Source organism: Lygodium microphyllum, chromosome 19, assembly GCF_053477565.2.
Source record: "Lygodium microphyllum isolate KBCC chromosome 19, Lygodium_microphyllum_v1.1.10, whole genome shotgun sequence".
Classification (NCBI taxonomy): domain Eukaryota; kingdom Viridiplantae; phylum Streptophyta; class Polypodiopsida; order Schizaeales; family Lygodiaceae; genus Lygodium; species Lygodium microphyllum.
Window position 1 is genome coordinate 70429645 of NC_141153.1, and position 72089 is coordinate 70501733.

A 72089-nucleotide genomic window follows, 5' to 3' on the forward strand; every position below is an offset into this window, starting at 1 on the left:
GGTGCTTTTACTAGCTCCTATTTCACATCCTCGAAAGCTACCTTACAAGGGTCGCTCCATTCAAATAGACAGCTAAAGGATAATAAGTTCGTTAATGGCAACGTCCTTTCTGCCAAGGCATTTATAAACCTCCGATAATACCCTATCGATGATTGACAGAAAGCCATGTACCTCTTTCGAAGTGCGTGGTGGACTCATGGCAACTATAACCTTGATCTTTTCAGAGTCAATTGCGATCCCTACTAAGCTGACTACATGGCCTAGCAATAGCCCATAAGGCACTCCAAAGACACACTTCCGTGGGTTAAGAGCGATACAAAATTATCTGTAGCGCTCAAAGCACTTTCTTAAAATAATCAACATTCTTTCCCTTACAGTGGCTGGCCCCAAGTCATCGATAAATACTTTCAAGTCATCCGGGGAGATGTCACCAAAGGTCTTATCTGTTGTTCGTTACCATGATCCAGGTGCATTGCACAATCCAAAGGCCATCACATGGTACGCAAAAGTACCAAAGACAGTAATAAAAGTTGTTTTCAACTTGTCCTCTTCTACAATTGCCATCTGGTTGTATCCTGCAAAGCAATCCATGAATGAATATATCTCCCTGCCCGCTAATTGATCCAAAATCTGATCAATAAATGGCAACGGGTAGTAATCCTTAACCATATGCTTATTCAGCTCTCTAAAATTTACACATAGTCGGATCTGGTTGTTTTTCTTCTTCATGATGACAACTGGTGAACACCATTCTGTGTGTTGTACATGGAAGATTAAACCAGCTTTCTGTAACTTCTGTAACTCCTCAAATAGCCCGTCCCTCAATTCAAAAGGCATACGCCTTACTTTCTGACGCACAGGACGACTGCCTTCTTTTACAGGAATAGTATGAACAGGCAGGCTAGGAGGAATACCTCTCAGCTCATCATAACTCCAAGCAAAGATATCGCAGAATTCTTGAATCAAGGACACATAGTCCTCCCTTTCTGTTGAACTGAGCATGAAACCTAATTTAATTGGCCGCGAATCATTTGGCATGCCAAGGTCTAGCTCAATCACATCCGCGTCTCTAATCCTATCTTGTAGCTCTATCAGCTCATTTAGAGTTATCTGATAAATATCCTCTGTAGTGGACCCCTCTTTAGATTCATCACTGGATGATATCTCACTACCAAATGGATCATCTACTATTTCTAATTCAGTAGAGGATAAAGGAGCTCTCTCACTCTGAGGAGACTCAGGGTAAGCATCGACTATTACTCGATTAGCACCTCTACCTAGAACCACTCGACCGGCAGGTATATCGACTTGACAGTCTGTTCGTAAGATCCAAGGCCTACCTAGCAAGACTCGATAGCTAAGACGTCTTGCAAATCTTATCACCCTAAAGTTCAAGAAGCATTCTACACTTGCAACTGTAACATGGACTCTAGTAACGCAACCTTCTGGTTGTCTTAGACTATCATCAGCCATTCTAAGAAGAGTGGAACTATCTTTTTGGATGCCTAGACCCAACCTCTCCATCAACTCTGAACTCATGATATTGACGAAGGATCCAGTGTCTACAATAGCATGCTCTACTAATATTCCATCCACGTATGTTGGAATCCTAGGGCAATTCTTTTCAACATGATCAAACCAATCTTTCCCTACTCGTGCTATGCCCAAAGGTTCTACAATATATCCAATACGTAGGATCTTCTTGAATTCCTTGCGTACTCTTGGAGATAATTTAATCAACTATAAGAGGTTTACATCTGGTTTAACTTCGCAAAGAGAACTTGCTAAATCAAAATCATGATAGGTAGCCAAAGCTCTCTTTTCTCGCCAAACCATTCTTTCTTTTGGTCTCGGGACCGGGTTTAGTGCTTCTTTTTTAGCTCTTGCCTTCTTTCTTAGCACTTCCTCATCCTTCTTAGGATCTACTTTTTTGTCAACAGGCCTTAGAGGTCCACCTTCCACGCCAGGATTCAAGACTTGCGTCCCCTTATCCCCCCTGTTTAGGGTTTTCCTCGATCGGTTTTGCATTATCTTTGTCAACCTCTTTCGCCTTTTGGCCTCTTGTCACGGCTCGGAGGTTAGAGGTTTCAGCGTCATCGATGTGTACAGCCTCAATAAGGCTAACTCCATTGCCTTGTGGCAACTCTTCTATAGTGGTCTTCCCCCTTTGCAATATTTGTCTTGGTTCATCATTTTGCTACAGGTTATTACCTTGCGCTCTATGATTAATTGGACATGGTTGTTTACTCCCTTGTTGGAGGAAACTAATCTTACTCCAACAAGTAGCGGCTAAGTGGCCCGACTTCCCACAAATATCAAATTTAACATTTGGACAGTTTCTAGGGAAATGTTGTCTGCCACGCCACTTACAACGGAATCTTGAGGGTCCACCCTCTTCAGGGCGTCAACTCCCTATCAGATTCTGCTGCTTCTTTAGAAAATTAACATCAACAGCTATTTGCCGATATTGTTCAGGAATCATGTCAGTGTAGTGCTTCATCATATCCTTAACTTCGCCAAGGACATTAGATGCACTCTCGACTCATAGCCTTGATCGTCTACCTGTCGTTCCATTGCCCTAACAACTTGATTGGGCATTGGTTGTTGACTCACAGGAACAATATTAGGGTTCGAAACTTGGCCTCCAACATTTGGTGGAGCCAATTGACTAGCCATAGGCATAGTCACACTGGGAAGAGCTGGCAACAAAGGTACATTTTGAACCATGCTTCCTCTCCCATTAGGGTTATTCATAGGCATCCCTTGACTTTCATTTATCAATGGTAGATTACCTCCAGGTGCTAAACCCGCATTAAGATTTATTCGAGAGGAGTAGGCCGTTTGTAATTGTGTCTCTACTCCTTCTGTCCGCGTAATGGCGGTGTCTATGTCAGCCAAAGCCACACTGCTCAATTGTACCTGAATATTGAAATCCAATCCATACAAGAAGTATTGCAATTGGGCAGCCAGCGGAATGCGAATGTAAGTTTGTAACTTACGAAACACTTCCTTAAGCTTCTTAGCATAGGCTTTCACATTCTCATGGGGGTCTTGGTGTATTACATTCAAAACATGCAACCAATATTGGCCACCTCTTTCAGGGGCATATTCTCCTCGAAAAGCTGCATAAAATTGGTCGATTGTGGTTATGGTTCTAGTCTCTATGCTATAACACCATACTGTAGCCCTTCCTTGCTTCCTCACCAAACAGTCCCTTAGGAAACCGACCCTCTATCCTACGGCAAGGGATAATCTTACGCTCTCAATCGTGGGTCAAATTCCTAAGAAAACAATTGCTATGCACTCCAGGAGCTTTTCCGTTGATACCATGAACTATGCATAGTGCATGATGTGAACCGTTTAGTGCACAAACAGAAGAAAATCAGCATTGTGCATCGTGCGAAACCAATCTTTTCATGACTTCCATGCTAGCATTTATATACTACAAAGAGAAAAGACACTGAGCCTTACGCTCATGCTGCCTTTCTATTTATTTTAAAATGTCCTACATGCATGATGCAACACATAAACCAGATTTTAGTTTATATTTTGACACTCAATCTTCCCTCTCACCCTACCGTTTAATGTTTTCCATCCGTTGATAGGTGAAAAGGTGATTTTATGTGTGTTTCCTTACAAAGAAAGCGATAAACATGAACGAAAACATAGAAACGAGGGTAAACCGAGGCAAACCTCGTGCTTCACCTTCATTATACGCTGACACATGTAATTTTTTGGAATTTTCCTTCTACCGTTTCCTAATTTTCTCCCATTTAAAACCCATTTTTGGTATTTTTTTCTATTTTTTTCAATTAAAAATGACTAGAGATTAAGATTAATTGTGGACTGTGGCCCTTAGATTCCTTGACAGCAAAATTTCAGGTTTTGTAAGCATTATGTCTCATATTTCCCATTTATTTTGCAAAAACTCCATTTTTACCCCTTAAACGCGTGTTTTTCAAGTTTTATACCATTAATTCCAACCATATTGCCTATGATTTTCTGATTTTCTGATTATAAACTATTGAAACTCATAGAAAACAACATCATAATAAATATTCAGCCCATGGGAACAATGTTTCATCAATCAAATAGCATAAAAACTCATTTTTTCTTCATAAAAATTGAATTACCGTTTAAGTTTCGTGTTTTGGGATCTCGGTTTTGTTGCGGGATTGCGGGTCAGCCCACATTCAATGTCGAGCATCTTCACAATCAACAATCTTCATGGCTACATCGATCCGGAAGCAATCCGGTTCCAACCAGACAAGCTTTCCTTCACCGTTCTTCATTTTCCTCTTGCACACAAGAACAGCCCCTTAAAGGAGAGAGAGGGAGGAGAGAGAAAGACTAGATTTCCATCTCTTCATTCCCACAACCATTTCACGGGCGAAGGGCGATGATACGACCGGCAAAAAAGAAGAAGAACGGGGCCATAATCGATTGTATGGGTTACTTTCAACCAGAAATCTCCATCTCCATGGCATGAAGCGAAAATTGCGCATGCTGCTCCACGTTGTTTTTCACGCCATGCTTCTCTTCTTCTCTCCAGGTTTTGATCAAAAATTTGCATTAAAAAATTTTTGGGAGGAGGGGGGGGGTCCAAGCTCCCAAAAGGCGCATCCAATTTTGGCCTCTCAAGTATCCACCTCTTTATATCTTGACCATTTGTTGGCCATTTCCCCGTCCGACATCCAAATCGAGCTCTGAAAAATCATGGACATCCGGCTTGACATCCCGCACTGACTGGCAACTCCTGACATCCCGCACGACAGTCTGAATAATTATCAAAAATCAACAAGTGTCGCTCGGACACCTTTTAAGAGTCGTATTTCACTTGGTGCTTAAAATCATCTTAGCTAGAGCCGCCACCTTCGATGTTAAATATCTTTTCACTAAATTTTGAACTTTTTAGCAAATTTTAGGTACATCCCGGGCTCAAAACTCCGCTCTCAAGGAGTCTGGCATCTGCACATGTTAAATCTAGATAACACCCCAAGAAGTAAAGAATAGAGGCATCAACAATGACCATACCTACAACACCACCGCCATCCATGGGCTACGACGAGTAGATCAAATAGCTTCTTGCACGATTGGATAGTGCAAAGGCGGAGAAGAAGACAACGATAGCTGAATTGAAAGCTGAAAGAGAAGCATTGGCAGTTGTCCAATTGAAAAGGAGTGGCCACGTAGCAAGATACCAAAAAGAAATCTCATAGGCTTGCAAAGGGAGTACAAGCTCATCCTCTTGCAACATGAAGAATTGAGAGAGTAGTTAAGAGGATAGAAGAGGCAACGAATAAACTTGAGGCAATAGATGCAAAAAAAGCTCAAAAATAGGAAGAGCAACGAAGAGACATGGAACTAATGGAGCATAGGCTACTAATGGATCTGGAAGAGCAAGAAATGCTAGAAAGGGAAATTAAGCACTTGAAGAAGGAGAAAGAAGCAATCCAGAGGTGAAGGAGTTAGAGATGAGAATGGTGGCTCTAGCACAAAGAAAAAATGAAAGCCTAGAGGAAATGAAGTGGAAGGCAAAGGAATGGGTGGCCAAAAAAAGTGAAAGAAGAGTGAGAACTGGCAAGCCGTCTAGCCCATGTTGTTGAAGGCAACAGAGTGTTCACAGAGAGCAGGACAGAGGTTGTAAAGACAAGCATGGAAGCCTAGCAACATGCCTTCCTCAGTACCATTTTAGATGTCACGTATCCAAAAGAAGAGAAGGTTGTTAAAACCTTAAAGAAAAAGCTAGAGATTACCTGTAGGTCCATAAGGTAGGGCCTGTGTATCCAAGTGCACGAAGGAAAAACAAACCTAAGCCAACGAGAGCAAAGGAAATACCTGCTAAGGGTAGGACTAATAATTCACGAGATGGAATGGATAGTGTACATGGAGGAGCAAGGACCACAAGAGCCAGTGAGAGAAGAAGAGCAACAAATACCAGTCCTTGAAGTGGGGCATGATTTCAAGGTGAGGCAACAAGATGAGGAACAAGTCCCCCAACCACCCTCTCCAAGATCAGAACCTCAGCAAGAAGTATCACTAGAGGATGCAACTACAGAAAGAAAAGCAAAGGTCAGGAAAAGAAGGAAGAAGATATTGGAATAAGCACGAAGAAGACTAAGGGTGCAATCCCTAGCAATTTTGAAAGCTCCCATCCCACAAAAAGAAGAATACTTTCATATCAAGTGGAACATGGAACTTGTAGTGTGGGAACAATGAGAAAACAAGTGCAAGCCTTTCAAATTTACCTTCTGATACCCACCCACACTAAGCCAAGTATTATCCCCTGAGTAGTAGAGGAGGTGATAAGCATGGACAGAAGGCTTCGAGATTGGTGAAACGCAGAAAGAGAGAAGAATCCAACACTATGGGAGACAGAGGCACATGATTATTGGAAAGACAAAGTTATGGAGGTGCCTAAGACTGTGAAGGGGTACGAGTCACAACCAAAGTGGAGAAGATGAATCTCGCATGAAAGCAAGGATGCATGGATGTCATTTTGTAGCACCCTACACTATGAGAGAAATAACCCAACATACATGTCATATCCGAGAAAGGCAAGGGTGGACTTTAACTTCGACATCCATGGTCGTTACAATTTCCCTAAAATCTATAATGTAAATGATACTAAGCCAAAGGAAGCCCTCATATTCTCCGAAGATGATCTAGGGCTCTCCATCTCCCATTTCCTTAGTGAATTCTCTCCTTGACCTGATCCAACTTTCATCACAACATGTAACTACCTTAGGCTACTTAGAGTTTCACTTAAGCAAGAGCCTAACTCTCACAAATACCGCCTACCACTCCTATTTTTTTATTTAAATGCTAGCATAGATAGTTGTGCAATAGCAAGGCTCATGATGAGAGCCACCATCCTTCCATCCTTTTTCATGGCACTACTAGAAAATATGAACGACAATCAATTTTCTAGGTACAATAATCAATTTTTATCAACCCCCCTCTAAATATACATATGAATTTAAAGGACTATATGCAAAGTAGAAACTTCCTTAGTAAGTCCCTTGAGCACCTAGCATACTCCCCTTACGATTAGGAAATCGAGGACTAGGTCCTCGTATACATTCACAAAAAGAAGAGAAAAAAAAAGTTAAAATGAAAAAAATAGAAAAAGAGAAAAAAAAAATTAAAAAGACAAGTGCAAGGAAAGAAAAGTAAATAAAGTAAGAAGCAAAAAAACAGACCTCACTTGATGAGCACCACAATCACTGTACCTAGGGGTCCTCAAGTTAGGCACGTTCGGTGACCTTGGTCAACCAACTCCGTCCCTAACCCCCTAGCCCTTTTTCCCCCACTCCACACTTAGAGCACATCAAGGGTAAGACATACCTAGGGAGATCACACTCACTTATGGTTAGACTTATCTCCCTAAGCTACACCCACCACACTTTTCCTATACACGAATTGGGTCCTCAAAAGTGAAATAACATCCCAAGCGACCCAACTTCTAGTTCTACTAGCACGGGTGAAATGCACTACATAGTGAGATAAACACACCACCAAGTAGTGCACTCTCTTTTCTCTTTCAAGTGAAGCTAACAACCCATGCCTAACCATCGACTTTGGAGGCCCCATCATCCATTCAATATACCCTCGGTCTCCACAACCGCAACCATTTTGACATGTTTTTGCTCCCATGTCCAATCCCCACAAATACCCCATCATCGACTCGCATGACCGTCCTTCAATCATCCCACCCCTCATTGATAAAGTCTCGCAAGTGCCATGGGACTCACACTTGACTAGAAGGAGGGTAATGTTAACTTCAATGTAAGACATTTATAAAAAAAAGTGAAAAAACTCCATAGCTATAATTCATGAGGTGACCCCCCAAGAATGCTTTACAAACAAGAAGCTCAATGCGTCACACTTGAAAGTGTTTGGTTGACACGTCTCATGTAAACATTGAAAAGAAAGTAACTCTAGTTAAATATTAGAATGCATCTCATGTCTAGTTCCTATCTAGCATGGTATGTTAGTACAATCATCACAAGGAGCAAGCAATTTAACCACTCAATTGACCGGTGGATATAAAAAGATATGATATAAGATAGGGGAGAAAGCAAGGAGGACTCTTATATCTACTCCACCCTATTGCAAGCTATATCATTTTGTATACAATTTTAAGGATGTAAGTAATTCATGCTTAATGTGAGTGTAGTGATCTACATGGAGTCTACTAGTGACCCTTAGGTTTGAAGCTCTCTATACAATTCGTCTTTCAGGAAACCTTGGGTTAAACTAAGGAGAGGTGTGCTGATTGCATCTACAAAACAAATGGGTTCCCACTACTTTGAACAAATACACAAATCAAATGATACACTTGGGCTCAAAATGTAGTATTCACATCGCCATCTTCCATCCAATCTTTGTAATCTGCAACCTAATTGTCCCAAAGGTGATGGCTAGCACAATCAAGCCCCTAATAAGTTAAAGCTTTTCAAAACTAAACTCCAGTGATTATTTGCAACATAACTAATGATTGAGATCAATTTGTGTTCCTCTCCAAATTGTTCTCCTACTAGTCTCAAAACATGAACTTCTTTTTTTATACTACTGCAAGGTGATAATCTCAAATTGTTTAAAATGTGAAATCTAAAAAACAATTTAATCAGCATGGATAGTTAAAGCTTTTAATAGAGACGATCAAGATAGTCTGTCAAAGGCAGTTTTACAGTATGTCTTGAGCATCTTCGCAGCGGACTGTCAAGTAGAAGAGCCTAGGTTTTGTTAAATAGTCATTGCCTCCTTCAATAATGAATCAGGTCTTTGCACAACAGCACATACTTATTCCTAAATCTCCTAAACAGGAGATCATTCCTGGTTTTCCAGATTCCCCTTCAACGAACAATTCGCAGCACATTCAATGCTTTAATCTCTTCATCACTCAGCTTCCCTTGATCACCCCAAAAAACTTGGCTCACGGCAAAGCTCATAAATAGACCCTTTTTTGCCCATGTCATCCTGAGTATCATCCACAATGACTGCACCTCAGTACAATCCTAGAAGAGATGGATGATTGACGACTCCTTCCACACAGCAAATAAATCCAATAAATATCCTTGAACTTGCTGAACTTCCCCTTGAGGGCAACTTGTTAATCAAGATATGCCACAAAAACAAACTGAGTCTTTGAGAAGGGGTAGAAGCCTAGAACCTCGTTATTTTTCTCTTCCAGGATCCAAGGAGTCCAGAGGAAAGTGACTTTTCCAGAATTCAGATTTCAACCATTTTCAAAAACCAAACATAGCAATCTTTGTTGAAATCGTCCGTGCTTAGGCTTTCAGCAATGGCTTCCCTTTATGGTTTGTCCAGCAGATCAGAGGGTTATCGAAGTTCCAAATAAAGGAGGTTGGCCACTCCTCTTGTCTAGAGTCTGCCTCACCCACTCCACCTCCTCAGGCCCAAAGATTAAACTCCCTAGCAACCACCTCACATGACTTGGAGACTAGGCCTCCACCATTCCAAAGATCAGACTATCTTCTCATGCATTTTTCCAGCAGGCAAGAGACAATGCTGGGTTCTCCATAAGTGGAACTCTTACAATGTTGGAAACCACAGGTAGAGAGCCATACAATGAATGCAAGAAAGGGGTCACCCTTCACCCCCTCTCTTTCTTTCCATACAGTCTCCCTAGTTAGCTCCTTCCGAATCAGTACAATCCCTTATGCTACAATCAAGGTAGGGATTTTCACCCTTCCTGGCTCACCAAATAGGTTGACCCTCCAGTAACCTCTTTAAGCAAATGAAATATAACATCGTCACCTTGGTGCATATTGGCTCCAATCCCAGACACCTGTCTTCTTTAGGTGATGTTACCTGACTCTTTTGCCACTGCCTGCAGAAGCCAAAGGACCTCCAAAAATCTGCATATCAGCTGCTTGATTTTGCACCAACAAATTTGGGAAAAGGGAAAGATGAGCCCCACACATAATCTGTAAGAGGCTAAAATAGACTTTATTACTACCAACCTTGCAGCCAGCCCATAGCAGAAATTAGGCCACTTCTATAACTAGCAACTCTTTGATATAGCCAATCAAAACATTGTTTCAGGGCAAGGCAACACCAACCCCCATTGGACACCAAAGATATCAAAACACTGGGCCCTTTTGAATCAGATTGAAGCTGTACTCCAAAAGCCACAGTGGTGGCCCCTTCCCACTTAAGAACATCAACTCAGTTTTTTGCTTTCTATGGAACTAAAAACAACAGAAATCATCATAAAGAACCAAGAGAGTATCTACAATATCTTTATCTTCCAGCAACAAGTTGGAGTTATTGTCAGTAAAGAATTGAGTAGGGAGGAACCGACTATTAGGCAGTCCCACCATATGCACTGCCTTGTCTATGTTCCTCAAGAGGATCTGTAACTAAGTCGAATAGAAGTGGAGCAATAAGGCACCCTTGGCAAATAGATCACCTTAAGGTAAACCCTCAGAGACAAGCCCATTAACTGTCACCTTGGCAGAAGCATTAGTGAATAGTGCCTTAATTAAGCTACCAAATCCATCACCAAAACCAGCTCTTGCCAGCTCCACGAGAATGAAATCCCACCTTACCCTGTCATATGCTTTACCTAGGTCCATATTCAGCAGGACCTCTTGACCACCATCCATCACCAAGCTTAAATTCAAAACAGCATCTTTGATCTCGCAGCTAAACACAACAATATTGTCTCTGGTGCACTACCCTGGGCAGTAAGAACTTGCATCATATAGGGCCTCCACTGATTCAGGAGTTCCTCTCTTGAGCTTAAGGAATCAATTAATAAGACCCTCATTAATCCAATGGTCAATATTCCCTGTCATCTTGATGTGCTTGAGGAGATTGTATGGATCCCCAACACACTCCTCTGAATGGCCAGGGTTTAAAGCTTTAGACTTCCATAAAAACAAGAACTGAAATCTCCGCTTGAAGATATAATGTTCAGGCTGACTGGATTCTGAACTTTTTGGTCCCACATCACAAAGTAGAGGGGGGAGGTTGGAACTGAGCCAATGGCCTAGACTGAGCCACCACACATGTCGACAGCTAGCTCAGTGTCAAGGACAGTTTGTCCTTCACCTTTTTATTTGTGCATGCTGTAATGCATGCGCTCAAGCATTCATGCATCAGATACCAATGAATGCCAAAACAAAGCTGACATAAATCTCTAACATCTCATACAAGTATATAGCGATCTAGCAAGCTGAGGGAGTTTTCCTTGTGCTTCTGCAGATTTGCCAAAAGTTGGAAACTGGCCACTACTCTCAGATGTTCCTGCACCTCTGATGCATAAGGTGTGGAAGGACCAAAAATGTGATAAGCACAAGCTGCTTTGTATACAAGCCGCTTATAGCCACCTGGCACCGAAGCAAACATAACATGGAAGCTGTTAGCCAATGTACGTTGAAATAGGCTAAAGATAACTGCAAAAGTCCACAAAGAGGATGAATGAAATCAGAACAGACCCTCTACATTCAATTCCTGTTCTATACAACCACTTTTAAAATGTTTCTGAGGCCACCAGTTCTTCCTAGTTGTCCATGCTGATCGCATGTGCTCTTCTCTGAAGATCTCAAGCACTCCACTATGAGCTTTCAGTGTGGTCCCTTTTTCTGATTCTTCGTCAAATTCTACATAGTCATCCATTTTTCTGAACTCCTCAAAGCAAAGCAATAGCTTTCTCCATACAAGCAAAGATCCAGAGCTTCCATCCAAATGACAAACCAAGTACTCAAAGAGCGACTCTGTCTTGTATTCACCTGTTAAAGAAGAGAAGGTGCTACTTCAGTACATTCCTCATCTAATCAATGTTCCTCAGAAGAAAAGGTCACAGAATACGCTCCCATCATATATCGATATGAATGGAGCATGTTAGATTTTTGCATAACCATACAGAAGAAGCTGACTTGCTGTCTTTTGATACTTTATCAAGCTGCAAAAGCTGATATGGCAGCCCCATATTGATGGGCGATCAAACACTCATCGAGACACTCGTTAGAGCATGGAGCTAAACGACTTAGAATACAAATAAATATGGAAAGAACAGTTTTGTTTGAAGGTGAGGCCTATAGTGTAACAAAATGCAGGTTGGGAGTTTGATTTGTGCTTAGACCTTATACTTGGGTAGCACTTTTGACATTCCACCAATAGCAGCAAGAAAAATGTTCTGAGCTGATTTTTATGTGCACCTCACAGACAAAAACTAATGTGCTTAGATTATCTTGGAGTTCTTACCACATGCATTCATTACAATGTTCAGGATTGGCCACACCATAGGTGTCTATTTGATTTCAAGCTGTCAAATGCTTTAAAAATGCTTTACAAGCAAGACATGAACTTTTGAGGAAAATAATCATGTTTTTTTGGAAAACAACACTTACCCGCTTTATGCAGTAGAATCAGTCCTTCAAGTGAATCTACACAAGTAGGATCTCTATCAAGAACCTCTTCATAGGATTGTGAAAGTAAATCTTTACTCATTGGCTGCAATGACTCCAGAAGCATACTTTTTATTCTGTACAATCCAATAAAAAAGTAATAAATATTTTACAGGTCCTTGTAAAATTTTCAGATGCTCTGTACATACAATGTGTTGCAAGGTGATCTCTCAAGGATCTCACACAAATATGAGAACACTGTTGCAGAAGTCAAATTTAACAGAGTGCAGTATAGATCTATGTTGTATTGATTGCATACATGCATTCATGTCCATAGCTTGTTTTGGAAAATAATAACTTGTCTCCCTACATCTTAAGATCCATCTGCCTTGAAATATCATCAGGTAGAAAAAATCAAGTTGCGAATTGGATTTGTCAGCTTAGTCAATTTAGTAAGGTCTATTTGTTCGGGATACAAGATTTAAGTGGCTGTTCTACATATTTTCAAAATCTACAGCTAAGAAGAAGAAACAGATAGACTACTAGGGATAGCTATGATCAAAATCCTGCGAAGTCTGAAATTTTGGAATGTGTATGAACACAATGAGGACCACCAAGGCACTTTCTTCCTTCTTTAGGAGGTTTTCTTCCCCCGGCCTTATATATATGCCAAATCACTTTTAGGGCATTGTCAGTCTTCAAAATCTTCTCTATTGATACCTCTCAACTCATATTGAGTTGTGCTCTCTCAAGCTTCTTCTCCAAGCTGTGTACTTTCATTCCTACAACCCTAAATCCCACAATTGGTATCAAAGCGGGCTTTGACCTCTTGGGCAAAGTCATCAACACCCTCCGCTTGATTTCTTCATATTGGAATAAGATTTGACAAACGTTCACAGGTCAACAAATACTGTGGGACAACATGTAAGGGCCCAGCACCATCAGATTTTTTATTCATGTTCGTTTTGGCCTCCATTTGCACTACTACCAATACTATGTGGGCTATTTTGACTTTTTGTGCAGAATTTTCGACGTAAGTCATTTCTGCATATAAGATCCCTTCCAGTCTCCTTTATAGTGTGATACATAGCATAGGTTGGTTTGGTATATACTTTCCTCTATATGGGCAACTTTTGTATGAAGTACAAACGATGGCCATGGTTGGAAACAATGATATATTTTGTATGTTAGCTGTTGAGGACAAGTTGGATGGAATCAACTATCCATTGTTGACTTTTATGATGAGTAATATATTAGTTACAAAGGGGCTTTGGATCATTGTACATGGAATTGAAAGACGTCCTAGTAATGTTTTAAAAGCTGCAAGTGCAGCACAAGCAATAGAGACACGTTACGTTGAGGATGCTACACGTTTAGGTTTTGCCCAAGCTAATACTAGAGCGCCACCACCCCCTACTCCTGAGCAAATTTGTTGGGATGGCAAATATACAAAAACTAAAATCAACCTTTCTCCTTAGATAGGGTGGTAAATAACTTGATTTAGCACTAATTACAGCAAGCACTGAAAATGCACACTTTACCACTTTAATCTTGGACAATGGACAGCCTATTGGCCCCCCTTGCAGTATTTCTTTAACTTTTATAAAAAATGGATGGAATACAACTGAGATCATCTACCCTCCTCTACTAGTCCACCTGTCTCTTGCTATCAAAACTGACAAGCAAGTCTCCAAACCAATTTTCCCCTTGGTTTGCTTGGGGATTGGCCTTCACCCTGCTCCTTGAAGACAAATTCAACCCAAATCTCATATTGGTTGGCTGGCCTCTTAAATCTCCCTGAAATTCCTCAATTTCAGTTGTTGAAATTCAAGTCCTAAGCCCTTAATTCTGAGCATACATCCTGAGGTGGCTATCAAACCCTAATTTTTTATATAAATTAGGGTTTACCGCAGAGATTGATTCAAATCTCTTTCTTTGAAAGCTCAAACTACTGGAAAAAGTTGAGATGACTTAAGAGATGGCCAGGGCATGAGAGAGAATGCTGTAGAGAGAGAAATTTCAAAGTTTCATCCCGAGAAACATTGAAAAGTTACTGCTGCGCTGCTCAAATAGCCATGGAAGTTGTCATCTACAGCTTAGGACTGCTAGAAAGATTGCTACCCCCTCCTATATGCTGTCTTCTGTACCAAAACAGCCTTGGGCTACTGTCACTTGCTTCTAGGGGGCTCCAAACTCTTCTTACATGCTACACAACTGATCCTTGGTGGCTGCAAATCACATCAACAACCCCTCCTTGCTCTCTCAAAGCCTTCTTCCCTCTCGCAATGGCTAGAATAGACTTCCACCACCCCCTAAAAAGTTTTTTCTACTTACATGGGTAAGTTTTGCCAAGTGATAGTCTTCTGGTTCATTTTCTTATCATTATCTAGCTTATTAAATTAATTTTCAGAATATTAATTAATAATTACTCTAGCGCTCAAAAAATTAATTTCACCAATCAATAATTAAATTGGCTAGGTTAATTTGTTTTCCAAGTATCCCTAAGCAATTAATGACCCTTAGACCGGTATTAATTAATTAAATAATACCTAGTCTCTAATATCACCACAAACATTAGCGGTCAATAAATTGGTCTAGGCCCAAATCTAACATCGGGTACCACTTAGCACTTGCCAGGCCTAATTTAATACAACTTTTGTCTTTAGCACCAATTGATATCTCAAGGTTTCGGATCCCACAATGAGAAACAATTAACTTACACCTCACGTGTGCAAGTCACATTAGCACATTTGATTAACTTGTAATCAAATGCTAAGCAAACCAATGAAGTTTCACATTCTGGTAACAAAACACCCCCCTGAAATCTTTGTAATCATCCTCGATTACACTACATTGTGCCAAAGGAAAAATATATTGCACTAGAATTTTCATAAGGCATCACAATCACAACATTGGCCACCGTTGTCCAACCATGTTATATACCCCAAATCTGTTGAAATTTTCCAACCAGCATATAAATAATATAAAATTGAAAATTATCCAAAAATCTTGCTAGAAACCCATTAGATGCATCCATAACTCATATTTCTCAATAGTTCTTACTTTAGAACCACATTAAAGCATATTCTCAACATTAACCATGGTTGAAACTGTCAATGGTATTTACTAACATGCTACTGTCTATTATGAGGACGTGAAATTTTGAGATGCTTTAATCTTGCTAATAACATTTTATGATGATTAAGTTATTAATCAAATGTGCAAGGTTGTTTAGCACATGTGGTATACATGGTAATTATTTCATGGTACCAGGCAAGGATCTCGAGAATGCAATGGATGTCAAAGGAAAAACTTGTGATAAATTATGCTGACTGGGTTTTATCGGTCAATTGGTATCAGATTGGACCCTAGGGCAGTGATCTAGCCAATAAATATCAATGGTGCCACTGGGGCTAGCATTAATTAATTAATTAATGCTAGTCTAAGGATCAACAGACGTTGAGGTCCACTCCAAGTTGCAAAAGGCCTAGCTAATTTTATTATGGATGGGCACATTTAATTTTGGGCAGTGTCAAAAGAGCTGATATTAATTTTCAAGATTATTTAATTTTAAAAATTAATCAAATGGCTAGATAATGCTAAAAAATGGGTTTAAAAGATTGCCACCTCGCAAAAATACCCATGCAAACAGAGAAAACGTTTTTGCGGCTGGGTCTTAACCATTCAGTCAATTTACAACTTCGAAGAGGGAGAGAAAGAGAGAGAGTTGCTAGTCCATTTTTTGATCAAAGAACAACAATTTGCTGCAAGAGACAGCCATTTGGAGGGCTTTACAGCCAGGGGAGAGTATGGAGTCACCTTCCAAGGACTATCCACAGCATTGTTGATCAGGTGACAGCATTTTGGAGGTGCATGGCAATAGGTGAGTGCATTAAATGCAAGCTGGAGCAAACAAGAAGTAGAATTTAGGGTTTTCTCCCGAAGAAAATCAAATTTCTCTCTTATCTTAGCTTTCTCTCACCTTCTCCAACCCATTCTCAAGAAATCTCAGCATTTCTTAACCATTTTGAGTAGATCTCAACCAAATTTGGTGGACATCAGAGACATCTCTACTGTGGACCCTAAATTCCTACAAAAATTAGGGTTTGATAGTCACCTTGGGATCCGTTCCAATTTGTGAAGGCATCCTTCGACTCCAACCCATTCTCAAGAAATCTCAGCATTTCTTAACCATTTTGAGTAGATCTCAATCAAATTTGGTGGACATCAGAGACATCTCTACTGTGGACCCTAAATTCCTACAAAAATTAGGGTTTGATAGTCACCTTGGGATCCGTTCCAATTTGTGAAGGCATCCTTCGGAGAGGGAGAGAGAGAGTTGCTAGTCCATTTTCTGATCAAAGAACAGCAATTTGCTGCAAGAGACAGCTACCTAGGGGGCTTTACAACCAGGGGACAGTAGGGAGTCACCTTCTAGGGACTGTCCACAGCATTGCTGATCAAGTGACAGCATTTTGGAGGTGCATGGCAATAGGTGAGTGCATTAAATGCAAGCTGGAGCAAACAGCAAGTAGAATTTAGGGTTTTCTCGCGAAGAAAATCAAATTTCTCTCTTATCTTAGCTTTCTCTCACCTTCTCCAACCCATTCTCAGGACATCTCAGCATTTCTCAGCCATTTTGAGTAGATCTCACCTAAATTTGGTGGACATCAGAGACATCTCTATTGTGAACCCTAAATTCCTACAAAAATTAGGGTTTGGCAGCCACCTTGGGACCCATCCCAATTGGTGAAGGCATCCTACACTGAATTCAACACCTGAAATTGTGTAATTGTCAGGGAATTCAAATGTCAGCCCATTCATTGTAAATTGGGGCAGCATTTGATCAATTTGTGATTCCAATTGTGCAAGTCCTTGGTGAAAAGTCAAGGGGCAAATGGCCTGAATTGCTTGTTGATTGTTATTACAACAAGGGGATTTTGGAACAGCAAAGGAGATTGTGGTATCTCAACTTGTACTCATTCCATTAGCAATCAAAGTTAAAGAAATACCGAAAGGAGTGTCAACTTTGGGGCCAACAGGGTGTCCAATGTCCAAGATTATTAAGATAACTTGTGCTGGTTTTAGTTGTCCATAGAAACAACTGTAAACCATTGAAAACTGAGCTAAACTGATCATACAGAGTTGATGCCCCAATCAATGGTGTCTACTACTAGAAATCACAATTGCTCAATGTAGCTCTCCTACTTTGTTAATGGTGACCCCTTGAGATGGCTGAGTGGGTCTCGGAAGCAGTTTCTGCTACAGGAACTCATAATCAATTGATTGATCGATAATGAAAGAATGAAAGTACAAAACCCTAAGGTTTGAAAGCACCACCGCCCAAGGGGGTGGTCACACAGGGCAAAAACCCTTGCCAGTCTGAAGATAATAGAGATCTAGCACAATACACACCATGACAACTAGAAGGGACGTATGCTAGGTGTAAAAACAGTTTTCCAGCTCCAAAAGTAGTGTCTTATGTAATTTCATCTTCACTCAGCATCAGAAGAAGACCTACATTTCCCGACAATGTCGCTTATTTAAATTTCAACAAAGTCCTGATTTGAGCACTTAGGTAGCTGCTGAGAATCTTATTAAAAGTAACCTGCAATTACATAAATATGAGCTATAAAGCTCACAAAGGTTTCAATTTCCATACATTTGTAAACAAACCTTACAGGCAAAGAATCATTCGATCCCCCACAGCACTTCTCAATCACCTCGTATGCACCTTCCACATCACAACCTGCAAGCATGAGCTGCAGCAAAAAAAGGCAGACAGAAACAAAATAAAGAAAAGAAATTTTGGATGAGAAGGATGATTCAAAACTAGGAACTGTATGTCCAGAAGAACCTGGACAAGAGGAAGCAAAGCCATTAATAGGTTATCATCCAGAGACAATGCATGTCGAAGATGCTTGATTGCAGTAGTATGACATCCTTTGATTTTGACTGTCACCATTGGTACACTGTACAATCCTCCTTGCTGTATGTTTGGTAAATTAATGGGAAAAAGCTTTTTATTCATGCCTGTTCAAAAGGTGCACGTATTAGCACAGCTTCATGAGTAACATAACTTGTAAACCTGAAAAACAAAGTACCTGATTTCAGAATCACTCTTGCTTTTCTTATATAGATTCTCTCAACTCCTCCATCCATGTCCACATCATCATAAATGTTTCCTAAACTACTTTTGTGATCGTCCAACATGGTTTGCTCAAGCTTAATTTCTAAGTTCCTTAATAAATGTTTCCCACTAGAATCTTCTGAGGTGGCATCATCATCTGGCCCAAAACTGGTGTGATCTCTAATGGCAGAAGTCCCAAACATACTGTTGTGGTCGCTCAGCTGTTCGTTTTCTCCCATACCTTCACTAAGATCCATCTGCTCCACCTTTATATGTGGATTACCCCACTTGCTTGAACCTTGTGCAAGCTCCTGCTTTACGAGTGCAATCCACATGTAATAATTTATCAAACCATGTATCATGTTTGCCACTGTGTTATCTCGATACTCGGGCAGACCTATAACTCTGCAAAAGAAGAAGGCTATTATCAACCAAGCATTTAAAGTCAGTCTTCAAAAGGAAGCTCAGCCAATGACAGCAACATTCATCCTGCAGTAAATGTGGGTAGTATAAGAAAATGAAGTTTGTCACTCAAAATTGGTCCACAGCTGGCTAAATGAAATCCAATATAATATAACAAGCAGAGAGATATAACAGATTATCATATTATTGGGATCATCCAGAACTCACTTCCTTTACTGGGTGATTGAAAATTAAGTGTGTGATTCACAAGCAGTTCATAAGCGGCTAAAGAACATCCAGAACTCACTTCCTTTCCTGGTGTCAAATCAAAGCTCTGTTAGGATCCACATAATGTTATAGGAATCTTACTTGGAGCATCAGGGCCTTCCCTGGCTTTTCCCCCCTTCCTTCCAAACTATATTCTCCTTAAACCCTGTCCTTCAACCCTACATCACTACCTTGGGATTCCCTCTCTGCTGCATTATCTGAGTTGCACATAGCATAGTTTTTACCATAGGTAAAGCAACAGCACGCACACATAAAAACACATTTCAAGTATGCTTGGCTGAACCAGCTGGTACGAAATTTTCCATGTCACAGCTAGTTTCATATTAAGCTTCTTTAAATATCTCTTGCATCAAGCATCCAATAGGCCATGGACAAAAAAATGGCCGCTGCCCAGTCCTCACTCTAGAATTAGTACTTCAACAATGTCCAAGATAGTCCAAGAGCACAGAGCTCCAAACTCCAAATCATGCTCAACAATATGTGGTATGCCCAGCAGCCACATATAATAGCAGTCATGATTTTATTGATGTCCCTTTTGTGTGTCATCTCCTGGTTGTGAGCTTCAGTCTGAGGCAGACAGGGAAATTTGGAGCTTTGTTACAGCTTGTGCTCTTATTTCTGCCCATCTATATCTACCCTGATCTAGTACTAGCTGTCCCCAGTGTATGGAACCATTTGTCCATTTTTCTGGTCTGCCCACATAGCATATCAACAGGTCAACCAATTTGCTGTTGGCTGGCCCAACCAGCATTTCAGGTCAGACCAATTCCCTGCTGTTCCATCATTCTTCTCAGCTTTCTCATCTTCCTATCACCAATAGTTCCTTCATCCAGCTGCCCTCACTGTCTTGTGTCTCCAACATTTATGCAGCCTTCATTTTCAGCATTCTAAATCAAGTTGTGTTTCTTCTTTCTTTGCCTTTTCCCTTCCTCTAATAGTGTTTAGTGTCTGCATGGAGAAGTATTTGAGACAATATTTGCTAGAAATCATAGGATTAATCCTAACCCAATTTGGTTACAAGGACAATTGTTATAACACAACAAAAAAAGAATTTGTATCCTAACTATTATTTTACAAATTTAATTGTTTATTAAACTTGTTTCCTTTGCACTTACTAGATATAAAGAAAAGTGTATTCGAGCTGGCCACCCATGTGTGGTCACAAGTTACAGCGGACCCACGTAGTGGGTTAAAGAAAATACAATACTCTTCCACCTATATAATCCAATTGGGCACCCTGTGACCCAAACTCAAGCATATCATGGTCAAGCATGCACTCAAAAAGGATTAATGCCTTGGAGTGTGGGCTAGATCTGCTAGAACAAACAGTTACAATCAACAAGATGGCATGATCATGAAATGTTTGTATTTTGCACATATGTTTACTACAAGTTTATGAAGACTCTAGTACTGTTTTTGTAATGCATTCATAAAGAGCTTTCCCTTGACACCTATATTGGAAGGCTCCCTAAATTCTAGAAGCCTCAAATTGGTCTAAAAATGCTAGTCCTTAAAAATAGGAATGACACTCTAAAAATAGTAAGTTTGTGTTTTGGCATTGCTTACTAAATTTGGTTGTTTCTATTTTTCACAATACTTAGTCCAAAAAGAAATGCTACAAAGAAGAGACAAGTATCACGACACTTGTCACACAAGCTTCCAAGTATCCTACCACTTGTCACACCTCATGACATGTGGCTGGACGCTTGTCTTGTGCTACGTCACTTTTGCTTTTTGCACTAGCTCTCCTCTTTCCCATATAAAGAAAGCTTGTTTTCCTTCATTCTACATCAATTTTTTTGGCTATAAACTCTTGTACAGTACTGCCAACTATCTACATCATCATGCTTCACTCCTTCACCATCAAATATCCCCCTACTCCCTCTTCTTTCATTGTTGTTTCACATCCACCAGAAGGACCTTGGGTTGCTGTTACCTACTCTTGGAGGGCTCCAAACTGCTATCATCTACTATAGGAATGGTCCCTAGTGGCTACAAATCACATCAGCAGCCACTCCTGCCTCTCCTTGCTCTCTAACAACTTTCTTTTCTCTCACAATGGTTGGAATAAACTTCCATAAACCCCAAAAACGTTTTTCCCGCTTGCATGGGCAAGTTTTGCCAAGTGGCAACTTTCTAATCCCATTTTCTCGCATTATGCAACTTATTAAATTAGTCTTAATCTTGAAAATTAATTTAATCATTATTCTAGTGTCCAAAAATTTACTTTCACCAACCAATAATTAAATTGACTAGGCAATTTCGTCTTCCAAGCATCCCGAAGCAGTTATTGACTCTTAGATTGGCATTAATTAATTAATTAATGCCTAATCTCTAATGTCACCACTGACATTAGTCGCCAATAAATTAGTATAGACCCAAATTTGACACCAGGTACCATCTAGTAGCTGTCAAGCATAACTTATTACAACTTTTGTTTTTTGCACCAGCTGATATCTTGGGGTCTTGGGTCCCACACTATGGAATAATTAACTTGCACCTCACATGTGCAAGTGACATTAGTATATTTGATTAAACTTTAATCAAATGCTAAGCAAAGCAATAAAATTTCACCTCCTCATGATAAAAGCCCAAAGAATCCAAGGAAAGAATCCCATCTGCTTCAAGGAGACCAAGCCATACCAATAAAAATAGGTGATCAAAAATACCAACTACTTCGTAAAGGCATAGTGAAACAAGAGAAAGGTCTCGTTTTACTTCAAGAGAAAGAAAGAGATCGATTTGAAGTTCATCCTCTTCTTCAAACTCATCAAGTATCTTTTCTAATGGGTCCTCATCAAGTGATAAAGAGTCACACCCTTCTCATAAAAACCTCGTCATCAACAAAGGCGTCGACATTATTCAACCTCATCTCTGTCTTCATCCCCATCAATCACCTTATCATCTTTAACCTCAAGACCTTGTCATGGATGAAGGTATAAGTAGAAGAAGGCTAGGTAACTATCTCAACTTAAAAAGAAGATCAAATTCAATATGTATGATGGTTCCCAAAATCCTAATCTTCTTCTTAAGATTATTCATCGATTTCAAATCTTGTATTATCGTAACACGTGTAAAGAAAAAGGAAAAATTAAGTTTACAACTCTACATTTGAGAAACCTAGCCCACACTTGGTAGACACAATTGGAATATAATCATGCCACCCAAAAATCCTTGTGGTTCTTTGTTCGAATTATACAAGGTCAATTCCTTCCTCTTCATTTCAAAAGAGATATAAAAATGGAATAAAATCAACTCTTGCAAAGAAAAAATGAATCACTTAATGACTACACAAAGAGGTTTTGGGACCTACTCTTGAAGAGTCAGACATTTCAAGAACATCAACAATTTGCATTTCAAACTTCGTACTACTCTAAAACATTATCATTGTTCTAGTCTCAAGGAACTCATTGACTCTACTGAAACATAAAAAATAGTGCATAATGGTAACAATTGTTCCAAAAGAATGATAAGAAGAGAGTGACTAATCATCAAGAGTGTTTAGTCCCAAAAAAATGACAAAATAGTAGCAAAAGTAGAGATCAAACCAAAAGAATATGAATGCCTATGCACCTCCAAATGCTCTTCAATTCCACTCCAATCTATAACCACAAGACAAGAACTAGCTAAAGAAGAAAAGTAGTGCTTCATAAAAGAATGGATGTGTTTAAATGTGGAAAAATGTATCACATACCAAAGCAATGTCTAAACAAAGCACAAAGCAAAGTTTTCAATAACAAGTCTAAGTCATCAATGACACTCAACGAATGTTGTTAGTGATGTAGTTGTAGATACAAATCATACCCCAAAGATGCACAAACTATTAAAAGCTTGGAGACAGTTGCAAGGTAAGCAAGCACTATTCCTAATAGACCTTGGAGTGAATAACAACTTCATTCGCTAAAGAGTTTGAATTAAAGAATGAAGAGATGGACACTCCAGCTAACGTTCGCTAGGCTCTAAATGCCAATAAAGGTGATACCACAATGGCCATAATACCCTACATTGGCAAGCTTGAATTTCAATCCAAGGCTAAGGCAACGAAATTTCCTTCTATATCACAAATCTTGTTGATTCTGATGCGATTCTTGATATGCCCTAGAATCATGTGGTAGACTCGGTCATCTTCTCTCAAAAAAAGAGAATAGAACTCCCCAACAAAGACAAGAAAAACGAGATTCGTGTTGATTCATGCTAGAGTATCTGAAGTCACCATACCTATGGTAAGTCATATCCAAGTCTCTAGAACAATTAAGAATTGTATTCAATATTAGTTGCTTTGCATCAATGATATGAAATATAATCTTGAAAAAATATAAAGATTATTTTTCAAAAAATCTTCCTTATCAACTTTTTCTAGAAAGACCACAAGACCACCATATTGATATTGTTCTGAACACTTCACCTCCTAATATAGCACCATAATATGTGAGCTGCCCTCGACAAGAAATATCAAAAAGCAAGTCAAAGGCCTACTCAATCATGGACTAATCAAGCCAAGTAGCTCACCATTTTGTTCACCAGTTCTTCTTGTTCAGAATAAGGATGGCACATTTAGAATGTGCACTGTTTATCGAGCCCTCAACAAAATCGCTATGTAAAATCAAATATTTATTCCCAAAATTGACAATATTTTAGATCATCTAGGAAGCTCAAAGGTTTTCAACCACATTGATCTAAAGAGTAGTTATCACCAGATCAAGGTAATACCACAAGATATACACACTTTATTTGGTCTTTATGAAATCTAGGATTGACTAATATACCATCCACCTTCAATCGAATGATAAGGCGCATTTTTAAATTCTTTCTCATCTTGTAAAAAAATTAGTTGTTTCTATTGTGTAATAAGTGATACATATGTGCATGTACATTTTTACATGATCTTGTGAGAGTGAAAACTACTTCTCCTCACTCTCTAGTTGATTGCAACTGAGCTCTTCTCTACATGACTTAGCTTGAGCAAAAATAAGTTCCTTTGGCTCGGCCCTGGGGAAAGGGGAGGGGAGTTTTTGGGGGGATTTTTCCCATCTTCAACCCCCTCAATCTTGTCTCCATTACTTTTTCATTTTCATGGCTGTAAATTATCGTCTTCAGCTTTAAGTATTTGTTCTTTTCATTTCTCAAAATATTTAGTCTTGAAAACAAACAAATCTTATAATTGTTGAGCATACTACATTGTTCTCAGCACTTACAATGATAATGGTGATGATTGAATGAATGAAAATAATGGTGATGAAATGCAATAGAAGGACTAAAATAAAGATTCAATGTACTAATACAATTGTTGGCTTTAATCATAAAACCAATACGTGCAATTGTTGAACCTGAAAGCAAGGTTTTCCTTATACCTAGCAAATACAAGACCTTTTGAAGTATGATAACACCTCCATTTATTACATCAATGGGACTCTAGCCAATCTTTTGATCACATATGAAGCATTTTTAGCACATATGACAAATCCCTTCTTTGGTGTATATATATATATATATATATATATATATATATATATATATATATATATATATATATATATATGATACAAACAAATCACAAGCTTTGAAGCACCACTGTCAAAATACCATTTCAACCACCGATAACATTGTGTATGTGATGAAGGACCATAAGAACACCAGAAAACAAAGGCATAAGACTGTCTAATATCCAAACTAGCCAACTCTGCTTCTACATCCTTCACATTCGCTGAATCTTCAGCAACCATCAAATACCCAATTGTTGCTTCCTTTCACCAGTAATCCTTTTACTACATTCCTCAATTACATAGCCCTTTTTCCTGCAAGAGTTGCACATCTTTGTTTTTGTATCCTCATCCTCTATGCTTTGAGAGTCTGAAGAAAAGGGGATCAAATTTGCCTTTGCCCTTAGAGTTTGTTTGCTGCCATGATTTTCCTTTAGTTTTATGGTATCGTATTTCTTATGGCTGGTGGCATATGGAGGCTTGGCAGTGGTAAGTTGGCTTGCCCAGATGCAGAAGGGAGTTTGTAAGCACTACACACAGCAGCTTCTAGAAACCGGCCGCATCCTTCGCCGCATGGCTCCTGGCCTTGGATGCATCTCTTGGGGAGCTTTCTACTCGCAAGCAGTCACCCAAGGCCGTCACCTTCTGTATGAGGCCAGGATGCAGGACATGATATTCATTATCGAGGCAAGGTCGTGCGCAATGGTCAGTTTGGAGGCTCTACCCATCCGCTAGGTATTGGAGCCCACAACAAACTGCTCTGAAGTATGGGAGATCATAGGGAGTCTTACTGGATGGCATATCTAGAAGGCACAGTGTCAAGAGGTTTTTGGCGGAGAGAAACTTTCAATACAGACGACCTTAGCAGAGCTCTGGACCTCCATCGTCCACTCCCTCCACGGACGATGGGATCAGGTGCAGGGCGAGTCCAGGGCTCATCAAGAGCTCCGTTGTCACTTCAAGGGCATACTTGGGGTGTCTAGGACCTTTTTTTCGAGATGCAAGCAAGCAGCCCCAAATGGCGTTACATCCCCCCTCCATGGCTTCTTGTCCCCATCCCCCCTAGACCACCTTGAGAGGCTTGTACATTTGATATATTTGTGACTCTGTATCAGCTCCAGCCAGTCTATTGAGCATGAGCACTTTCTTATATTCAAAGGGGTTTTCCCTGAAGTAATATAATTAGCCACTCTTTTTTGCCCAAAAAAAAATAAATCCAAAATGGACTTCTTAGTCCAAGGAAGCAATGACAGAAAGAATGAGGTCATACTGATCATAATGCATTGAGCCACTTTTAGTCTAACATGTAGTGGCCAACTCTGGGATTTCCAGTACATGATCCTATCATGAATTCAAGAGGCCATCCAATACAGCAAGGCTCGGGGAGCAACCTCCACACCAATAGGATATCCCAAATGTCTAGTTATATTACCCCTTGTGATCACAATTCCATTCCAGCCCAAGGCCTGCTGCAGATCATTCTCCGTATAGGAAAGAAGGGTGGATTTCTGAGTATTAATGTGAAGACCCGATGCCAAAGCAAAAGGATTCCAGGCCACCATTTCCCGATTAACATTAATACGATCTGCCTTAAGGAACATAAAAGAATCATCTGCCAAAGATTGACCTACAAGCTGGTCACTGCCGGGAAGAGTCAAGCCAACTATCTCACCTTGAGTTGCCAACTTATCCAATAATAAGAGCATGGGGTGAGTTACCAAAGCAAACAACAAAGGGCTGAGAGGACAACCTTGCTGAAGGGACCGAGATAAGGCAATTTCCTCAGTAATCCCTCTATTAAGAGCAATACGGGCCACAACACCCTAACTAATAGTATCAACTAGAGAAATCATGCAGGACCCAAAACCCATTGTAGACATTAATTGCCGCAAGAAAGACCAGCTGACATGATCAAATGCCTTCTCGATATCCAGTTGAAGCATAACAACCTGCTAGCTAGAAGCTTTGGCATAGTCAATTCCGAGTTGAACATTCAAAGTGTTGTGCATTATATTCCAACCTTTAATGAAACCGTATTGACGTGGATGAATGAGGTGCGGAAATACTTTCTACAATCTGTTGGCAATAATCTTGGAGAAGATTTTATATAACGATCCCATAACTCAAATGGATCTCCATTGCTTCAAAGAGGTCATAGAGGAAACTTTGGGCAACAACCTGATGACTGCAATCTTCCAATCTGAAGGCATCATACCCGAGTTCCACACTTGCTGACACAATCGAGTTAATGGGTCCTTAAGCAATTGCACATTGGCTGAAAACAGCTCATTAGGAAGCCCATCCCAACCTGGACTTTTCCTTCGAGGCAAGCGAGGCAGCACTTCTTCCACTTCCTCTTCAAAAATATCGGCCTCCATTAAACTTACCCATTCTGGTTTGACCTGATTTCTAACCAGGTCACAAATGTATGTTCGAGCAGAGAGAACAGCATCTGAAAGGATCTCTTGCAAACCCAACAAGGCCCTATAAAAGTCAATAGTCATCCGAATAATGGAGGCAGGATCAGTCACCATATCACCTTGCCCATCCTTTAAGCGCACAATATTTTCTTGGGTCTATTTCTGATGCAAACGAGCAAAAAATTGATGAGTTTGACTGTTGTTATCATGCAAAGCTTCGGCTCTGGCTAACAGTTTGTATTTTGCATACTCCTCTTCCTGGAGAGATTGGACCCTACCTTTCAGCCATTCAATGCCAAAGAGCAAGTCATCATCGGAATCCCCAGTCTGGCACAAAGCCAAGGAATGAACTAATAAGAATTGAGCATGCTACAATTCAGCTCGAAACGAGGAAGCATGTTGAATACCATATTGTCAGGATAACGCTCGCGCATTATCCCTAAAAAACTCCAATGCTTCCATCCCTATACATAGGACCCTCGAGCTAAAGGAGGCTATCAGTTGCTGAACCCCTTCCAAAAACTGATTTTGTTGCAAAAAAGATTGATTAAACCGAAGAGGCAAACAGGCAAGGAGAGCCTTAAATGCATGAACAGAGGTCTATGGCTCATTTCCAAGACCAAAGGGTAATGATTTGACAAAACATGCTGTTTTTCCACGCACATATCAATAACTGCAAGAAGAAAAGAGTCACTTTGGCATATGTATATCCTATCCAATCTGGCCCAAGTGTTTGGATCCTGAAGAGAACGATAAGTGTATCCAACTTGTGATGGATACATCCAAGACCACATGTCTTGTTTCAAAGATGCCGCTGCAAGAGTGTCCCAAGCCTGTCTCTCAAGACCATCCATAATCGAATGCGGAGAGGTCCCCTGATCTGCAAAAACACAGGCATTAAAATCACCCATAAGTAGAGCCTCTCCAGTAGGATACTTATAGCCTTCTAAATGGTTGCATAATCCCCTCACGAGACAGTCAAAACAAAACATAAAGGCATCACATAGAGGCATACATATCAAGTATGAAATAAGTATGATGGACAAACAAAGAAATAGATCTGACAATGGTACATCAAAGTAACTCATGAGCTAGGAGGCTCATGAGCATCATGGAAGTCCATAATAGACTGCTCCTGGTCATGCTGCTCATGTGATCCAAGAGGTGAAATGGCCATATCATGAATCATGTCAATTGTGAGATCCCTAATCTTAACGTGTTTGTTAAGATCATGCAAAACATCACTAAGTCTAACCACATCATCAACATGTGCAGGCCGATTTTCAGCACTATGAAGCTGCTTAACATGTTGCAATCCGTCAAGCATATCCATAAGTCTATGGTATTCATCCTAGAGACCATCCCACTTCTCTTGCAACCTGTCTTTCTCATGTATCAATCCTTCCATTGATCCGAGTTTTTTACAAGTCGGATTTCTATCACAAAATGTGGCCAAAACCCCTATCAAGAGCCTTACCCATTGCTTAAACCCTACATCTTATCACTTTGGGTTTACTCTTCAAGCACTAGGTATGCTACATTGCTTCTCAGTTATCATAACTCTAGCAACTGGAAAAACAAGCTCTTAGGAGGGATGTCAATGTAAAGGGCAAAAGGGATGGGTTATGACAGTATAGTGATACAAAGTATTATGTAATGTATCCAAATTCTAAACTACGTTGTGACATATGATGTATCATATGTAGAAATTTTGTATTGGGCCCATGTGATGACTCAGTTGTATTTCACACGAAGATCAAACTACAGTAAAACATGTTACTAACTAAATTGCCATCGTGTAACACATGTAAGGCAATTTGCTTTACAAAGAAATTTGAAAGCACAAAAAAGAAAGATAAAGAACTGTGAAAAAGAACAGACCGAGAGATCTACCACAAAAAGAAAGGATATATGAAGATGGGAATGAAGACCCTAGGGTTGTACTTGATGGAAACAAAGAGTGAGAAACTATATAAACACAGAATAATTTTGAGCCAAAGGTCACATCTACACAAAAAGCCATCATAAGTGAAGATCAATCCACGTGGAATGAGGCCTTGCAAGTTGTCTCTACGTAATGTCATAGTATATCTTGTGTTGCTCAATTGTCTCTCTCTTTGTATCTTCAATTCAAGTCGCATTTTTCATTCTCACTTTACCATTGATTTGTTTCACATTACAGCAATGAAGCACCTAACAATAATCCACTATATCTAAGCTTGCATCTACTTTTGAATAGGTAGATCAAATTAAGATGTTATCTGATAAACAATAACCAAATGATGCACTCAAAATTTCTAGCTTCAAAATTAGTGGCATTACTCTCCATCCATGCCAAATATCTATAATCCAAGGGCCACCAAGGCATAAATAGCAAAGGTCAAGAGACAAAACATGAAAATGATGAGTGAATTTCCCCATTGGCATGTTGAAAATAAGGTATAACCAACAGCAAAACTTGAGAAAATCTTTGGTGTTACCACTTCAATGTAAAAGGACTGATATAAGTAATATATGGAGATACCATCCAGAAGGCTAGATCCTTCTATAGATTCAGGATGAACTAAATGTAGAAAACGCTTGGTAGTGAGGCAGAATCTATGTGGACATCATCTGTAACCCTTGCTTACAACACTGTACACTTTCACTTAAGATAGTCCATGTAGACGTAGACATATTAGAAACTTAAACATCATTGATTCATACATCAAAGAGTGAATTAAGTATCAATCCTGCAGAAAAATGGACTTTCTAAATTTACAACAGGATTTAAAAGCCTTTAAACAAAAGAAAGGGAAAAAATCGTACTGGCTAGAAGCTAGTTGGGCTTCCTCATAATGGTTTTGACCCATCAAATATAGTGCTTGCTCTAATCGCACCGCTCCAGCTTGTGTCTGATAATGAATGAAATTAGCCAAAACATGGTTTTGTTATGGCAATAAAGATTCTAAAATCTATACAGATGAAACCACCTTATCACGAGTTTGAATATTCCTCGGTTGCTTGTTGTGTAAGACTTGATAGAGTTTGTTGAACCTATTATCATTCCCTTGCAGGCCCTCCATCTGCCGTGTGACTTCCATAGTTGCCTACAAAGCAAATTTGTATTATTAAACAACAGTTACATAGCTCAAAACAAATAAAATCCCAAGCAAAACCAGCACAGCTAAATACATTGATAGAGGTGCTTTGAACTCTTCAATATAGTTAACAGAGAGTAGAAAACGATGAGAAACTATGCCCCAAACAAGATAGACAAAGAAAAGAGATACCAAGTTGCCTAAACATGCCGCAATACAAACTTGACCCGCAGTGCTCTAATCCATGGCCATGAGTATACCCATCTTGTCCAACTTTACACTGTCAAGTTTCAACCTTCATTGAATTGTACCACAGTTGTACTACACCAAACAACAATACTGTCAAGATGTTAATGGTTGGGTTCATGCCTTAATCCATGGGGACTAGGGACACTTGCTTAGAGTGCAGCAGCCACTTTACAAAGTGCAACCCTGGTTCAAAATAAGCTGCATCCTCTTTTGAGAACCACATTTATGCTTGCATCACAGCCACCCAAGAGCACAAAAGCACCTTTCAAAACAGGGAATGTCAACTTAGATGTTTGGCCAAATCATCAGGAAAACTCTCCCTGAATATGTTGGCAATCATATTGCAGGTTTGGCTAACCAATAGCATGTATCAAAAGAGAGGAGAGAAACAAAAGTTGCACTCAACATTAAAAAGAGTGCAACAAAGCTTAAATCGGGTCCTTAAAGAGGGCTTACAACATGAATTTGACTCCTCCATAGTGACTCATAGCACTCCATCAATCCTAGCCAAGCTGCACTAAAAATGGCAATTGTGTGCTAAATGTGCTTAGTTTTGCCCTTCACTCTTTAGATGTAGCACTTTTGTCAACAAGCAATGCACAAATGCTTGTTGTGCAATGTGCCTCTCTACTAACTAGGTAATTGTGAACTAGTGAAGTTGTGGGAGCTTTCGCTCAACCGCCAAGACCCACGGACCGCTTATTGTTTCAAACGTTCCAAGCCGAGCACTAATGGCTACCTCTCACATAGCTGACGCGCCATCCATATATACGGGTGTAGTGAGCCTACCTCTATGCCGATCGAGTTACCTCCTCTCCTGTGCACTCCAGTAGCTCCACGATCCAAGTGCAAGCTTCAAGCAAGCTCCATCCTCAAGCTCCACGCTCCAAGCTCCATTGCCGCGAGCAAGACAAAAGAGAAGAGAAGAAAAGAGAAGAAGAGAGGAGAAGATGGAGAGCTTCTCCTCCCCGGTCCCTCACCCTCACACACTCACTCCCTCACTCAAGCACAAGCTCAAGCAAGCAAGAAGAAGAAGAAAAGAAGAAGAGGAGAACCACTTTTGGCCACACACAAGAATGAGCTTCTCATTCACTTTTCAACTTGATATACAAAACCCTAAATCCCTTTTTGGGCGGTCATCCCCTTATCCCCTTTTTTACATGGCCGGCCGTGGCCTAGGATCTTTTTTCCATTGTCCTCCTATCTTCCTAGTTTCCTTCCTACTGCCCATCTACCTTTACAAATTGCACGGGTGAGAGCCCGGCACTCTTAAAATAAATCATGGTGCGCCCTACGCCTTTTTCACAAAAGTATTGACTTGCGCTTTTTCTCGTGCGTATTTCTCCTTGATTTAGGACGTTTCTGCACTTCTTATGTTTTCGAATTCTTCTTGGCGCGCCTTCATCTTCTCTTTCACTTTTGCCTTGGCCTTGTCTTCTGCTTTAGATTTTCCGACTTTCCACTTTGTTCGTTTGAGGGTTAACATTACCCCCCTCCTAGACGAGTGCCAGTCCCATGGCACTCACCGTCGTAGGTAGCAAGCTTTAGCATGCACCGAAGATGTGGATGGTAAGGACATCTGTGGTTGCCTTGGAGGATTTTTGGTGGTTGCCAGATGAAGGTTGTTGGGGCCACGTTGTTGGCGTGGGTGGCTGGTGGTAGCATGGTTGGAGTTGGGGGTAGCTCTGTTCATTGCTGGGAATTGCACTGGGGGCTGATACAGGTGGTGGTTTGCGGGGATTCTACACAAGCCGATTGTTTGGTGGGCTTGCATGTGTTAGCGATTATCAGAGTCTGGTCTGATCGGACTGACACGTGGCAGTCCAGTCGGCTGCATTTAATGCAGCCGACCTGCTTTTTTGGGCGCATTATTTCTGGCTATTTATAGCCGATATTTTGCACAGTCTTCCACACACTTTTGTTTGCAGATTACAAGCTGGAGATCGTGCAGACTGCAACGTACTTTGAGGTGAACAGCAGGTTGCATCGTCGAGATGGAGACACGCAGTCCCGCGCACTCTACCCGTGTACATATCTGCATATCTTTGTATACAGCACACTTTATACAGCAGATCTTCATCTTCCACACTCTCTCTCTCTCTCTCTCTCTCTCTCTCTCTCTCTCTCTCTGTGCATTCACTCTCTCTCTCAGTCTTGGTCCCACGCTTCCGCATCGCTGCACTCTGACATGGTATCAGAGCAGTGAAGAAGGGCTGACTAAGTGAAGAACCTACCTGCAAAGGAGATTCCATCGCGACACAAGGCTGCGTTTCTAGCGTTCGAGGGCGAGCGGGAGGGCCAAGGCTAAAGCGAGCGTGGGCGCACTGGAAAGGAGTCCAGTTGGTGGATTTGCTGCTGTTTACTGCTGTTTGAAGAGGAGGAAGGCTGAGTTTCCAGCTTTCAAGTGCAGGTTTTACTTTTTCATCGCCTCCGGCGGGTGAAGAAGGTTCGGGACGCGGAAGAAAGAGCCCTAGCAAGCTGCATTTTCACAGTCAGAGGGGGCTGCTTTTGCGTTTTTGCAGGCATTACAGGTGAAGATGTCTACAGAGATTGACTTGGAGTTCCAGACGATCATGGATCGGAAGGTGCCTGTCTTACCGGCTCTTCCCGCAGATGAAAAGCTCGATGGTGACAATTACCGCATCTGGCGCGTGATGATGTTGGCCATCCTTGAGTCTTATGATTTGGCGGAGCTTGTACAGGAGGAGATCAACCGACCCTCGGTAAGAGATGAGTCCAAACTCTCTTCCGATGCTCGTGCGGAGTTGGCCAAGGCACAGTCTCACTGGGACAAATTGAATGCCCGGATTCGTTCTTTTCTTTTTTTGTCTTGTACTACAGCCGTGATAGCCCACATCAAGTACTTGACGGTGGCTCGGGAGATATGGTTGGAGCTTGACCAGATGTATAACCGGATGACCCTTATGAAAAGGGTTTCTTTGGAGGTGCAGATGCGGACCTTGTCCGTAAACAAGTCTTCTTCGTTGCGGAAGCACATCAACAAGCTTAGACAGCTTCAGATGCAGGTTCAAAATGCGGGCAAGCCGATTTCCTCCGAAGACATGGCGATCACACTTTTGTCCCAGTTGCCGCCATGATTCGGTGCTTTCTACTCCGCCCTTATTGCTTCGGGGCGTGAGTCTACTCTTCGGTGGGAAGAGTTGGTTCCTATGGTCTTGGACCAAGAGGAACAACTGAAGGGACAGCATGCTTCCAAGTCGGAAGCTTTGACAGGTCAAGCCTCTCAGAAGAAGGGAAAGGACCAAAAGAAGAAGGAGGAGGACAACAAGTCAAAGGACAAGGAAAAAGAATCCACATACCATATTTGTGGTAAGACCGGCCATTGGAAGAAGGATTGCCCCGACAAAGACAAGAAGGACACCAATAAGAAAGACTCGAAGGATTCTGGAGCAGTGGCTACACCCTCATCAGCTGCGTTTCTTCATCTAGCAGTCATTGAGGACTCTACACTGAAGGCTTCTGATGCTGCGATGACAGCCCCCCAGGCTCGAGAGTGGATCGTTGACAGTGGTGCCTCCCGGCACATAACTCCTTCATTAGTTGGTGTTGCCCAGTTACGACCTTCGCGTGGGCAGATTCTCATCGGAGATAGCTCTTCGGTGTCTATTGCAAGATGGGGTGAGATGCAGCTTATTCCAGATGGACGTGGTGGTACTCATACCTCAGAGGTCTTGCATGTGCCAGGTTTAAGGTATCATCTACTTTCGGTTCATAAGATTTGTTCACTTGGACTTTTGGTGGAGTTTGACAGTGATTCGGTGTGAGTCCTTGATCATGGGTCAAGGAAGGTTCTCTCATCAGGATATGAGGAGAACGGCATCTACAAATTGACGTCTTCTACCGCTCTCCCTACTCTTCTTCTTACCTCTCAAACACAGTCAGAGCTATGGCATGCTCGGTTTAGTCACCTCAACTATGATTATCTTCGGAGGGCGTCACGTGGACAGCTTGTTCGAGGGTTGCCGGACATAGTGGTGAGCCAGCAGCCATGCATCTCCTGCATTCGTGGGAAGCAGCATAGGTATACGATTCCCAAAAAAGCTTCGCGGCGGTTTACTTCACCGATGGAGCTTGTATCTACGGATCTTTGTGGCCCTATGCGGAACGAGTCCTTGAAAGGGAGCTCGTACTTCATGTTGATCGTAGATGACTACAACAGGATGACTTGGGCCAATTTCTTGGTGTTGAAGTAGGAGGCTTTCTCCCACTTCAAGGATTGGCTTCTCTTTGAGGAAAACTGATCGGGCCGGCGATTGAAGACCTTGTGCTCCGACAAGGGTGGTGAATTTGTTTCTAATGAGTTTGCTCGTTTTTGTGCAGATAAAGGCATTCACCAGGAGTTTGCTAACACCAACACTCCTCAAGAAAATGGCATTCTTGAACGGAAGAACCGAAGTGTGATCGAGATGGCGCGCACCATGATGGAGCACTGACAGACACCTTAGTTTCTGTGGGCCGAGGCTGTGGCTACTGCAGTCCACATCCTTAACCGATCCCCCACTTTGGCCGTTGATGGGATGACACCTTTTGAGGCTTACTTTGAGACTAAGCCTGATGTTTCTTATTTCAGGGTTTTTGGGTGTGATGCCTTTGTTCACATTCCCAAGACTCCTCGTGATAAATTTGAAGCGGCTTCCCGAAGACAGGTGTTTGTTGGCTACAGCTCTTAGTCCCAAGGCTATCGTTTGTATGATCCCGTCAAGCCAAGCGGGATGTGTACACCAGTCGAGATGTGCAGTTCATGGAGGTTCCAGCCATAGCAACGGGTGAGGAGCATCCCGTTCTTGGTGATCCAAGGGAGAGTTGGGCTCCCGAGACAGTTCCTTTGGAGCCACCGCCTTTTGTTTCCGATTCTGTTTCCGATACAGAGTCTACTATTCCACCGGTCACCCCCGAGGAGTTACCACCGGTGGATATCCCAGAGTCTTCAGTTGATGGAGAGAGACGAGGAGAGGTCCGGCCTCCTCCTCGTTGGGCCCGTGACACACTCCGAGATTCAGGGATCGAGGGGGTCCTTGAGGAGTGGGGACCGCAGGATGGTCCGCGGCGGTCACGGAAGCACCAACCACATTCTACGGAGCTTGTTTGCTCTAACTATTGTTTGATGACCCGTGTTATGCAGGATCGAGAGCCCACCTCCGTGAAGGAGACTTTACAGTCCGCACCATGGAAGAAAGCTATGGAAGCCGAGTTGGAGGCTATTGAGAGGAATGGCACTTGGTATCTCGTGCCTCACCCCTCAAATAAGAAGGTGATTGGCGTCAAATGGGTCTTCAAGACCAAGTACCTTAGCGATGGTTCCTTGGACAAGCACAAGGCTCGCCTTGTTGCTAAAGGTTTTGCACAGCGCCCAAGGATTGATTGTCATGACACTTTTGCCCCCACTGCTCGTATGGCAACTATTCGAGCTATTCTTGCCTTGGCTGGCCATAGGAGATGGCCTGTCTACCAGTTGGATGTGAAGTCAGCTTTCCTCAATGGTGATTTGAAGGAGGAGATCTATGTAGAGCAGCCTCCTGGCTTTGGATCTTCAGATGGGCAAGTCTACAGGTTAAAGAAGGCTTTGTATGGCCTCAAGCAAGCTTTGCGTGCATGGAACGAGAAGATTGGCTCGTTCCTTCAGTCACAGTTGGGATATCGGCGTTCCAAGGCCGATCCGCAGCTTTATGTACACACTTCCGAGGCTGGTTGTGTGCTTTTTGTGTTGTATGTTGACGATTTGATTGTCACAGGTAATCATGCACAGAAGGTCAAAGAGACGAAGGCAGCTTTACATCAGGCGTTCAAGATGACGAACTTGGGTCTACTCCACTTCTTCTTGGGCCATGAGATTTATCAGTCTCAGAGGGGGATTTTCATCTCTCAGCAGAGATATGTACAGGAGCTCTTGGTTTCTTTTGCGATGGAGCATTGTCGGACCATTTCTACTCCTATGGATCCAAACTGGAAGGCCACTTCACATTCAGATTCTCCCTTGGCGGTTGCTTCCCCCTATCGTCAGTTGATTGGCTCATTGATTTGGCTCCTCAACACTCGTGCTGATCTTTGTTTTGTTGTTGGTCTCTTGGCGGGGTTCATGAGTGAACCTCAGACGGTGCATTGGCAGGCTACCTAGAGGATACTTCGGTATTTGAGGGGGACATCTGACTTAGGGATTCATTATCCAGCAGGCACAGGTGATTCAGATCTTGTACTTGCAGGTTGGAGCGACTCGGATTGGGCTGGTGATGTGGACCACAGGCGGTCTACTACAGGCTACTGTTTTACCTTGGGTGCAGGTGTTATCTCGTGGAGTAGCAAGAAGCAGCCCACGGTAGCCCTTTCATCTACTGAGGCGGAGTATTGGGCCGCGTCTTCCACCACATGTGAGGCTGTGTGGCTTCGGAGATTGTTGGAGGAGATTGGCTGCCCCCAGACTCGTCCTACTTTGCTGCAATGCGACAATGGGAGTTGCATTGCCTTGGCACGGAATCCTGTTTTCCATACCCGGACGAAGCACATCAAGATCCAATACCACTTCATCAGAGAGAAGCTTCTGGATGAGACCATAGCTGTGGAGTACTGCAAGACGGAGGACAATCTTGCAGATTTGTTTACGAAGGCGATTCCCCAGGCTCTACTTCGGAGACATGCCAGATCCCTCAGGCTTCTGCCCCGCCGAGGCTCTAAGAGGGGGTGTTAGCGATTATCAGAGTCTGGTCTAGTCGCACTGACACGTGGCAGTCCAGTCAGACTGATCAGTCGGTTGCATTTAATGCAGCCGACCTGCTTTTTTGGGCGCATTATTTCTGGCTATTTATAGCCGATATTCTGCACAGTGTTCCACACACTTCTGTTTGCAGATTACAGGCTGGAGATCGTGCAGACTGCAACATACTTTGAGGTGAACAGCAGGTTGCATCGTCGAGGTGGAGACACGCAGTCCCGCGCACTGCGCCCGTGTACATATCTGCATATCTTTGTATACAGCACACTTTATACAGCAGATCTTCATCTTCCACTGTCTCTTTCTCTCTCTCTCTCTCTCTCTCTCTCTCTCTCTCTTCTCTCTGCATTCACTCTCTCTCTCAGTCTTGGTCCCACGCTTCCGCATCGCTGCACTCTGATAGCATGATAGGAATGGTCAAGAGGTCAGAATAGAGTGATGATGAAGAGCTGACGATGCATTTGATGGAGTCTTCAATACCTGCGACTGAAGACCTCTCATATGTGGTCTCTCCCTCGAGGTAGTGCTAGTCTTTTTTATCGTGCACAAGATGTAGTTCAATTAGTTTGGGAGACAAGTCAAACTCTAAGTAAGCTGAGAGTATTGTCCTACACTTAAGGACCCAAACTGTGTATATATTTCGATGCAGATATTGTGTGAGTGCTTGTGCATACTTAGATATTGCGTAGCTAGAAGACCGCGGGCTGGTTCCTCGTAACAACGGGTGGATGAAGCAAAGTTGCCATGTTGAGAAGAAGTACCCGTGAAGGTATATGAGACACCCTTTGCATTGTGACAACACGATGTAGCATAATCGAACACATTGACACCGAACTTTCGGTAGCTGGTAGCTACTGGGCTTGCTCGATGAGTACGGTGTACTTTTCATGGCCATTCATGCGGTGCTTACTACGATCGATTGCAATGATACTAAGGCAGAGTGCAAAAAGGAATCATGCAAATGGATCAGGGTGATAGGTCTAACCATAGGCGAGACAAGCTCCCTAGGTATGCCCTACCCTGGATATGCCCTGAACAATTGTGGGGGATGTATAGAGGGCTAGGGGACTAGGGACGGAGCCAGCCGACCAAGGTCACTGGGCGTACCTAATTTGAGGACCCGTAAGTGTCGTGCTGTGATTGTGAGTGCTTTTTTTCTTTTCTTTTTTTCTTTTTTTTCTTTTCTTTTCTTTCCTTTTCTTTCCCACACTTCTCTTTTTTTTTTCTTTTTTTCTTTTAAAGAATAGCATGAGTACAACCATTACAGTACATTGAGGCCACAGCCTTTCAATTGGATCGGAAAATGTCGAGATTCAAAGGCTACGAAACTGGATATTACAGCGATGATTGTGTCCCAGCCTTGTTGCTAAAGGAACAGTTGTTGAGATGGGGAGATACAATGGAGATTTGCAAAACCTCTTTGTAACATGCGATGTTGGTACAATTGAGGTAATAGCTGTCGTGAGTGCCAGGTGTAGAGTTTGACCCAGAAAGAAAAAGTGGCCACTGATCATGCTTTGGGCCATGCGATATGGGCGATCGGCAAGGGTGATTTTCGCTTTCGGCAATGTGGCTTCGTCATGGCTCTTTGTGAGACTGGTAGTCTTGCGGTGACGTGGGCATTGAACACTTTCGTACAAAGACCTGTGTCGTCCTGCATCCACTTGACACTTCGTGAGAGTATATGCAAGTCACATGCATCAATTATAATGAACAGATGCAACACAAAAAGATATTACTTTATCAAAATCCTATGGTGTTGACTGCGATGCATATCCTCGGCGTTTGTTAAAGACGTGACATATATTATATGTAAGGAAGGTTTATACAGTTGGGGAGCCTGCCCCTTTAACCACTTAAGGACAAAAAGTCATGACAAAATGACATTTGGCAAGCAGCTTAGACACATAGGGCCTATTCTATTTGTATGAGGCGTGGTGAATTTAGGTAACTAGACGACTGGGGTTGTACCGGTGGTAGGCTCCTGTTAGGCTAGGTGGGGAAGATATTGGCCGGGACCCTAATGGTATAGTCCCTAGCCGCAGCTGTTTCAAGAATCCTTTTAAACAATTCATCAAATTCCCGCTTGTCTCTAGCTGTCTTCTCCTCTTTCGAGCACCTGGTGCCAGAGCGTCTGGTGGGGGCCTGCACGGCTGGTGTTGCCACACCCCGGGTGCTCCCTTGAGCCTTCGTCCTCTTGGCTTGGGGAGTTTTCGGAATGCGTCCTAGGCAATGTCTCTTGGGACCTCTTTTCAGCGCATACCTCTTTAGAGTATGCACATAGCGTTCTAGTGGAGACACTAGTGCCTTATGCTCCCTTCTACGAAGGAGAGCTTCCTTGCATGCCAGCTGCATTGTGTGCTCCATGACGGCTATTGTGGGAAATCTGCAAAATGTGAACCAAGATTATACTTTGAGGCAGGATAGAATTATTTACATAAAAGGAATTAAACAGTGGATTATCAAGCACACGTGAGAAGGAGTGTTAGTTGTAGAGGGACGGCCCCCGTGATGATATTCATCCTGCTTCAATTGCGGGGCATATTCCAGCTATAGCAGATCCTGGCTTATGCTAAGTTGCGTGGACTGGTTGTCATGGAGTGGAGCACGCCTCTCCTCGGAAGGATAGACCGAAAAGAGGAAAGGCGTATAGAAGGGGACAGCACCCCATCTACGCCGTCAGAGATGTTGGTCAAGACTTCCTATGGCGGTAATGAGGGTTACATGCTCTCCACCTAGAGGCGGGAATGGTCACACGACTTCTAGACGTGTGATGAGAGGGTCACAAAACTCATTGTTTATTTATGTACATATTTACGAATCCATGTCACTTCGTGAGGATAAAAACCAATTGTGGAACTCAGAATTGTACTCGAGTGTGGCACACGCATCCAATACTCGTGGCAGCTTACTCAATAACAATAGATATTTTGCAACATCGAGTAGCAGGAAACCTTGTCCTAGTCTATTGGCAACATGTAACTCCTCCTCAGTGAGAACCTTATCAACCAGAGAGTTCTCTTGGCTAGTTCCGGCTAAGCCCATACCTGGAATGGCAGTCAATACTCGAAAGGAAGTCGGCGCCACATAAATTGGGTCTCTTTGAGAACGCCATTTAGCCAATTGCTCCTCTGAGACTGTCATAATCTGGGCTCCTAGTTCGGCCATTGCAACACAGTTTTCAAACCAACGTTTTTCAAATTGACTTCGACCCTCTGATTGTCGCTTTAGCTGTTCTATCTCTAAGAGATTTGGTTGACAAAGCACATCATTGAATGTTATAGTTAAGCGTAGTTTGTCGGCTTCCTCGTCAGAGGTGAGTCGCATGAGTTCATGCAGTAGCCTGTCATAGTGCTCGTCAAGATGTTCTTGCTTTTCCCAGGATAGGGGAAATAGCAAGTATTCTTTAAGCTGCTCCTTAGGGAATGCGCCCATGTCTGCAAGGACATAGACACGTGCAAACACTTTGAGCTTAGCATCCAACTCAGTTAAGCATTCTGCGACACTTCTATGTTCAATGAGGGCTTGCTCAGTTGCTATCTCATATAAGGTTCTAGGAGTTTCCCTAGGCTTTGGCATAGCTGGGGGCTCAGACCTAGATGAGCAAGATTTGTCAACTCTAGGATTGCTTATGCTCTCGGGATTTGTGTGTTTTTCCTAAGGTTTTGCTGCTATTATGTTATGGTTCTCCTCGGATGTGATTGGTATAGATTTGTCACCCTGTTGTGACAGTATTGTATCCACTCTTGATTGGTCAATGTGAGTTCTGTTGTCGGTGGATTGAGTGTTACAAGCAACCGCTGATGATGATGGTTGCTTTGACTTATCAGAACACACGGATGTATCTGAGGTTTCACCACTGTTAGGGGAGATGGCATTGGGTTCCTTAGTGGGCGGACTCAATGCTTTATTCCCAAGTTCTTCCGTGCTCTTGGTTTCGATTGTCTTAGCCATAGAAACATGAAACGGGGAACGGGAACGGGGAACGAGGACAGGGACGGGAACGCCAAACCTAGGGAACGGGGACGTGGGAACGGAAACGGCATTTAAAAAATCAAAATTCATGAAGTAAGTAGGAACGGGAACGCCAAACCTAGAGAAGGAAGAGAAGAAAGAGAAAGAAGAGAAAGAAGAAGAAGGAAGAGAAGGAAGAGGTTGGAGGTGGGAGGAGAAAGAAGAGAAAGAAGAAGAAGGAAGAGAGGGAAGAGAAGAAAGAGAAGAAAGAAGAAGAAGGAAGAGAATGAAGGTGGCTGGGGGCAGGATGCAGGCAGGAGCAGGATGCAGGCGGGAGCAGGACGCGACCGGGCGCAGGTAAGTTTTGCCACGTGCTCTAATACTTTGGGCTACTATGTGCAGGGACTGATCAGTCCACCTTTTGTACTCAGCTTTCATTCAGATTTAGTGCAGATTTTCTTCTTCCATTCTCTTTTTTCATTGTAGTCTCTCTTCCCTTCTCTCTCCATGTTTGCGTTCCTCTTCCATTGCACATTCTCACAAGCAGGCCAAGAACAAGAAGACGTTAAACACTCGGAGTCTTCTTCAAGCTCCAACACCGATTCAGAGAAGCCTAAATGCCCACACTTTGGGAAGAGCACTCATCCCAAAGAGAAGTGTTGGAAGAAATATCCTCAACTTTGTCCGGGAGTGAAGGATGGAACTAAATCATCTAAGCCTTCCTCCACCTCTACTCCAATTGTTACTCATAGGTCCTTGTTCCTTCACATTCATGCGATGGAGGAGCCTTCTTCATCAATGGTCTCGTCTTCAAAGAGTTTTTAGCTCATAGATAGTAGTACTCCTCAAGGAGATTTGTTGCATAATCTTTGTCCATTAGAGGGTATAGTCACTATTGGTGACATTTGTTTGCGTATTAGTGGTGTTGGCACTACATCGTAATTACCTAACCATCCATCAAGAGTCCTACGTGTTCCCAGCTGGCGCTTCCCACTCTTCTTAACCCATGGCCTTATTAGACTTGGTACTCGGGTTGTCTTCATCGAGCACACCATCTTTATTGAGGATACTTCTTCAAGTGCCACTTAAGCAATAGGTTAACAAAAGAGGGACTCCATTCCCCTTTCATTGTAGAGGGTTCTCTAAGGTAATATTTCATAGTTGCACCCATTCCCGATCATTCACCACCTATTCCACAGCTTCCATCCCGTTCCCTACCATCACATTTGGCAATTCCATCATACCCCCATCCCTTTCAATGGGAGACTATCAATGATGCCGCTACGGATTCGTTGGCCCCTTGTGTTTCAGAGGGAAAATTCCTAGGATCATAAAGAGCTTTTTCATCGACGAACTTCATCAACATTGGCACTTCTTTTGATGCCCTTATATCCACTCCGTCTTCTTTGACCTTCAGCCTCATGCAAGATCTGAGAGGTGTTAGCAACCATGTATGTCTTGCATAGTCATCTCCTACTTGTGAGCCTCAGTCTGAGTCAAATCGGAATATTAGAAGCTCATGTGTTTTGATAGAGGAGAGAGCTTTGCTTAGGGCCTACAATTCTTTTGCAGTCAATTTTATATATATTCAGACTAGTTGAGGTTTATTTCTAGCCTTGCATATTTTAGATATGTTCACACTAGTTGAGATTTATTTCCAACCTTGCATTTATTTTTAGTAGTTAAAGAGTGTATCCACACATATTTTTATAGCAATCAGCTCATATTGTAAGCAATTGCATTTTTTCCATCATTTTATGCAATCTACCTGATTTTTGGCATCTCTGCACAATAGTCAGCTAGTTTATCTATTGATTAGCCTTTTTATCCCCCTAAATTGGTTGATCATTCTACTTTTGAAGTTTTAGCACACACTGACATTCGAGACTCTCCTCCGTCTTTTAGTGCTACCTTCTGTCGTCAAGCTAATCTGGTGCCTTAAAACCAACCTTGCTTTTGTGGATGGGTGGTAATTCCTTGATTGCAACTTAGTTACAACAGCAACATTTATTACAAAACTGAGAAATGCAAATTAACTCGCAACCTTAGACAATGGATAGCTTGTTGGTCCCGAAATTGGCGCCCCTTTCAGTATTTCTTTAACTTAATTGATGAAGAAGTTGATGTACAATGGGATTATCGAAATTCCTTTTGGTATTTCAACTCCCCTTGCTGTCCAAAAATGACCAGCAAATATTCAATCTAATTTGCCCCCTGATTTAGATAGTCAATTGGCCTTCAACTGCTTTGATGGAGATGGAAAATGCACCAAATTCATTGATTTGCTAGTCCCTCCACTTGAACTTGACTAAAAACACCTTCAACCATGTTGAATCCGAATCTTGGAGCTTCCAATTTCTAGCACATTTTTAGAGTCTACTGCTATATCCCAATATTTGCTGCAAATTAGGGTTTACAACAAAGAAATCTGAAATTTCTCAACCTCTGGTGATCTCAATGCTGTAATCTTTGGAGCAACGCTATAAAAAGGCCCGAAGAGAATGCTGAGGAGAGAGAAAATTTAAACTTTCTCCGTAAAGAACTAAAGAAAATTAGTCATTTACTGCTATTGCCCTGTCAAACAACAGTGGAAGCTGTAACCTACAACTTAGGTCCACTAGACAGACTACTGCCCCATGGGCCATCCTTTATGCTATCATCTGCACCAGAAGGACCTTGGATTGTTGTCACCTGCTCCCGCAGGGCTCCAAACTACTGTCACATACTGTAGTATTGATCCCTAGTTGCTACAAATCACATCAGCAACCTCTCCTTGCTCTCTAACAGCCGCCTTCTATCTCACAATGGCTGGGATAGACTCCACCAAACCCTAAAAATATTTTTTCCACTTGCATGGGCAAGTTTTGCCAAGTGGCAGCCTTCCTAAATGGTTTTCCTAGCATTATCTATAACTAAATATTAATTTTCAATCTTTAAATACTGAAAGTTAATCTAATAATTATTTCGACACCCGAAAAAATAATCTAACTAGCCAATAATTAAATTGGCTAGGTAGCTTTCATTCTTGAGTGAATGACCTAGGCCAACAATAGACACCAAATACCACCAAGTACCTGTGTAGCATAACTTATAGCAACTTTTACCTTTGACATCCCGTGATTTCCTTGGGTCTCGGGCTCATAAATTTACTCTAACCCCAATTACACCTCACATATGCAACATTTACTTAACCATGTGATTAAGAATTAATCCACATGTTAAGTGAGGTTTCAAGAATACATGTCCTCATGACATACCCACTAACACTTTGGGTTGCATGCAAGGACTGATCAGTCCACCTTTTATATTCAACTTTTATTCATATTCAATACACATTTTGCTCTTCCATTCTCTTCTTTCATTGCAGTCTTTCTCTTCCCTTCTCTACCCATATTAATGCTCCTCTTTCATTGTGCACTCTCACAAAACTCGCCTTAACAATGGAGGTGGCAAAAAACTCGAACCTATTGCAAAGGGTTAAAAACACAACCGTTCTCCTACTTTGACAACTATTCCTACACAAAAATGTAAATAAATATGCTTTTTCACAACTCTCCACTCGCTCCAGCCTTGTGTCAAGGCAGTATGTACAAAGGACTGTGAGGGTATATCTAACTAAAGATCTCTCTCAACCTGCATGAAGAGAAGTGAGAATGACCAGGCAGGAAGTCTATTGTAAATATTGGAAAATAATGAACTAAATAATGTAGGCCAGCCAATCAAATACTGTCTGACTGTTGCCACATGGCACGGTCCACCTGCTATCCATTGACTGACTGTCCTGCCCTCTGCCCATGTTGACATAGGGACTATCCTGCTGCCTCAGTGCCTGCCCAAAACTGCCCAGGCAATTGCATACCTGCCCAAACTGCTCCTATACACCATGATATGCCCATCCTGGAGGTGACCAAATCTCTAACACTATGTTCATCTTGAATGTCAAAATTAAAGCTACAGAGTCCCACAACCATGATAGAATTTATTTTAGATTTATTGTCTTCTCTAAATTTCTTGTGTTAAAGATGATGAATCTTTAAAATTTTCTATCATAGTTTTTGGGCTCCTTTAACTTAAGTTCCATGTCCAATATGAGCATAGAACAAAAATAGGTTTTGATTAAGCAAGGGTCAATCTAGACATTATAGGAGAGTCCATTATAGCCCAACCAATACGAGCATAGAACAAAAAATAGGTTTGGATTAAGTAAGGGTCAATCTAGACATTATAGTAGAGTCCATTTTAGTCCGAGCAGACAATTTTCTGTTACACAATTTGATGGAAAAGAGAGTTTTCAAACCAAATCAAACACAATATTAGGACTATGGATCAAAGTCTATAATCAACAATAGTGTGGAGAAGAGAGTTTTCAGACCGAATCAGACACAGTACATATAATACTGTGTCTGATTCGGTCTGAGAACTGTGTTCCACAGCAAATTGTCTAAGAGAAAAACTATCTGCTTGGGCTAAATGGACTCTACTATAATGTCCAGATTGACCCTTACTTTGTCAAAGTAGGAATTTAGTAAAGAGAATGAATCTAAAACAAATGCAATCACACTTGTTGGGCTCCTTAACTTTTAGTTTTACGTCCAAGTGAGCACAGAACCGAGTTTTGATAAAGTGAGACAAAACTGCGTTTTGATAAAGTAAGGGTCAATCTTGATATTATAGTAGAGTCCATTTGAGCCAAGTTTTTATAAAGTAAGAACAAAACTAAATTTTGATAAACTAGGGGTCAATCTCGATGTTATAGTAGAGTCCATTTTAGCCCATGAAGATAGTTTTCTTTTAGACAATATACTGGAGAAGATAGTTACCAAACCAAATCAAACACAGTCCTATGGAATTGGATCCAATGTGATAACTTGTTGATAAGATTACTTGAAGGGAAACATGTAGTCATTTTGCAAACTATGAGTGTGGTTTTATTCGGTACCCAAAAGTAGTGAAGATACTCAGAGTTCCAGCTCCTGTCAGTGAGTGCGCTTCTAAGAAGCACGCTGAGTGCACCCGCCGCCTCATGCCATTGGTGCCGGAGAAGAAATTCATGAAGAAGATTATTCAGGACGGACTTGTGGTAGTCTGCAAGGCTGTGAACACCGGCAAGGGATACATCTCGGCCGTACTCCTTGCGGACAGCGACGCTCTTATACGAACCAGCCACGTCCTGAGGGAAAGCCAGGTGCTTGGCCTTGAGAAGGAGACGCTCTCTCTGGTCGCTGACGGCCTGGGCATCCAGCGGTCCCAGCAGGGAGGCGGAGGAGAAGGTCCTCTGCTGCTTTGCCTTCTCCCTGGACGGATGGGAACGCTTCCTCTTCTCCGCGGTGGTGCTCTGGCGCTTGCGCTTGCCTGTGACTGTCTTGCACTTTCCTGGGACTGTCGCAGGAAGAGTAGACAATGGCTCGCCCTCCATCTCTCTCCATCTCTGGCTCTCTCTCTCTCTATGCACTATCTCGCAGTGTTTATTGCCAGCTGCGATCATAACATTATGTTTTCTGTTTTTGTCTTTTTCTTTTTCTTTTTCTTCAAAAACGCGAAAATATAGTAAATGTATTTGCAAAAACGCGAAAAAGATGTGATATGTAGTTTACATATTGTGAAGCCCTGAATGAGAGACACCCCTACGGAGGTCTCTAATAAAAACCACAAGAAAGCAAAAATCAAGGGTATAACGTGTTGTTGTATTAATTTCTGCTTGTGTGGGTTGTGCGTGGTGGTGGATTTATGTGTTTTTTTATTTTTATTTTTTATGTTTTTTACACTTATTTTCCTATTTAATGGTTATATTTATTATTTTCGTATGGCTTTTTTCTTTTTGTTTTACGTTGTTATTTTCAAAAAGAAATAACTAAAGAGGATATGGAGTTGGTTGTGATTTTTTTTTGGGTGATTTTGTTTGTTTGCCTTTTTTTTTTTGTGTTTGTAGGGGCATGCATGTGGTGTATTTGAAGAGATTGAAATCATGGAGAACATGATTATGTTAGAAGATGTAGAGCCCTATGAGGAAGTTGGAACTTGGGTAAATCACCATTCAAGTGTGATCATAGCTATTGTCCCTAACATGTTTGAACAATCAAAAAAAAGACCTAAGGACCAAGAAAAAGATTGGATGATTGATAAATCTTCTCATTGCATAAAGGAAATTGTTGCGCATAAATGTTTGTAGCCTAGGGAGGTGTGCTAAATATGTTATGTTTTTTCAAGAAAAACCTAAATACCCCTAGCATGCAATGGAATGTCTCGTTTTGAAACCTTGTATAGAGCTTTGGTTCATACTTGTTGGTTTGGATAGCCAATAAAACTCAAAACTTCTGAAACCCTAGGAGTTCTATAAGCATATAACTTTTGCTTGCAAGTTTGAGTTGTTATACAAGTTGACAACAAGGAGCTAGATACAAAACGGTAAGCTACATGAGGGAAAGGTATATTTTCTTGAACCTAAAACTCTTGCGACTGCTGGTTCATGACAACTGGTGAACACCATTCTGTGTGTTGTACATGGAAGATTAAACCAACTTTCTGTAACTTCTATAACTCCTCAAATAGCCCGTCCCTCAATTCAAAAGGCATACGCCTTACTTTCTGACGCACAGGACGACTGCCTTCTTTTATAGGAATAGTATGAACAGCCAGGCTAGGAGGAATACCTCTCAGCTCATCATAACTCCAAGCAAAGATATCGCGGAATTCTTGAATCAAGGACACATAGTCCTCCCTTTCTGTTGAACTGAGCATGGAACCTAATTTAATTGGCCGTGAATCATTTGGCGTACCAAGGTCTAGCTCAATCACATCCGCGTCTCTAATCCTATCTTGTGGCATCACGACTTTGTACTTCATGACAAAATGCGAACAAGACCTAAAATCAAAACTTAATGGAATACAATAGATTATACCGGTAGCACAACATGCAAGCTCTAGCAACCACATATCTTGCACCACATCATCAGAATCTTCTTCTTCTTTACCTTAGGTATTAACATATTGTGTGCCCATATCTCACATCGCTCATCTGGCAAGGTCCATCAAATTTCAACTTGGCTTGTGCCCCTAAATCCGTTAAGCAAGATCGTCCAGCAAGTGTGACGTCAGAAATTAATCGGAATAGTGCATGTGCCCAATGTGTGTGTGAGAGAGAGAGGAGAGTGCAGCTTTGTGTAAAGTCCCCATTATTCAGGCACTCATGTCTCCTTTCCAATCACCACATTATTGTCTATCTAACCATTGTTCAATATCACTTAACAAATGTTAAGTCCAGTTTTGGCCTTCACACCTCTCGCCCCCCTATGGATCTTGTGTCAGCATTTAGTATGTGGGGTGTGTTGGGGGTAAAGGCGTCTGTGACTAGTTGCACGTGTCTTAGTTACACTGGCATTACCTACACCACATATTAGTTACTTGCACACCTGTACACTATCGGTGGCAGGCGCCTATCATTGTCACTTCATTAGTTATTCTTTCACTGGCATTTGAATAAAGGGAAGGCCGGTCACACATTGTGACTATTGGAGTTCCCACATTATGTGTCTCTCTCTTTCTTGCTCTCGCTTCTTCCACCATAGCTCTTGCTTCCGCTTGGGTGCTTCCACTTCAAGCCTCATCTTCCTTCAATTGGTATCAGAGCCATCTTCCCGTGAGCTCATGACATTGCCTTAGCTTCCATTCAAAGGTTTCTTCATTGGCAGCCCACGACTTCTCATTCGAAGGTTATGTTTTTGATACTTCATGTCTTCCAAGCTACTTACAATTGCATTGGACCTCTTTCAGGCCTTCCTTGGTAACCCTTGGAGCTTCCCTTGTCCCCCATTTGCCTTAGCATACCCTGCAGTATCCCTAGGACATGCTACGTGATCTGTGCATGTTCTTGGCATGATATTCCTAGATCAGTTTGACTACTACTTTAGACCTTAAATGGTTCATGGCACTCTTGGCAACCCTGATGATCATTGGCAATACCTTCCAACACTTGCATTCAGCATTGGGCATCAATCTTGAGCTCTACATTCAATGTCATTGTTGTTCACAGGTTTCAGATAGTGTGTCCTAAGTTCTACAATGCCTCTACATGCTTATGTGATGCTTCTATTGATGCCCATTGGTATCGGATCACTTATGGATGTTATGTCAATGCATTGGAGATCATTTCGGGTTGATTAGAGCGCTTCATTTGCTCAGTCTGGACTTGATGTTATTTATAACATGGATGAAGCTTCTTTTATCAGTGCAAGCATATGCTTATTGATCTCGAGTGCTTACCGACTATTCGGGGGATGTACTGATGCTTATGGATGATGTGACATGCTTTGTCATGGTTCCGGAATGCATTTGAGCCATAATTGAAGCTCATTTTGATTGACGTTGTTTGTCATTTGCTCTAGTATGCATCCACTTGAGACAGTTTATGCGTATTAGCCTTGGATGATACTTGAGCTATTTGCTTGGAAGTTAGATGTGTAATATGGAAGCCATATGTCTTGGCTATGTATGATGGACATTTGGGCTTCGTCTTAACTTGCTTTGAGTTATTTTGGAGCTTTGGATAGTTACATTGGTCTATTAGTCATTGACTCGGATGCTACAGTGGATGCTTTACCGACCATCTTCACTTGCATACTTTGGATGTATGTCATTGGACCTTGGATATTGGATGTTATGTACATGATGTATATGAGCTTTGCTTACTCATTCCGCATTTGCTTTTGTTCCAATGGGAGCCACTTTATTGACTTTGATGTTACATAGAGCTTATTGGTTATGCAATTGACCTTGACTTTTGGCATGGTGGGATATTCACTTGTACATGCTCTCTTTACATGCTATTTGACTGCAATTTATACCTTGAGGATTGATATCTGATTCGACTCTATCTTGGGCTTGCACCCCAACCTCTGTTAGGTCTTATCAATTATGCATACACCTAACTTGGCTCCTTATTGAGCTTTCGATAGTCGTGCTTTTGGCAGGTCCCCCTTAGTTAATCCGGGACCTGCTACATGCATGCTTGGTTATGCCAGTTGATGTACTCCCATACTAATAAATTATAGTTGATAGCTTTGGGTGCTTGTCCAATGTATGTTGGTTGCTAGAGTTTCTTACATACCCCGCATGATGCACGTTATCACATGGAAATTCTAGTTTGTCATGTATAAGCGATAGTTCAGTTTTGGCTTGGTTTTCTTATTGTTGTACTTTATTTATAGCAAGCTATAATTGAAAATTGTGCATTATTTAACAAGGGTAATCACTTTTGTTTGACTCTATTTTGGTCATACCTTGTGGACATCATCTTGGTTAGGTAGTTCCTCTTGCTTTGGGCTTGATTTAACAGTTTGACAGTTTGCGTACTTTTTTGCCTTCATTATGGCTGGTGAGTGATAGTGCTATCTTTAGTATTGGCAAGTTTGGATGGCACCAACTACAGCTACTAGAAGGCCCAAATCTGACAAGTTTTAGTTCAAAAAATGCAGGTTAGGCCTTTGAAACATAAGAGTGTCAAGCCCAAACTTATTAATGCAGAGGTTTGGGTTGAATTAGATGAGCTATGTAAGTCCACCATCATATTGTCCCTCTCTAGGCATGTGTTCTATAATGTTGTCTCTGATGGGCGGCCCGCATGGGACTTATGGGAAAAGATTCACAATGTCTATGACTAGCAGAGCCCCGCTTCTTTGAGGTATTGGCTAGAGTAACTCATAGACCTTTTGCATGAAGGAGGGCACTTTTATGTCAACTAACTTAAATGAGTTTCATTCCATTATCAATCATTTGTCTTCATAGGGGATTGAATTCAAGGGTACTCTTTTTCCCTTATTCCTCTTAATTACACTATCTAAATCATGGGATACATTTTGTACTGTTATGTGTGCCAATATGCCAACTGCTGGATATAGTTGTAGGATGTAGAGGGTACACTCTTGACTGAAGAGGTTAACAGAAAGGGCGTCGATGTTTCTTACACCTCTCATGCTTTAATAGCTAAAGGCAATAATATTTAGGAGCAGTAATGCCCGCTATGGAAGAAACTCTCAATAGTCTCGCTCTCAGTCACGTGGACAATCTCATAATAAGTCCCATGGCTATCATTCCTCATTGACTTGTAATTACTATGGGAAAGCACGATATATTCGGCTGTAGTGCCATAAAATGCATGACAAGCACAAGGAAAAGGCAATGGTAAAGTACGTGACAAAAATAACGATCACAGCTTTGTCCCTAGCAAGTCCAGTATGTGCATACTAATTTTGATGATGATTACATATTTGCAACTTCTTCTATTGATACTTCACAACTAATTGATGCTTTGTCAAGGTACACTCAGTGCTGGTTGATAAATTCAGGGGCTTTCTTCATGTAACCCTTCATAGAGAGTGGTTTCACTCTTATTGCATTATGACTAGATTTGTCCGTTTGGGTAATGACCTGGCATTGGAGATAGTCAGTATAGGTGATGTCCTCTAGAGGTTACATCAGGTACTGGCTCTCACAAAGAGCCTTATCTCAGTTGCGCTTTTTTGGATGGTGCAGGCTATGTTGTTTCTTTTGGTGATTCCTCATGGAAGCTTACTTGTAGGAATCTTGTTATTGCACATGGTGTTAAGTCCAATACTCTCTACCCCTTGCTTGTATTTGGGTCACTTGACCATATTTTGGCAGTGGATATAGTTCCACATGTATCTCTATGGAATCGTCACCTTGGGCACATGTCCTTGAAAGGAATGAAAATGCTTACCTATTTGCAATATCTTCTATCCCTTGACTATAAATATTTTGAGTCTTGTAATCATTGTCTATAGGGCAGGTAGACCACAATACACATAAAAAGTCTGGTATGACATGCATGGGTGAGCCTTTGGCTCTTGTTCATTCAGATGTATGTGGTCCCATGCCCCTGCAAGTCATTAGGTGGCGCAAAGTATTTCGTTACTTTCATTGATGACTATATGATGTCACGTTGCTATGCGGATACAGTGTGAAAACTCTAGAGTGCAACGTCATCTGATTATAAATTTTTTGAGTCTTGCAATCATTGTTTATAGGTCAGACATGCAATACGTATAAAAAGTCTAGTATGACACGCATGGGTGAGCCTTTGGCTCTTGTTTATTCAGATGTATGTGGTTCCATGCCCTTGCAAGAAGCCGTTAGGTGGTGCGAAGTATTTCGTTACTTTCATTGATGACTATACATTGTCGTGCTGCTATGCAAATACAATGTGAAAACTCTAGAGTGCAACATCATCTAGCTTTCTTATTGATCTAGAGAGTTAATGCAATTAGTCATTAGTGTCAATATCTATAGTACAAGTTTAGCTTATTTTTTATATTATTTCTTGTAAATATCCTAAAAAGCTATGGAAACTTCTAGAATAGGGTGACATGCAAAAAGCTTGCTTTTTCAACCAGTTTTGGAGATTTCATCCAAAAAGAAGAATTGGCAAAATTGCACGGATCACGATTGCAATTTACAGGTAGAAAACAACACTCCGAATTGCGAGAAGAAGAAGGAGCTATATGGAAGAACCCTAACTAGGTGTCATGGGATTTTACCCCCCTTTCAAAGCCAACAAAACCATCAAATTTGTGGTCTAAGCAGCAAAGAAGAAGCTACTATTTGATGCACATTTTTGGTCTACAAGGGAGCTCCAGGAGATCTAATGCTTAGAGATTGCTTCTGAGTAGTGCCAAACAAGGAATTTGTTTATCTTCTCAGGTTCTATCAATACATAGTGCTTTGATTCATTGTGCTTTGTCTTTCTCTTATTTACCTCTTGTCTACTCTTTTTCTTCTCTTGCATCTCCTTTTCTCTACTTCCTTCTATCTCTAATCCTTGGTGAATATGACCTTTTGACTAAAACCCCTCCGACATTGGTGAACCTGATGTGAAAGGTCATCAAAAGGAAAGACAAGATGGGAGAACCTTCGAGCACAATTTCTAGTGATGTTTTGCAACAGTTAGTGCAAAATATGAACATGCTTATGTAGGTGCAACAACAACAACAAGAAGTGATGCAAGCTTCTGCTTAAACAAAAACTATTGTGATGAATGCTTTGCAAGCAGTAGAGCGTGAGATGAAATTTTTCATTGGCAGGAATGTATCTGCATATGTGCATACCTATGCTCAAAAGATGGAATTCTTTAGGGTGGCTCCACTTGCATGGAGTCGGTAATTTGTATGGGTTATTGTACATGAATTGAAAGTGTGAATTACTGAATTATACATGCAAGATGCTGACTAGATAGCTTTCAAAAAGACACTCATGGAAGAATTTTACATTAAAGATACAAGTTTGATTGTGCGCAAGACTCCAGGAGTGGGTTCTACAACCTAATAAGGGTCTTGTGGGTTCAAAATTATTAAGAGAATTTGAAAGTCAATTTGAGCAGCTAGATCTTGCAGAACAACAAGCTCTTGCAAGTTAGAAACTTGAATTGTTTCTACAAGCAGTAGATCCTGAGCTTCAAGAGAAGCTTGATGATTTGTAAAGGATCAGACTACAAAGATAGGTCTTAAAATAAAGTGGAAACATATTAAGGAAGCTGTTACTGCATTGGTGAAAAAGCGTACAAGAAGAGAAAGATTGCATGTCTCTAGCTTGCCCATTGTTACGAGCAAAACAATTGATGTATTTAGTAAGCCACCCACTTCTATGGCTAACCCTATGGCTGCACCTACTATTGTTCCCACAGTTAGAGAAGATGTATTAGATGAATTGGTTAAAGGCATGCATGATCTTCAATTGAAGGTTCCAAAATTGGATGAGAAAGGACAGGAGGAAAGAGGGCGGGTAGTAGCCCCTAAACCAAGGAAAAGATGTATGTGGTGTGATAGTTTGCAGCATGAAAGGAAGGATTGTGCTGCTTATCAAGAGGCCTTGGCACAACAGCTCATCTTTTGGAAAGATGGAAATATCCAAGCACAAGAAATGGGATTGCCTTTTGCTTTGAATTTTGGAAAGGGAGGTATGCAAAAGTTGTTGGAAGACTTGGCTGTCCAAAATGCTTATGTTGTTATACATGCTTCTACTTTTGGTTTGTAGTTGGATAGAATATCTGGCCAAGTGGTGGTTGGTCCAAAGGCTACAATATGGACATATTCTTTGCATGCAGCTGAAAAGAGAAAAGTTACTGACAGTGAAATGTCTCATGCATGGCAAGACATTCATGGTATAACTAGTTGGGAATTGCCGGGAGATGCATATTCATTGTATACATATTTAGCAAAGGTGCAAAACACAGATGTATTTGTGGAAGAGAAACGAAAGAGAGATGAAGATAATGCAGGGACATCTAAAAGAGTGACAAGAAGAAGTGTAGATCAACCTAAAGGTACAAATCAGCCACCTCTCGAGCATGTTATGGAAGAGGTTGGGCATGAGCAAAAACAAGATAGCAAGCAAGAGAGCAAACAATTGGGATATAAGTTGCAATTTGATATTGAGATAGTCACGGATACCTTGGAAGATCCTGTAGTGGAAGAGTCAGTCATCGCATCTATAGATTTTCCTAATGCATCTGAAGAGGTTTGTGAAGCTCATGTTTTACTTGATGCAGGGACTCAAAGGGAGATTGATGAAGTGTTGGATGCATATGATTTGCAAGCTATAGTTATCGTTTATGAGACAGTTCATGAGCTTGAGGATATGCCTTTAGAGGGCGTTAGATGTAATGCTCCACAGTTGGAAAATATTTTGGATGCTTTGTTAGAGGCCTTGATAGGCAATTCTAAGATGCTTCAAGATATGGACTGCTTCACTATTTTTGGTGATGGTGAGAATGTGTCGGATGTAAGAAGTGAGACTTAGTTTATGTTTGATATGGTATACAATTGTCAGTATAAGCAGATTTCCATGCACTCGACTTTGAAAGAGCAGGCATGTTGCTATGTATTTGTTGATGGATGCATTGATATCCTATATATGGAGATTCAATAGCCTCTAGTATATGATGCAAACCCAAGGCCTTATGACCCTAGAGGGGGTACTAGATATGGCTCAAGAGTTATACAAATGCTGAGTATTTTGATCTATGATCCAAGGGGATGCCTTCTTATATGCATGATAAGCGACAAGTTGATGCTATGGGTGTTTGACCCAGGTGGATGCATCGTTGGCACATACCGAAGGATGTGCAAATTCAGAGGGGATGGATATCATGCCGCTATGCGAATACAATGTGAAAACTCTAGAGTGCAACATCATCCACGGCTTTCTTATTGATCTAGAGAGTCAAAGTCATCTTAGTCATTAGTGCTAGTGTCCATAGTATGGATGGTTCAAAAATACTAGATTTTTGGACAAGTTTAGCTTATTTTTTATATTTTAAATATTATTTCTTGTAAATATCATAAAAAGCTATAGAAACTTCTAGAATAGGGGGACATGCAAAAAGCAAGTTTCTTTTTCTACCAGTTTTGGAGATTTCATGCAAAAAGAAGGATTGGCAAAATTACGTACGTCGCAATCACAGTTTATAGGCAGAAAATAGTACTCCGAATTGGGAGAAGAAGAAGGAGTGATCTAGAAGAACCTTGACCATGTATCCTAGGTTTTATCCCCCTTTTGGAGCCAACGGAACCATCAGATTTGCGGTCTGAGTGCAACAGAGAAGAAGTTACTATTTGATGCACGTTTTTGGTCTACAAGGGAGCTCTAGGAGATCTAATGCTTGGAGATTGCTTTTGAGCAGTGCTAGACAAGGATTTTGTTTATCTTCTTAGGTTCTATCAATACATAGTGCTTTTATTCATTGTGCTTTGTCTTTAACTTGTGTACCTCTTGTCTATTCTTTTTCTTCTCTTTTATCTCCTATTCTCTACTTCCTTCTATCTCTGATCCCCGGTGGATACGATCTTTTGACTAAAAACCCTCCAATAACGCATAAGATCCAGGCATTTCCCATAAAGTAGAAATCAAATGTCTTAACTGCATTTCAGTGTTGGCTTGTTTTGGTTGAGAACCAATCTGGGTATCTGCTAAAATGCCTAAGATCAAATAATGGGGGTGAATATGTCTCTAAAGCCTTTGAGCAATTTTGTGATGAGAGAGGTATTAAGCATTAGTTGATCCGTACACCCCACCCAAAATAGTATGGCTGAGCGCATGAATATGATAATTTAGAAGCGAGTCCATATTATGCTTAGCCAGATAGTCTTACCACATCATTTTTGGGTTGAGGTAGTTACTACTACCATATACTTAATTAATTGGTCCCCATACACTGCTATTGACTATCAGGTTACTAAGGAGGTATGGTCTAGAAAACCTCCCTCATATAGTCATCTTCATGTCTTTGGTTGTGAGACTTTTTATCATGTTCCCAAGGACAAGTGCAATAAACTGGATCACAAGTTTAGAAAATGCATCTTTCTTGGTTATGGGAATGCAAGTGAGATGGGCTATCGTCTATGGGATCCACAAGCTCAGAAGGTGATCCACAGCCATAATGTTGTCTTCCACATGAAGAGAAAATATATAAGCACCTTGAGCATGTCGTTGAGGTATGTAGGGTGATATTTTAGGAGGAGTATCCTACTACTGTACAGCTAGCTAGACACCCTGTAGTAATGGTTGATGCTCTAATGGCCCAAGTCCCTCTTGCTCCACATGATATACAAGCACCACAACCTAACTTGAGGCGGGGTCTATTAGGGATAGACAGCAGTTTGCATGGTTTGAGTCCTTTATGGATTATATTATGGTGATATATGCTAGTGAGCCTCTTAGCTATGATGAGGTTATGCGAGAGGTGATAGTCACTCTTGGGAGAGGGCCATGTAATTAGAGTATGACTCACTGCAGAAAAATCATACGTGGGATTTGGTTCCTTTGCCTGGTGATAAGTGTGCTTTGCTATGCAAGTGGGTGTACAAGTTGCTAAGGGCTTCACATAAGAACATGGTGTGGACTTTGATGAAGTATTTTCTCATGTTGTAAAGATGACTACCCTTTTCTTGCTATTGGCTTTGGTTGCTCATCTTGACTTGGATCTTTATCAGATGGATGTCAAAGCTTTTCTTCATGGGGACTTGCATGACGAAATTTACATGGAGCAACCTAAGGGCATTGCAGACCATGACAGGGAACACCTAGTGTGTAGATTGCAAAAGAGTCTTTATGGCCTTAAATAGACACCTGGAGAATGGTACCACAATTTTGATGCTTTCATGCATTCACAGGGATATTCCTACAATGATATGGATCCGTGTTTATACATGAAGAAGGCTCGTGATGACAGTCTTATGATTTTGATCCTCTACATTGATGATATGTTGATTGCTAGGAGTGCACATGATAAGTTGGATGCCTTGAAAGGTCAACTCAAGAAGAGCTTTAAGATGAAGGGCATGGTCATGCCTCACATATTCTTGGGATGCGCATTATGCAAGATCTCTCTAAGGGGCTCCTCTACTTGTGACATAAGGAGACATCCAATAGGTCCTTGAGCAGTTTCATCTATAGGATATTAAGCCTATTTGTTATCCTTTACCTTCTCACATGAAGGTTAGTCAGATCGATTGGCCACAGTCTATGATGAACAGAAGGCTGAGATGGCCAAGTTCCCTTATGCAATCACAGTGGGCAGTTTGATGTATGCCATGATAGCCACTCGTCCTGACATAGCATTTGCAATGGGCGTTGTGGCATACTATATAGCTACACGCATTGGGATGTTGTCAAGGGTATCATATGGTACCTGAAGGGCACATCAACTATATGCATATATTATAGTGGCCAAGATACATGAGTCGTAGGATACACTGACTTTGATTGTGCAGGACATGTAGATAGTAGGAAATCCACCTCTGGCTACTTCTTGACCTTTGCTGCTGGAGGTGTTGTTTCTTGGATGTCTAGGGTACAAAAATACATTACCCTCTCTACTACAGAGGCAGAGTATGTTGTAGCCACTTAGGCTTGCAAGAGGGCTCTCATAATAGGCCCCATCTAGTGGTAGACCTTAGCATTACTTATATGGTCGCTACACTGCATTTAGATTCTATGAGTGCTATTCAATTGGCCAAGAATCTAGTCTTCCATGCGAAGACAAAGCACATTGAGATACACTACCACTTTATTTGAGAGGTCATTGAGGACAAATCCATTGAGCTTGTCAAGATCTCAACTGACCGAAATCCTATAGATGTGCTCACTAAAAGTGTCCTAGCAAAGTGTTTTGCCTTCCTTAGAAAGTTGATGGGTGTTGGATGAGATGATGTCTTTTCTTATCCTATTGTACTTATGTACATTTGTATTTTGTCACTTTTTTCTTGTTCTCTCCTCACTAGGGGCACATTCGCCTTTAAGTGGGAGGTCGTTGGGTGTATAGGCACATGTGCCTAGTTGCTTGTATGTTAGTTGCATTGATAGTACTTGCACCATGTATTAGTAACCCGCACACATGTATACTGCATGTAGCAGGTGCCCATCACTGTCACTTTAGTGTTTGGTCTATACTTTCTCGTACCACATGGGCATTGCATAGCCTTATCTTTCAAGTGTGTTATCTATAGGTTGTGTGTAATCTATGGCCTTGTATTTGGTGACTATTCTTTTATGCTATTCTTTGTGTTGTTGAGCGGCATTTGTTGTAGGTGCTCTTTATGACTTGCATCATGTTGCCTCCCTCCACCTTCTTTGCTAGTTGGTCATCCCAAGTCTTCTTTGGCTTCATTTGTTGTTTTTTTATAATCTATTGAGATTATTTTCATTGTCTTTTTCCTTTCTTATAGTTGACTCTATCTGCATTGGTGTGTTGCAAGTGCTAGATCTACATAGGTTTGTCATTAGAAGTCTACTCATCAATGGTAAGTTGTTTTTGTTATGTGTGCTTTTTGTTAACGAGTTGTCTAACTAAATGACTTTTTTGTGGGTATTTCTTTATGATTGTTGATGATTGATTGATGTATGGAGGTGTGGCCCTCGTAAGTCCTGACCAGTTCTTTAGCTTCTTGCTCATTGTATATGGCGTCTATGTGTTCTCCTTCTTGTTGATCAAAGTTGATGTCCACTTAGCCTTCTATTTGCTACTATGGTTGGAAATGATTTTGATGGTCTATGTGATATGGCTTCACTCTATAGACACATGCAATCATTCGAGTTTTCTTATATTACTGTTGGGGTTGCTAAGTGTTTTTATGATGTGCTTGAGAATTTCATAAGGTCATATCTGCTTATGCATCCATGACTTTGCTAATCCTTTCTTTCTTATTGGGTAATGTACACTCACTTGATTGCCTTGTTTATATGGTGGATGAGTTCTACCCTCAACGCAGCTTCTCTTCTAATGATGTTGTGCTACTTGCATGTTTTGTTTTATACTTATTATTGGGTTGCTACTGTCTCAATTGGATGTATCATCCATTGGATCCTATTTTATTGGTTGAAGATTCATTGTGTTTATCCTAGGTGGCAATTTTGGATCTAGGCTTATTTGGGTTGATGCTTGAATAGTGGTCCAATAGGCATGTAAAAGATAAGGGTAATATTTGTCCCATTCTTCATGTGAAAGATCCATGTACATAGTTATCATGTTTTTAATTGTTTTATTGGGTCTTTCAATTATCCCATTAGTTTGGGGATGCTAGGGTGACGTGAAAATCCGTAGCCAATCATAACCCAATGTCAAAGGAAATAGTTGATGTTGTAGAATGTATGTAGTATGATATAGTCTTATTCTGGTTAATAGAAATGGTACTACTACCTTTGTGTGTGTATAATATAATTGTTTTGTGTCCCCAAAAAGAATTGAGATTGGTTTTTCATCTTTTGTCTTAAGCTTAGTCTGATCTAAGTTTTTTCTTATGGATGAAAATGATGCACCTATATTTAACAAGGGGCAACTATTGCGTACAAGAGCGTTGGCTTTTTTTTAGAGAGAGAGAGAGAGAGAGAGAGAGAGAGAGAGAGAGAGAGAGAGAGAGAGAGAGAGAGAGAGAGAGAGAGAGAGAGAGAGAGAGAGAGAGAGAGAGAGAACCCTTTTTGTAAATTTCTAAGAATAAACTCTTATTTCTTGAAAAGCAAGATATCCACACATTTCAAGGCTAAGTGGACCACTTGATTAAAGTTAAAAGTGGGTAATTTTTTTGACTTGCACCACCTTGTCACCACACCATTGTATAAGCATATGCCCTAAAGAGGAATGCTAACAAAGTATGATTATTGTGCCTCCTATGTCTAGTGCAATGAGTGCTACTAAACTGTGTGTTTTGTATGTTGGAGGCTTCAACCTACAAATGGCTTTGCCTCAAGTGCCATTTGTTGAGATATTTTCCTATATGCTTCATCCATTGGGATTTTGACATTTTATAGTTGTGGTTGCCTTACTTTTTGTTGCAATACTCCTTGACATGGCTGTTAAAATACGCGGGATCTAGAGCATGGCAGATGCGGAAGCTATGGAGGTTGAAAGAGGAAAAGGAAACTCATGAAGACATTGACCTTGACAAGGAAAAATTGTTACACAAGTGAATTAGGTTCCAAGATTGAGACTTGGACTCATAAACACAATCTTGTGTATTGATAGTGACATCACACTTTACTGGAAAGAAAAGAGTACTATCATTGCATTAGAAAAAGAGTGCAAGTACAATGCTTTATAGGATTTGAGTGGTGGTACTTTCTCCTACTGTGCATATGGGATTCTGGTCCTGAGCCCTCACTGCTCCTCACAAAGGGACTAAAGTAGGTGTGATTGCAAATATTTCAACACCCCTCCTCAATCACAACCAAAAGTACAAAGCGTATAGAGGCTTTAGTGAAAGCAATATCCGCAAAGTGTGGGCACACCATAAACATGGCAAAACACCAGAGGCTGTCACAAAAAAAAGGCTAAGTGTGGGTACCACAAACATGATGGACATCCATAAGCTGTAGTAGGGGCCTCACAAAGTGTACAGAGGCTATAGTACAAGGCTAACTGAGGAGTTTACAAGTTTATGTTTGAGGCATTAGGGCTAGGAAATACAAAACTAAAAAAGTCTATTTGAATAGAAGGACCAATGAGGTTTGTCCTTCTCCTAGTGGTCTTTTTCTTCTTTTTCTTCTTTTTCCTTTGCTCCGTTTTCTTCTTCTTCTTCAACCGCAACTAGATAGGCCTTTTGGGACTTCTTTCTGGTGTGGAAGAACTTCTCAGTGTGTCCGATCCTTTTGCAGAAGTCATAGAAGACTTGATCCTTCTTGCCTTTGTACATGTTGCCAACATATAATGCATGTTTATCTCTAGAGGTGATTGGTTCTTCCTTAGTTTTTAGCTTCTTTTCCTCCTCTAACAGTGATGCCTGGATATCAAGAAGTTCAGGATTTGGCATGTTGATTAAAGTTGTTGATACATTATTATATTTAGGAGGCAAACTCTTAAGTAGAACACCAATGCAAACATCCTCTTCCATTTTAATGTTGATTCCTGCAAGTTGGGTTAGAAGTCCTTCCATGTAATTTAGATGCATGGCAAGTGATGTGTTGGACTTCATTTCAAGCCTGAAAAACTCAATCAGGAGACCATACTTTGATGATTTATACTGTGCACCGGTGTCAAGTCTCTTCCATGTATCATGTGAGGTCTCACAATTATCCACATGGTGGATATAGCTGTCATCTAGCTCCAGTTTGATAATGGCATGAGCCTTATCATCTTTCTTTTGCCAAGTGACAGCAAGATCTGCATGACAAGGCTTCTTTTCTTTTCCAGTGGTAATGGCCCAGAGGCCCTTCTTCATCAAGATGAGTTTGATGTGGGTCTGCCAGGTGTGAAACCCGACTCCTTTGAAGCGAGCAGTTGGAGAGTCTTTGCCCATGTTAGAATTGCAGGAACAGTAGCAAATCAAGTTCAGACTTATCAGATTTGAGTAGTAGAAGAGTTGGCTAAGATGTGTCAAAAGACACAAGTGCTAAGAGCAGTAAATGAGTGTCAATGGACACTATGTTTCTTCCTTGAGTCTTCCAAATCTGCAAAATCCTTCAAGTTCTTTCAAATCCGAATCTTCCCCTTCTTGATTTGATGTTGAGACAGCAGATCGAAGTGGTAATGGGTTGTTCCAGTTGGTAGAAGAGAGAAAATGATGAGATTTTTGAGCTTCAGTGAAGTTTGGTTATGGCTTCCTGGATTAGGGTTTTGACCTAGCCTTGGTTTTTTGCTGATTGTGGGAGGTATACACGATCATTTTCAAAAAAAAATTCAATCAAAATGAAGCTTGAATGATGGGCTATCAATGCCCTATGGTGATTGTCAACATCGCGACCTGTAGCGACGGTAGCAGTAGCACAAACGGTAGCAGGGGCATTATGGACATCGACCACGAATTTCGTCAATGCTGGGCTCTGGAGTGGCCTATGTCAAGGTGTCAGGTGATAGGAATCTTCTCCTTGAGTAGAGACACAATCTCTAGAAGGAAGCTTCCAAAGATATGAGCCCTATGATGAGATATGAAAGCTTCAAGTGTAGCAAGTCCTGTCTTGCTATGGAGGCCATCGAACAGAACCTAAGAAAATTGACAATGTTGAGTGGTGGATGAGGTAATGTCAAGTTCTGAGATGATAGAGAGAAGCATTAGTCACGAGAGAACACTTCTCCAGAAGGAAGCTTGATAAGATTTGGCCTGTGGAGTGAGATACAAAAGCTTCAATCTGACAGGGTGCTGTTGGCTATGGCAGCCATGAAGACAAGTTTGAAGGTGCAGATGGAAACTGAGTTCATAGACTGAGACTGAGCTGAGTAGATATGGAGCAAAGGTGAAGATCTACTAAAATGAGCTAAGCCATGCTCAGCTGAGCTCTGATACCATGTTAAAATATGCAGGATCTAGAGCATGGCAGATGCGGAAGCTATGGAGCTTGAAAGAGGAAAAGGAAACTCATGAAGAAATTGCCCTTGACAAGGACAAATTGTTACACAAGTGAATTAGGTTCCAAGATTGAGACTTGGACTCATAAACACAATCTTGTGTATTGACAGTGACATGACACTTTACTGGAAAGAAAAGAGTACTATCATTGCATTAGAAAAAGAGTGCAAGTACAATGCTCTATCGGATTTGAGTGGTGGTATTTTCTCTTACTGTGCATATGGGATTCTGGTCCTGAGCCCTCACTGCTCCTCACAAAGGGACTAAAGTAGGTGTGATTGTAAATATTTCAACAATGGTCATATTTATCACAATAAAAACTTGTTGGTCAACCTTGGGCATCTTGGACTAGCAATGATTTTTTTTTTTGCAAGTTGGCTATTTTGGACTTCAAAGTTTATTAAAGTAGGTCCATCCAAAATTATCTTGATTTTTTGCCTTGTTATAGAACTATAGCATCTTCTATAGCCCCTTCAATCCTTTGGGCTATCTGGATGGCTTCATGCAGTGTATGGGGTCCTTGATCTTGTGCTCTCAGTGTAATGTCAATGTGTAACCATGGCCTTAGAAAAAAATGTTAGAATATCAAGCTCGTTCATGTGTGTTTGACCGACATGAGCTGGACACAGCTAGTCTGGCTAGATCAGTTAGGTACATTAAATAAGTCGGTTCTACTTCTAGTGTGAATGGTCCTTATGACCTTAGGTTGTATATGCACTAAGAGTGTGCTGAATGAATAATGAGAAGAATAGAGAGAGGAAGCATGTTGCTTCACTCCGTGTTGCTCTCTTTCCTGCATCCATGAAATCTAACACGGTATCAGAGCCATGAATGGGCTCACTGGTGGAATGCACTCAAGAAGAAGACTTGAAGATTGACCTGAAGAGCTGGAAAGGAAGAGGACTGACAATCATTTTTCATCAATGGTCTCACAGAGGTATGTATTGTGGAGCATTGGAGTCTCATTGCTTGAAGCAGGAGCTGTGGCTTGCTGAGGAGTCTTCCAAGGACTGATTGAGCACCAGTGAGTGCATTATCATTATAATAATAAGAAAAATGTGCAGCAGCAGCAGAGATCTGGCCAGTCTGCATGTTTGCGCCTGCTGTGGCGGAAGTCATATTCACCTGCAACATAAGGCATTTGCAGCTCCTCAGGTAATCTACAGCTTGCCTATACATCTTGGAAGGTGGTTGAAGGTCTTGGCATGCTATCACTTGGATGTATGCTCAGTTATGAGCTACAGATCTGATCTACAGATCTGAAACAGTGATAGGGCAGCTTGTATCTGAACTTAATTGGAGCTTGAAGCTCTCTGATATGATTTATGGACCTCATTGGAGCCAAGGAGCACTCTGGAAGACATATGTATCAGTTCTCATGCCTTTGAGCTGAAATTTCTTGAAGGAAGTACTCAAATCTGGAAGTGTAAACAGGCTGGAAACTTGTCTCAAAACAGTGGGCAGCAAGCATTAGCTTCCATTGAAGCATTACATAACATTTGGCTGGGATTTATCATATGTATGACATGGGATATGTATGCTGGAGGTTTATGGATTGGGTTGAGCATCAAGGGATCATGGAAGTTGAATTCTAAGGATGGTGATTACTGCAGTGACATTGTCTCAGTGGTTGCAAGCAGTAAATGCAATCTATGAATTGGATTCATGAAGACAGGATGCCTATAGTTACCCGAATGCTCATGTATTGAACCTAACACTTCAAAGTGAATGCCTGACATGATTTGAGGCTGTTTTGGAGCTGGATTGACATTGGTTTACTAAGAAGTTGCCAATTGCAATTTGTAAGCAGAAGGCTTGATACTTATACCTGCTATCTATGCACTGACTTGTGCCCCATTGGTTATGCTCGGATTGCTACATGTACTAGCAGATGTCTATGAAGGTTTGGGACATGTATGACATGTATATCACTTAGTTTTGGGCTTGAAATCATTGCTGGTCACTCACAGAATTACAATTTTCAGACTGCATATATGTACCCTGGCAGTGAGGTTGCAGGAGTTCAAACCGAAGTGAATACATAGTATTTGCACTGACTGCTTTACTCACAGGTTAAGCCACTTGGTTGTGAGCTGTTTTGGATTGTCAGTGGGCTGAAATACCCTGGTTTTTTACTGCAATTAATTGCAGAAAATTGTCATAAATAGTTTCGGGCTGAAGTTGAATTGTTAAGAAGATCTTGGTTTGCAGGTAGTCAGGCAAGGTCTACAACATGGCAAATGCTGATAGAACTGATAATGTAACCCAAATTGTGGGAGAAAAGCTTGATAGCAACAATTATGCAATATGGAAGTTCCGCATGGAGAACTTTCTGATAGGCAAAGGATATTGGGACTTAGTGACAGGTGTTGAGGCTGAACCTGAAGTTCCAGAAAGGAATCCTACAACTGATCAAAGACGAGCGCATCGAGCTTGGACGGAAAGAGCTCGCAGGGTTTTACATTGGTTGTCATTATGTATCTTGGATGCTATGGTGATGCAGATCATGAACTGTAAATCCCCAGCAGATGCATGGAATATATTGGTCAAATATTATGGCACAACTACAAGTGCAAGGAAGATACAACTGAAGCAGAAATTCAATAACATGGAGAGGAAGAACAGATCCATACAAGATTATGTCACAGAGGTTAAGACCATAGCAGATCAGCTGGCATCTGTTGGCTCACAGGTTGAAGATGAGGATATGGTTGCAGTGACCTTAAATGGCTTGGGTCTGGAGTACAAGTCTTTTGACACTTCAGTGTCTGTGCAGGTTGAGATGCCTGACTTTAATGAGCTGGTTGCATTATTGATTCATGAAGAGGTGAAGCTTGGCTTAGCTACAGGGTCAAGCAGTTCAAAGAATAGGGATGCAGTTTTTTACTCGAATCAGCGTGGTCGTGGTAGCCGTGGTAGAGGCTATGGATCTGGCAGAGGAGGCCAGCAGAATGCATCCTATAGTAATAGCAATCAGCAGTCATCAAATGCAAGAGGTGGTGGAAACTTTCGAGGCAGGGGGAGATCTAACTCCCGTGGCAGAGGCTCATGGCAGCAGCAGCGTCAGTCAGACAATCCAAATAAAGATAAGGATTGTCACTACTGCGGAAAGTATGGGCATATTGCAAAGGACTGTTGGAAGAAGCAGGGAAACCAAAAGGGCAAGCAGCATGGACATTATGCTACGTCCAGTCAGGCAGATGACTCTGGTGATAGACTGTTTGCCATGCAGTATGTCAAAGATAAGGCTGCTGAAAAATCATCTGATGATGCAGTGTGGTACATTGACTCGGGGGCGTCGAATCACATGACCACTCACGGTGATTGGTTCACAGATATGGTGGCTGAAAAGCATGGCTATGTATGCACAAGTGATGAAACACAACATAGCATTGAGCATAAAGGCAAAGTACCTCTTGTGGTCCATAATGGCAGAAAGAAAAGTTTGCTCGTGGTCATAGGAATGGCAGAATGTTTACTCTTGATGCTTCTTTTCCAGAACTGAATTCAGCTATGTTTGCCCATGGTTCTGGCACTGTTAGGGATTTGGAAATATGGCACAAGAGAGTGGGGCATGTCAATGTGCAAAGGCTGCAAATTATACAAAAGAAACAACTGGTTACAGGTTTACCAAAGTTCCAATATTCAGATATTGGTCATGTATGCGAGGCTTGCCAGTTCGGTAAGCAGTCACGATTGCCATTTGTAAGGCATGTACGACAAAGTACACGTCCATTGCAGTTAGTGCACTCTAATGTTTGGGGGCCAGCTCATAATGTATCTATGGGAGGTTCCAGATATTATGTATCCTTCATTGACGACTACAGTCGCTATACCTGGCTTTACATATTGAAAACAAGAGATGAGGTCTTTGCTGTTTTTCAGCAATTTAAAGCACAGGTTGAGAAGGAGTTTGAATGCTACATCTCTTGCTTGAGATCTGATAGTGGTGGGGAGTATGTATCAAATGAATTTGATGATTTCTTGGCTGAAAATGGCATTCGTAGGTAGCTCACTTGCAGCTACACTCCGCAGCAAAACGGAGTAGCTGAAAGGAAGAATAGGGTTCTGATGGAAGCTGCTTGGGCTATGATGAATGAAAAGCATATGCCACTTTACTATTGGGCAGAGGCTGTTATGATAGCCGTATACATTTTGAACAAGACTCCCACTGCAGGTATTCATGAAATGACACCGTTTGAGAAGTTGTATGGCTATAAGCCGGATGTAAGTCACATGAAAGTCTTTGGCTATCTTGCTTATGTGCATATTCCAGATGAGAAAAGGAAGAAGTGGGATCCCAAAGCACATAAGTGTGTTTTCATTGGATATTCACAGGAGAAGAAGGCATACAAATGCTATGATCCCTCTACCAGGGAGACTTTGGTAAGCAGGGATGTTATCTTTGATGAGATGGGCTCTTGGTATGTATCACCAGTTGCAGTGCCAGCGGATATGCCTTCCACTCATGCCTCTACAATTGATTTACAGCAGAGCACTGCTATGACAGGATCTCGTAGTCAGATAATATCCCCATGGACAGGGAGATTGAGGAGCTCACCGTCCACTGACACCAGTTGTCAAGATTGTGGGAGAGAAGGAAGGAGTCTCACTTGTAGCTTTCTTGCTTGCACAATGGGGGAATACACACAAGGGTGGAGGCTGAAAACAGTTTTCCTCTTCTTAGTTGTGGAAGCCAAAAGAACTCTCATACAAAGAAATAGAAGAACCCTATATATGGGTCTCAAACCAAACTCAACTAACTAAGGTGGCATACTAACTAAGCCACGAACTAGAGTAGATAAGGATAGCTATCATGTAGCTATTATTCATGGGCGGTGTACCAACCGCGTCTGCAACTGACAAGTCGGTGACATAAATACACAACGATCACCCTGGCATATCACGAGTGGAGCTCGATATCTCAACACCAGTATGTCAGGAGGGGGAGACATGATGTCTTGGACAACAAAGGAAAAGAGAAAGTCATTGAGGATGCATCTGGTATGATGACACCTGGCAGAATGACTTTTGGCTATGAGTCTGGTGATACTCTAAACAGCGAACTTGGTATTCCGACTGTCTATACGCCTGGCACAAGGCAGAGCAGGTATATTCCACCTCATGAGAGAGGGGAATCGAGTAGTGCACCATAGCTTAGACGCTCGCAGAGGGTCAGATACCCTGTTGACAGGTTGACATACAGTGGCTACTCTGCAAAGCATTATGCGTACATGACAAAAGTGATGGAGGTCAAAGAACCAAGTACATATGCTGAAGCAGTGAAAGATGAGAATTGGTGTGTAGCCATGGATGAAGAAATGAATGCCTTGGCTGAAAATAAAACATGGGATTTAGTACCATTGCCTGAACGGAAAAAGGCCATTGGCTGCAAATGGGTCTACAAAATCAAATGCAAGTCAGATGGCAGTGTGGAGAGATACAAAGCCAGGCTGGTCGCAAAGGGGTATGCCCAACAGTATGGACTTGATTATGAGGAAACATTCAGCCCTGTTGCCAAGATGGCAACCATATGCACTGTGATTGCCTTGGCTGTTGCTAAAGGCTGGAAATTGCAGCAGATGGACGTTAAGAATGCATTTGTTAATGGTGACCTAGCAGAGGATGTCTATATGGTTCAGCCGGAAGGGTATGTTCACCTTGATTTTCAGCATTATGTATGCAAGTTGAAAAAGGCATTGTACGGGCTGAAACAGGCTCCGAGAGCTTGGCATGCTAGGATCAGTAACTACTTGCAGAGATTGGGTTTTGCTGTTGGTAGGGCTGATCATAGCCTATTTACAAAGAAGACTGACAGTGGTTTAGTAGTGTTGGTCATATATGTTGATGATTTGATAATCACTGGTGATGATGACTTGGGCATACAGCATGTAATGAAGATGCTGAAATCTGAATTTGACATGAAAGACCTGGGAGAACTGAAGTATTTCTTAGGCATTGAGGTAATTCCAGCTGACAATGGGTTATGGCTGATGCAGAAGCACTATGCCATAGAGATGCTGAAGAAGTATGGCATGGCTGAATGTAAACCGCTGGATACACCTCTTGATCAGAATGTCAAGCTAGACATGAACACTGGGGTTGAAGTAGAGGATGTGACTATGTACAGGCAAATGGTTGGCAGCTTGATTTACTTGACCATCACTAGGCCTGACTTGAGCTATGTTGTAGGGCTCATAAGCCAGTTTATGCAGAAGCCTAGAAAGCCGCACTTGGATGCAGTTAGATGCATTATGAGATATGTTAAGTCCATTGTAGAGTATGGGATGTTCTATGTCAGAGATAAGCCCTTGATATTGACTGGATACACGGATGCAGATTGGGCATGTTGCTCATATGATCGTAGATCTATGAGTGGATATGCATTTGGATTTGGTAGCGGCATGATTAGCTGGAGCAGCAAGAAGCAGCCTACGGTTGCTTTGTCGAGTACTAAGGCAGAGTACAGGGGTGCTGCATTGGCAGCATGCGAGATTTCATGGCTGCTCAAGCTTATGGCTGATTTGGACATACAGGTAGATGCTCCAGTGAAGTTACTATGTGATAATCTGAGTAGTGTACTCATGTCTATGAATCCAGTCTATCATGCCAGGACGAAACACATAGAGGTACACTACCATTTTATCAGAGAGATGGTTCTTGCAGGATGAGTTGATCTTATGCATGTGAAGACTAATGAATAGGTAGCGGATATCTTTACCAAGTCCTTGGGTAAAGATAAGTTCTGTGGTTTTAGACAGCTGCTTGGAGTACATATGCTGTCTTGAGCTTGAGGGGGAGTGTTAGAATATCAAGCTCGTTCATGTGTGTTTGACCGACATGAGCTGGACACAGCTAGTCTGGCTAGATCAGTTAGGTACATTAAATAAGTCGGTTCTACTTCTAATGTGAATGGTCCTTATGACCTTAGGTTGTATATGCACTAAGAGTGTGCTGAATGAATAATGAGAAGAATAGAGAGAGGAAGCATGTTGCTTCACTCCGTGTTGCTCTCTTTCCTGCATCCATGAAATCTAACAAAAAATAGCTTCATTGATTCTAAGACGATTGGGTCTATCAATGTTATTATTAAATTTAATTTTATTGCAAGTTGAGTGATTGCTTCTTTTAGTCATTGCTCACACTTCCTTGATTTCTTTAAAGCGGATTGCATCATGTTCTGATTGGCAAAATATCTCATTGGTGATTGTTTATGTCGTTATTAATTTATCTTTAAGTGATCAAGTTGTTGCATGCAACGTGTAGCAACAATTCATTGTGCAATGTTCTAATTTCCTTTGTCCAAGCATGGCAGCCTTAAACATTATCAATGTGTCTAACTAGGATAAAAACATATTGTGCTGGTAATACAAATGAAAGTGGGTGGACCCATGGATTTGATGTGATTCTTCAATGTTGTTGGTCTTTCAAGAATACTAATAGTGTATGATTTTTTGCATTCAGATGATGAAGCATTGAATTATTTGTTGTCATCATTTGTTCCATGTAGGTTGGCTATGTTGGCCCTCTATACATCTACCAGGATGAGGAACTAATGGGCTTAAGTGGAGAATGCCGCATCACCTCCACCAAAATGTGAAGCCCTACATTGGAGGAACTAATGGGGTTAAGTGGAGAAGGCCGCATCACCTCCACCAAAATGTGAACCCCTACATTGGAGAGAAGAGGGGAGGAAGGGGGGAGAAAGGGAGGGAGAGGGACACACACACACACACACACACACACACACACACACACACACACACACACACACACACACACACACACACACACACACACACACACACACACACACACACACACACACACACACACACACACACACACACACACACACACACACACACACACACACACACACACACACACACACACACACACACACACACACACACACACACACACACGCATGCACACACACACACACACACACACACACACAAAGCTTGGCTATTGCTCTCAACATAGCACATGAGAGGGTTTCATTTGGTAGCATTTTTCATGTGTTCCTTTTAGAGGATATCAAAATCACTAGCACATATAATTAGCTAGATATTCTTGTTGCAATAGGCCTCTTCATTCATTCAAAGTACACATAAGCTCCCCACCTTCTCCAACTCCTTCCCTAATTGTAGGAGGGCATTTTATCAGTGCCTATTGACCTTTGAAGGTTAGCCACAATAGGAGAAGACATAGGAAACCCCTGCAATTATCGGCATATTTTTAGAGGTTTCCCTACTACTCCTTCCTCTTGCATTTGCTCTAGCCTCCTTCTCATGTACTTTGCCTAGCTGCTTGAGGTTCTTTTCAGATTCCATCTTTGGCATTATTTGGGAAGAGAATGATCATAAATTTATTGATAAGTATGGATAGACTTGTTGTTCACAATTTGGGCTGGCAACCATTTGAATGTTTATGCTTCTTTGATGCTTATCCATTGAAGGTTTGATGTTGGGATAATGTAAAATTCTTAGGGATGTTGTATGGATTAGTGCGAGCTCATTTTGCTCAGCCATTGGAAGGTCTATTGCTATCATAAATAGTGGATATCAAGCATATGTCTTGAATATCAATGAAGTATATGCTTTTATGCCACTTGGGAATGCTCTTGGATCATGTATATGATTACCACTATTGGTTATGTTGGATTTGCTCTTTTTTGAGCTTTGAGTTTTTATTTTAAGCTCCTTTACATTCATATTTGTCAGAGGTTGCATTGGTCAAGATTTACTATTTACAGGCCTAGATGATTATGCCATTTATATGCTCCCAAATATATTACTTGGTATCATTAGGCTTACAGATATTATGATGTACATGCATTGAGCTTGCTTTGCTCTTTCGATACTTTGATTTGCTTCCAATGGGAGTGCTTTCAGTTTTTTATTGCAAAGCTTGGCTTTTAGAGCCTATAGGATTCTCTATATGCTGATTGGTTTATATAGACACTATCTTTGCAATTATCAACCATCTAGGGTGATCTTTATTTGATATTTGGAAACATGGTACTTCCTCCTGTCAGATCAGTTGTTAGTCATGGATACATGATTTGTTATGTATTGAGCTTTACTATCCATGAGAGCAATGAGTTGGTTGGAGCTTGTAGATCTCAATGT

The 72089-nt window shown here is 41.3% G+C and overlaps 1 protein-coding gene across 2 annotated transcripts; it reads right to left on the minus strand.

Moving 5' to 3' along the window:
- Positions 1–8635: 8635 nt before the first annotated feature.
- On the minus strand, positions 8636–46586 carry LOC148020008 (TAF RNA polymerase I subunit A). 2 transcript variants are annotated; one of them, XR_015694904.1, is made up of 10 exons: positions 46050–46586; positions 30073–30189; positions 29909–29994; positions 18485–18915; positions 18238–18413; positions 18057–18142; positions 12384–12517; positions 11469–11762; positions 9990–11360; positions 8636–9884 (listed from the first exon to the last, which is right to left on the minus strand). XR_015694904.1 is itself a non-coding variant. In XM_087700262.1 (9 exons), the coding sequence occupies exons 1-9, from the start codon at positions 46524–46526 to the stop codon at positions 11179–11181; spliced, it is 1983 nt and encodes a 660-aa protein (XP_087556388.1). In that variant the 5' UTR covers positions 46527–46586; the 3' UTR covers positions 8636–11178. The 2 variants fall into 2 exon arrangements, 1 of the variants encoding a protein (XP_087556388.1); XM_087700262.1 differs by having other exon boundaries at positions 8636–11360.
- Positions 46587–72089: the final 25503 nt, after the last annotated feature.

Coding starts and splice junctions, on each gene's coding strand:
- LOC148020008 (XM_087700262.1), bottom strand. CDS start 46,526: ATGGAGGGCGAGCCATTGTCTACTCTTCCTGCGACAGTCCCAGGAAAG. Junction 29,995..30,072: donor ATATTCAAACTCGTGATAAG/GTGGTTTCATCT, acceptor ATTCATTATCAG/ACACAAGCTGGAGCGGTGCG. Junction 12,518..18,056: donor AATGATTCTTTGCCTGTAAG/GTTTGTTTACAA, acceptor TGGATTGTACAG/AATAAAAAGTATGCTTCTGG.